Here is a 72,089-nt window from a genome sequence, read left to right as displayed (position 1 = left end):
GGATTTAGCGTGGTCAGGTGAATTCAATGATCAGATTACCGTTCAGGGATCTATACCTTCAATCATGCGAAGTTCCGTTTTCAGATCACCAAGATAACAATACGTCCATTTAGACCGTGCGACAGTTTACTCGGCGATTCCTCCCAATCGCCCCAATCCACCTGCGTGACTGGGTTGCACTTAAGCCGGTTTGACCTTGCGATTAATTACTGTGACCTCATGAATACTAATCACTCCGCCATTTATTCCCGGCACGCTCGACTCCCAGCACACTTTGTGAACAGGATGGTATGTGGAGGCACGCGAAGCCGTCAAACAAACACCGTGTGCTAGATTCATGCGGAGGGATAACTTCAAAACGCGATTAGAGCATATCCCATGAATATTGCCATATGTTTAGTTGTGATGTAGTCCCGTTTGGTTTTCCTTGCACCCTTAGCTGCGAAAGCTTTCTTGCGTCTTGGGTAAACATGCGGACCTGATGGAGAACCATCTCCGGAAAAGTTGGCAGATTAATATTGCATATCAGCAGGCCTATATTTGACCAAACACACGAGTCCCTCGAGAGTGTATGTTAATGTATGGAATCAATAGAGAGTGCTAGACGTTTTTTGGGATATTTTTTCGTTCTTGATATTTTGTTTGTCGTCTGTTCTTCAATCAAACCTGCCTTTATTTGCGTCGCATGTGTATTTGAAAACAGTCGGGATGTCACAGACGGATTTGCATCACAATCACTTACAGTATATGATTAGAAAACCTCGTGATTATTTACCTGCCAATGACTTGTTATTTACTAGACACTGGATCTAATTTGTCCACATATCGACTTATGGTATCACCGTATTAAAAAGAAAGATGAAATCTAATTAATGTTTTGTATAAAATTAATCTTTCAAATCCTACATATATGAAGATTTCCCGCATATGGGCATCACGGCAGCCAGGCATATTCAGTATAAGAAACCACTGACCTTTACTAGGCACATGCCTATATCTGACCTACACTTATTTGCACAGTCACAATGGAAGCAACGGGATTTGAACACGCGATCTCATGGTGAAGGTATAGTGATCTAAACTGTGGGTTCCTTTGACCATAAAATTCGTCAACAAAAAGCGAAACATAAGCAAGTGTATCAAGTATCATTCAAATTGTTCCCTTGATTTATTCTCTAATGTATTCTGTGCTTCCCTCCTTACATAACTAACAGCTTGGATTTAATATACCCAGGCGCAAAATCAGCACTTGTAGGAAACTGTCTTGCATGGTTACCCGCGGCAATGATGAAGTATATACAGATACATGTAACTGGTTATCAGTTCTTCGTATATATATATATGTCTGGTTTCAGTCCCAGCTTATATGGGTGTCGACAGGTTTGTGCTGGTTTGATTGTCATCTCGATCAGACTTTTTTCACAAATTTTTGGTCGTATATAGAAACTTTCAGGTCCGTGTATTAAAACCTACAAAGGCTGATTTCTGTTTATTTGAAGGCGACAGTATGAATGGATCCAACACATCCGATGTCCAACATCCCTTCTCGTGACAATGGCACTTTTCATTCCATTCCCGATGAAAGCAATTGTGACGCCATCATGTCTCAGAGAGATTGAATATTTGTAACCAATGTTTGGGACGTCCGGTTGGCATATTTGCAACAATACTGCTTATGATTGGTCAACTGCGTGTTCTTGATTCACAGTTCGGAAAGGTCTCTTCATAAATGACGTTGCTCTATAGTAATTTGCAGAATGACTTTGCGCCCGACCTGATCAATCAGTTGTGATTCAGAATTTAAAAATTATGAAGCATGAGCAATTTATTCATTGTTGCCTTTTTATATGGAAACAAAAGAGTCAAGTCAAATGTTAGTGTCGACGTCTCAGCAATTGTAGTTAGGGTTATACCAATTTTAAGATGCAGTCCTATGTCAGTATACTGCATCTGAAACGTCAGGTCTGGTGTCTTCGGCATGGCGTGCCAGTGAGGGAGCACTAGACATAGACGTCGGTACAGGTACGTTTCAAAAAGACACTTTCGTGATATTACCAAAGTAATCTTGAAAGTGACGTTAATCCCGGAGCAAACCGGCCCTTATGTTAAGAGTAACTCAACATTGCTAACCCTTCTCTCTCTGTTTACCTGGTCGTTTTGAATTCTGTGCGATTTGGCGAGTTTGTTTGAGATTGGTCAACACACACGGATCGATCCAATCAGCGGCCAGGGACATCTGTTCTCTGAATTTAATTCTTCAATTTATTCACAACTACTAGTAGGAGGCCTTCAGTTCGTTTACATTTCCACACAGTGTAGTATATAAGTGTCGAATTATAACATCTGGGCATTTACGATCACGTTCGGAGAAATCAACATTTTATAATTCTAGGTACCCTGTTGACGCAAAACGTGTCCTATTCAAAAATAAATTACCCGGCGTTTTCAGTGTGACACCTCTGTCCGTGGATATGGCGAAAAGAGTCAATGTTTTCCAAGACATTAAATATTTACCAAATCTCCGCTTGGTACACTGGCTGGTATTGATTCAGTTTGCAGGACTGGCTGTGGGTCAGTTGGTGTTCGGAAGAAGCTGATGGCGTGGAGGCCGACAAGTCATTGCGCATGTGCCGCTCAGGATTGCTCAGATAAACGCATTGAAAAAAGTCTCTATTTATATATTTAAATGGGTTTTTACGCTGTGCTTGGAACTAATTTAACGGTGATCAGGTTGATGAATGGCCGAAGAAAAAATACGCAAACCAGTTTACTGGTTTCAATATATTTATTTATTTATTTGATTGGTATTATACTAAAGAATACCTCACTTCTACGACAGAGACCAACATTATGCTAGGAGGAAACCGGGTCCGGTGGAAACCACAACCACTCGCAGATAGCTGGTAGATCTTCCCACACACTACCGGAGAGGAAGACATGCAGCCTGAGCTGGAAGTGAACTCACAACGATCGCATTGGTGAAAAGCCATCTGGTGAGCTAGCACGGTCAGCACGCGGCCACGGAAGCCGTCTCCATCTGCTCCCCTTTCTAGGTTTTAAGTCGCATCAACAACAACAGTGTTTGGATTCGGACACTCGCACTCTTTGCGACAACGATATCATTGTGTTTGACTCGGTCTAATAGGCAGCCCTAATTTAAAAACATAATGAATAGGTCGGAAATCTTATATTAGGTGAGTTTATAAAAGTCCGTGTAAAGACAGTAAAGACTGTCCCTATACGTTCTTAACAACTCCACCTAACCTCTAATGGGGGTTGTGGGCGAGTGGTTAAGATCTTTGTCTTTTATTCGCTAGGACACAGGGGATGAGAGTTCATCATCCTTACCTTGTGTCCTGGTGACAGCGGTGGATGGCGCCCTCACGTGGCCATTTCCCCCAGCTTAACGTTCGTTGAAGGCTACTTCCACCAATATTGTGTGCATGTCTGTCACCGCTAGTGAAAGTTCATCAGTAACTTGCCAAATGTAGATGGTTTATCTCTGGTTTTCTCCACTCACAATATTGACCACCACTGCCAAACGTTTAGTATGCATATCATTAACCAACAACGCAATAAATGAATATATTTAAAGAACACTCCTGTCTAGTTTATTAAAACATGAACTTCCGTGTAGGTCTGTATATACCTCAGATCATTATCCTGCGTGACCGCCTTCTTGAACTATTTCAGCAATACTGGAACACATTGTCTCGCATATAATGTGATTAAAAACAGATGCATAGCATGTAATCCCTGCTTCAAAGTATCATTCTAGGTTGAAACAGCATGTGAACTATACCATTATATTTCATTACAGAGAACAGAAATTATTAGGTCGAGAAAGGTAAAGACAAGGAAGTTATGGAAACCATTTTACAGCTTGAGAAGAAAAAAAAGAACAACCACTGGTGGAAGTCAAAAGAGCTTCAATATTAAATTGTGAAGTAAATGAAAGGCATTCTCGGTCTGCCTTGTGTCCATTTTACATGTATCTTATATACCCACTGTATTTTCAAACATACCTGTCTGCGACTGTGTTTTATTTGTTTTGCTTTCGGTTTTGTCTTTTTGGTTTGCTTTGACTTTAAAGCCATTTAATTTCAGTGTTATTTTGACTGTATCCCGTGGTATCGTCTTGAAGCAAAACCTGACCCAATGTGAACATTTGCATACAGCGGTAGCTCTCTGTAACTCCTTGCCAAAGACAGCAGGCATTAAGTCCCACGCCTATCCCATCATGCTTATAGCGTCGAGGTTGCCATGTTTATTTTCCCAGCATTTACCATATGAAGATCTTAGACGTATATGACTCTACCAGATTGTTAGAGCTAACATTACCGCCGGATAAGGTGTGCTACGACCAGATTTATCCACAAATATTTAATAAAAAATCACATCAATTCAAACTTTGATTCAAAATTCTGGAAGAGCTTCAAGCATTGCACGGGCGCAATATCCTCAATCCCTTTCCGTGTGACTCGTACACTGGTACCTTAAACATTTTTATGCGTGCTTTTTGGAAAAACATCCTGAATTTTTTTACAGAACGTTAAAATAATTCGTTACTGCAAATAGATAGCAAAGTGGATTTGGATTTCCCATAGTTATAAGTGAGATGAACTTTCGTAGAACTAGAATCGTTTCAGATGTAGGCACATCGGCTGACGGTAAACTCAAGGCACGCGTCTTATCTCACTGAATCTCGATTGTAGCCAAGCCTTTTTTTTTTTGCAGTTCCGGTATGCTCAAGTGGCTTATATGGCATTGAAGTTTCCTTATTTAATGATTGATGCAGATATATGCTTAAAGTTATGTACATGGCCTTCTTCTCATTTTTCTTTCTGTTCTGTTCCAGAATTTAAACAGGCACAACGCTAAACTTTCAACAGGTGTTTTAGAACGGGAAAACTGCCTTCAGCATCAACAGACAGTTATTAAACTAACTCATTCTCATCTGCATTGTAACTTTATGTAGATTCTTCGCCAAAACGACTTACAAAGCTAATGGCATTAAGATGGGTCGTTAGAGAGGGCTATATACGTGAAGCACCTGCCATAGCTCCGGGTCTACAGGTTTTCGTCCCCCTGTGCCCCTGGGGCTTGTGAGACACGGCACGCGGTGGCACGTGACAGCTACAAAATGATTGGCTGAGACAGGCTGTGAATGATTTCCTTTTAAACAGATATGAGACGTCGGAGAAAGCAAGATACGAGTCGGATCGAGAAGAATATACATACCAATGCTGCAGGCTGGAATAAATTATACATGCGCATTTTAATTACAATTAATTGATGCGCTGTGAAATTTAGCACCTTAATTGCCTTGTTTTGCATATAGCTGAACATCATGTGGAAGGTTAAACCGATCATAGAGATTTTATTTATCAAAAATCATATTCGATTTGCCTGTAAGTGGTGTAGACCACGTGTATTCAAACACAGGTGTCATGTAATCTCGTATTGTAATAGCTACATGAATTTACGTATATTTGAGACAGGTCTGTGTAAAAATATATGAACACACACACACACACGCACACACACAGAAACCAATTATAAATATAGCCCTGAGATAATGCGTCAGCATTTAACAGGTTCCTTCTTTCATTATTACCTCGTCAAGTTACAACTAATTCATCGGTTGTTAAACATCTGTCAGTATAAGCCTATATATTATCCCTGTATTTAATCATGTAGCCAATGTCCACATTTATGAGGATGTCGTATTAGGGTAAGGTATTACAGGCAACACTCCGGTCGTGCGCGGGAAGGTCTGCCCGCAACCTATGGATGATCGAAGGCTTCCCCCTGGTTCTGCCCCGTTTCATTCCACTATAATGCTTGCCGCCGTCTTATAAATGAAATATTCTTAAGTACGACGTGAAACACTAGTCAAATAAAGAAATAAATACATGCAACACACGTTTGTAATGGGAACAATGAAAGCGCCATCTTAGTATCTTCTGTGATCTGTTTTAGTAAATCCATGGGTTATACGTTTAATCATCATCTGACTTTTCTACAACAAAACAGAACTGGAGTTACCAAAAGTTTGTTTGCGCTTTTGTAGGAATTTGTCTTTGCTCCCCCCCCCCCCACCAACACACACACACACACACACACACAATCTGCAACACAGGGCAGCGGACCACTCCCAAAATGTACGCGTATTAAGTGGATGGGTTTTTGTGTGTGTGTGTGTGGAAATTAATCGAGGGCCCAAGTGCCTGTCTACATTCTATGAAAAAAGTGTGGTTTGGGCTGAAACCATTCTAGCTTCACCCCCGCCCAACCTTCTCCGGTTCCTAGCTTCCGAAAAGTGACTATACCGTAACGTTATATCATAAAACGTGCTCCAGCGTGTCTTCAATGGAAGCTTCACCAACCTCCCTGAGGTTCTCCGACTTTGTAATAAACGCAATGGGTCGAAAAAGTTTACAACTCTGTTGCTTGATTTTTCCCATTTTGTTTCTTAAAAACAGAATGTGGCAATATCTGTCTTGTACTTACTTGACTTAGTGATGCATAACATAACAAAGAATATTGTTTATGTACGACGACAGCTGTCAGCTTGGGACTGGAGGAAACGCCACAGTACGACATGGAAACCATCATCGAACGACAGGTGCCTGAAAACCTTTTTCGTAAAAGACGTTGTCTGGGTTATAGTGCCACCAAGCGACGTCATTTACGAGAAAAGTTACGAAAACTTTACGAACTTTGCAAAAACTAGACAAGTCCCAGCCGTGGAAGTCAGATGGCGGTACGAGTTGTTCCCCCTCTTTCTGTTTCTGTCAAGGCGATGCGTGCATAAAAAGTTACCGGCATAGTCTAATGCATCTGTGAACACCTGTTTACTGAAATATCACAGAAATTAACGGTTCACCTAAACTCGGAGTGCATAAGAAAAGATATTTAGCCCGTTCTGGCAGCATTGCAGACGTCATTTCAAATAAAATGGGTTTGGAGGCTTGAATGTTTTTGAAATGGTTGCACGTGACGGCACAAGTGGGATCGCACGTTCGTGTCCAGTTGTAGCTGGTTACTCGGCGGCTTTGTGTTACTAGTTTTTGTTAAGTCCCTAAAAATCCATCAAATAGATGAACTGAATATATAAATGTAGCATAAAGTGAGCGACTAATACCCACAAATTAATCATTTACTCAATTATAAGCGAGATGGTGGGTTCCAGTGCAGTTTATTTTAATTTTGTTTTATGACGCCAAATGTGATGTCCGGTGAAAGATTCTTGGCTCTTGACAGTTACGTTCTTGAGCAGAACTAAATTTATGGCCCATAATATCTTAGATGGTTTTGTTTATTTCATTCTTGCTATATGTCGACCTACGGAGTATTTCACTTATAAAACGAAGGGCTGGTCTAAGTGTGGAGCAGTCAGGACAAAAAGCTCAGGAAAAGCATCATTCCTCTTCACACCCAGAACAAAATCTCCTATGGAGAAATCAGAGCCAATCAACCAGGAACTTGATTTGGATAGACTACATCATTTGTCGTGGTGCGGGTCGTGGTGCCGAGTTGTTAATTTGATGTACTTGCCTTTCTGTTGTAGAGCAAAGGAAGTGTGAGTTCAAACCCGCCCATGGAAAGGGAATTGGTTGATTTGCAAGTTTCTCTGTTCGTGGGATCTTGGTTGGGCCTTACGCAGCGTAACTTTCGTTCTTTTGACCATTAAGGTGTGCATATCACATGTACGTCACACACGAGACAGTTTGTTAGTAACGTGCCAAAGGTCTATGGTTTTCTCACTGGTGACTTTCACCCATAGAAATGACCGGCATCGTATGTGTGAAAACAACTTTCAAATAAATCATTACTTAATGGCGAACATAATTACTTAATAATGAACATCATTATTTAATGGGGGAACTTTCCCCGCCTTAAGTAACTCGGATATGTAGTCCATCGTTCATTCCTGGCTGTGCGATGACGATCTGACTGAAAAATGATTATTTAGTAATCGTTCATTAAACAGAATTATGCTCAGCCTGGTTTGAATCCCAGTCGACATTGTGCGGGAACATGTACATACTTTTTCTTTTGTATTTATTCATATGTTCTCGGAGATAACAAACCCAATACTTGTGTTCAAAGAGAAAGCAAATTTTATTTTATAGAATTGATAAATTATGCCATAAATTAAGTATAATAATAAAAAAATACACACAGAAATAAAATAAAACACTGAACTGTTTTTCGAAAAGCCACAATAGCACTAAAAGATTGGTTTATAAAACATGGTTCATAACCGAGATGTTAAATTTCAATGTCAACACTTGTAGTAAGTTTTCCTGTGCAAATAACAAATACTGTCGAGACAAATTTTTCACCACACTGACTCTTCAGTACTGTCCTTAGAGTTACCTCCCTTAACACAACAAATTACTATGATCAAAATGGCGGCCGCAATACCGATCAATATTATTTACACATGCAATTATCATAGCATTCGAAAAGTTTATAGGATTATTTGTGTGCTAGGCAAAATCACCAAAACGGTTGTTATTTGAATTCAAGAGACACGACAGAAATGTCCATACTGAGGACTTCCGCTGTCCCTGGTGACGGCGAACCAACGTCCACGGCCTCCACGATTAGTCAGTAGAACATTTCATCTTCGTAAACGTCGTGTTGACGTCAGCATCTTCTAAGAACTCCAACTGAACAAAGGGTACGAGAAAGAAAGGCGCACTGTCATTAACGTCAGTTACCAAAATATCCACGGGAAAAATGTCAACCATCTTGGATTCCGAAGACACAGCGACGTCTAGTTTTATTACACAGTCCTCTGTATGGCGGCACATTTCTTCTCTGTCTAAATGCTTTTGTAGGAAAATGTCACCATTGGATTTGGAAATAATCAGCGAAAGGGTTGCCTTTTCGAAGAATGGAGAACTTCCATTCATCTACTTTGTGGTTGTCTTTCAGTATTAGGCCCATTAAACGAGAAAATATTTCCTGTGACGGTGTTTACTGGTGTGTCCTCTGGAATGACGACATGTTGATTCAAAAGTGTCATTCCATTAGCGCCACAACACAACAGAGCAAGTATTGACTGTAGATACGTCATGGCTGCGCGTCGTTATCCTCTACTCCCTAATGTGGCAGTTGCTTCGCCCAAACTTTAAAGATGTTTTCTGGTGTCGTACAAGTTATCCTGCAAAAAAAAAAATGTGAATCAGAACAATCATAGGTGCTATCAGATTTGAACGGAAGGATAATTTGAGCTTCATAAATTAATAAACATCAGTTGGTGTCGTTGAGTGTCCCCCTGTTTCCTCTTGTCAGACGGTATTGTCTCTAATGCTTTCATTCACCCTTTCTATTCACCCACATATAGGGTAAAATCAGGTAATACTGATTAGACAAAAGACACCTAGTCGAAGTTGATTTCCTTAACACGCGACCTTAAGGCGATGTAAAGGAAAAATGACATACTGTAGTATTATTTGAAAACAACAGAAATATCATGTGACTTTTCTATTGGTACAATTGAATATAAAACTTGCCGAACTCCCGATGTATATGATATACATTTAGAGATTTTAAGAATCTTTAGGTTGAATAAAAAATTTGTTTGTGGAAATGCAATTAAAACTCATTTTACATAGACCTGTGTTACCCTATTCTTGTGGGTATAAAAACATACTAAATGTATTAAAAAATGAAAAACCAAACTTACACTTGTTTGACTGTTGTTAACGACGTAAACTGTAGAAGGGCTCACTGATATGAAAGTGAAGGGTTTTATGGGGGAGGGAATCAACATTTATCATTTCAGCCTCAAAGTAACGGTGATTTATTTTGTCTGCAAGCTTTTAACGAACATTGTTACATGATTATGAAGAAAAGCAATTCATATTATAACCCTATATGCCTCTTAGTGTTTCTAAACCAACTAAAATTTTACCACCGCTTAAAAGAAGGTTCTCTTTTACATGGGGATATCTTATCACAACATATGTTGACGTTAAATCAACTACCGTTATATATGTTCTTACAGACCAACTGGATATATGAGAAAGCTATGACAAGACAGTTAATATTGTGCGACGCACAATATGATGTACCACTGTGTCTGGCAAAGATAAATGTCTAATAAATCGTGGTTAGCTATTGAAAATATATTGATACATCTGCTGTAGCGATTATGTTTGTCTGTGTTGTGTTTTGTCGGTAAGAATAAAAGTTCTAAGCGGAGATAGCACGCAACAAGGTTATTATTTCAAAGAAAACGTTGATTAAATGCACAATTGATCTTACATGTTTCAAGCTAACAGACAGCTTTGAAGTTTGCCGCTAAAGACTGTCCTCCGTCCGTAATTATGACGTCAGGTGTGCAAGTATTTCCGTTATTCTGTGTGTTGATTAAACTTGATTAGGTTGAGAGATTGAACAAACACTGACCTGTTAATCCTACATCTTCTTAATATGGTGGATGATTAAGGCTCCAAGTTTTCATGTTCCTTCTCTAGTTCAAAGATCACTGCGTTATAAATTAGAAAGCGAAACATTGAAAGTAATATTATAGAATATGAACAAGTTAATGTATTTTTCACCTGTGCATGTAACAGCTGTTCACTGTGATTTTTTTCGAATCGTTATTCCTGGTTACGTACCAGAGATTCTAGTGGTGAAAAAGCAATCCGGGCTTCGAAGCAACGACCTTACACTCAGGCACCTATAATACTCAATAATCATTGCCAAACATTTAGACCATTGTGCCAACAGGTGTTCCCAGAAAGATATGAGGAAGTTGATGGGTGGACTTTATAGCAAATATGTATTACCCCTTTGATAATCTGAATAGACCATGTATGCAGTAATTTTAAAACAATAATTTTGGAGTACTTTAATTTTGCTCTTTTCAACTGTTGCAAGGGTAACATAACTAAGCCATGGCCAAACTTTTTACAGATGGCAGTGGGTGGTTTAATTTTTTATCAATTAATGCCACTAAATTTACTACGTCTACAACCAATATTTTTTTTAAGATATGCGTTGAAAGAAGATAGGGTGTAAAGGAAATCATATTCGAATACGTTTCCTTTTCGGTTATTGTTCAATCAATGTCACAGGAGATAATCCCTTAGGCGAGCTACGGGATTTACAGATTAATATATTACAGACAACCAGGTGAAATACAAGAGGCATAGAGAACACGGTAGGGATTATCATTCAGGCAATAGTCGTCGGAAGGCCTCCTTCAGTGGGAGATAATCAGCGAAGAACAAAGCTAATACAAGTGGAGCAGGAAATGCGGGGATATACTTAGCGGGGGTCTTCGGTGGATGTATGACCAATTCCCGGTTCAAGATGCCTTATATAAGCCTGAAGACGATTTCTCAGTCAATCCAAAACGAACCAACAAGGAGATAAGACAAGGATTTTCCGAAAAAAAACCCCCCGCTTTTCTTGTTCATGAGCAAGATAAACACTGAATTATAAAGGTAAGAATTATTATGCACTTGACTATAAGGCGTGATTTCTGATGTAAATTTTTAAACATGTTGTAAAACTAATAAAATTAAGATCTTTTTTCACGTTCCGTCCATGTTGAAGGATTTACGGTTTTTCAGTTAGAGACGCTTTTCACCACTGAGTCAGATGTTGCCATTATTTGTAGAATATAAATGGGTTAACCAGCTCTTAACCAGAACAGAATTGTTCCTCATAACATGAAAATATGAAATTGTTTGAATAACACTGATTTCATTTATTCTATTTTACAGATCAAGACGAAGACAGGTGAAAAGACAAACCTACAATTTTCGGCGACCATAGTGCACCAGAGATCTCGTTTTATTTCCACTTAGGTACACACATAAACCATGAGTTTTAGGACACTAGCAGTTTTTCTGGTGCTGCTGGTCATCGCCGTGGATGGACAGATAACTTCTCGACAGGTCATCACTATACCAGAAGACACTCCAGCGTACACCGTCATCGGTGATGTTTTCAACGGGAATGGAGGTATGACCACAGCGAAACACGGTGCTAAGCCCATGTGTTCTATTCTCAAACGAGGCAACCCCTTCGCTGATTATTTCCAAATCACAAAATCAAGTGGTGAAGTTTTCCTGATGAAAAGTTTAGACCGGGAAGAAATCTGTGATCATACGGAAACGTGTTTGGTGAAATTGGATATCGCTGTGTCCTTGGAATCCAAATTGGTTGGCATTTTCCGTTTTGATATCATGATAACTGATGTTAATGATAATGCGCCTTTCTTTCGCGAAGAAAATGTCCAATTGGAGATTTTTGAAGATGCTGACGTCAACACGACGTTTCCGATCCCCTCTGCCACTGACCTAGATATGGGAGATAACTCTGTGATCACTTATCAGATTTCTCCCGCCAGTGAAATGTTCGCGTTGGATGTTATCAGTAACCTGGACGGTACAGATGATCTGCGCATAAGACTTACAGGGATACTTGATAAACAAACACAGCAACAATACCGACTGAGACTGGAGGCTAAAGATGGCGGATCACCTCCGAGAACAGGTACCACGACAATAGTTGTATCAGTACAGGCTGTAAACAGATCACCTGTGTTCACAACTGTGCAAACTACAGTAACTGTGGAGGAAAATTCTGCTATCGATTCACCTGTAATCCAGATGACGGCCAGTGACGAAGATTCAGGTGTGAATGGCCAGCTGAGTTACAGAATAAGCGCAGATACAGCGATGATTTACCCAGGTATGTTTCATATTGACCCCCTATCTGGTGATGTGTTCTCCCTGAAGATGTTTGATTACGAAGATGAAAAGCTCTACCGACTGATTGTGGAGGCTGTGGATGGGGGTTCGCCGCCACTGACGTCAACGTCTGTAGTTAAGGTGAACGTTTTAGACGTAAACGACAACGTCCCCGAGATCACAGTGAACTTTCTTTCTGGCACTGACGAAGCTTTCGTCTCCGAATCGGCAGAAAGGCAACATTTCGTGGCTGCGATTTCAGTGAGAGACAAAGACTCTGGTGTGAACGCGGACATTAAGTGCACTGTGGAGAATGAACACTTTTCGCTGATTCCTCTGAGCGAAACCGAGTTCCAGCTTATACTGAATGTCAAGCTAGATAGAGAACAGTCCTCTCGGCATATTGTTTTGGTAGCGTGTCACGACAGCGGAAAACAACCCAATGTTGTGTCAAAGGAAATCATTGTCAACGTTTTAGACGAGAACCACAACGCTCCAGAATTCACGCAAATAAATCCCGAGGTCTATATATACAAAGATGTTAGTGTTGGGCAAGTGATATTCCAGGTTACTGCTGTTGATGGCGATGAAAATGACAATTCTAGCATCAAGTTTGCGATCATTCCGGAGAATCAGTATTTCTCTATCAATCAGAACTCAGGGTCTGTTTCTATCAAGAAACCACTTGATTCGCTGAATGAACCGAAAGTGATATTGACTGTTGTAGCAAAAGACAACGGAAGCCCGTCAAAACACACCGAGATAAGCATCACCGTTTCCTTTGTGCCAAGTTCTAGTTTGAAGGACACTCAGTCTGAGGTTTCTCTAACTAATACAGACAAGTCGGAAATGTTTCCTAATTTGATGATAGTTGTGTTTGTTATAATTCTGACCGCTGTTGCTTCAGTCAGTTTGATTATAGTAATTTGCCGTGTTAAGAGACGTAGATCTGATGACGCTGATGCAGAGTCGCAGATGTCCACTGATACACTGAGGTCGAGAATTTCCGTTATAAGCACGGAGAAACTTACCATTAAGATATAGCTCTGTTTAAAGACAACCATTTCGTAGTGCTATTGAGATTGTTTGAACTCCAGTTACGTTTATTACTTACTTCTTATTTGTTATGGTAGATAAATTTTGGTATAATTTTTTTTACTACATCTAATAAAATTTATTTTCAAGTGCAAAAACATATTATGTTGAATTATGCTTTCCGTGTAAGGATCAATGAAAAAAGAAAGAAAACATCGTCCAGGCAGTGATATACTATGGGTATCTAACAGTTCAGGAATGGGGCCTCTTGTTAAAATGAAATCCATGGTGGATCAACCTCATTTTAACATGTGAAGACCTGTCCTGTGTCAAGCAAAAATTCGTGATACCTGTTGCACTTAATGTCTTTGATGCCTTTGTCAGACTATAGTCTATTTCTTTTAACCAGTCACCTACATTGATCTGTTTGTAAAATCAGTCATAATCGCCACCAAAATAGTCTTTGGTCAGTGACACGTAAGAACCCAAGCTGTACACATGAATATGTATGAAGTTCATTTTCTCGCATGAAAAATGTTAGAACAATTTTCATAATTCATAATGTTAAAGCTCATAATCTCGGTCATAATGATTTAAAAAAAACAAAACAGTGGCATGCTGGATATATAGCTGGTTTGAAATTATTCCAACACCAGTTATGTAAGCTGCTATTGACCTGACTGTAAACTCTGTAAACCCTGTTTCTGACACTGCCATGTTTGAAATTGTTACACTTTTTAGTATACTGCAGCGTTAATAGATGAATTTTATTTTAGCTCTTGTAGTGTATGATCTCACGACAGTATGATTTCAGAGGTTGATGTTTCAAAATTAAAACAAAGTAATCTATTTGCGGTAAGTAGCACAGGCTTTTTGGAGCTTGTTCTAAGGCCTTGATGGTGCAACCAATGTAAAACAAATTACTCTCCAAGCTCATTGCCGAGCATTCAACTTGCTTTTGAGTAATTATGACGTCACCCGAGGCAATGAGTTCTTGATGTCGTTACTAAGTTTGTGAAGTTTAACATTTTGAATTAAAAGTATTTTAAGTCCATTTTCTGTGTAACTTACGGGCAGAACTTGGGTTGTTACATGTCACTGACTAAGGACAATTTTGGTAGCGAGTATGACTGATTTTACAGAGAGCTGGATGAAGCCGTTTGGCTTAAAGAAATAGACTATAGCAAACCAGACATACACCACAAGAACTATTTGCTGCGTATTTTATTCTGCGTGTAATATCGGTTGCTGATTGTCTTTTCCGCCTTCAGGTATAAATAGCTAAACAAATTTTCAACATCTACGCTTGGCTTCAGACAATTCGAATGGAAGAGGTACATGTACAGTCAAAGTTAAAGTAGTACATATTACAGCGCTTATGTGTGCATTGAAGTATAGAAAGGTCAGCAGGCCACATTACGTAAAAATGATCACTACATGTTTCTGTGAGGTTGGTAAGGTACCTGGCGAAAGGCGATGGTTTAACACAGGCTATCCATTTTCCTCCATCAATGAACCTGATTCCTGTAATGAAAAACTCATCGACTTATTTATTCATTTATATGATTGGTACTCTAAGGCGTACTCAAGAATGCATCCTATAAGTGAACCATACCTCAGTTCAACACCAATCAGTCAATCAGCCAATCATGGAATCAACATATTTTTGACTAATTTTATGTTTTAAGAAAAAAAACAACAGGACCGCATGTTATTGTCTTAAATGGGTTTATAAGTCGAGTGCAGTTCTTATGTTAAGTTTGGTTTTTAAACCTGTCCATGGACGTGCAATTGGTAGATTCGCCACTCTTGGTGTTCATGGGGGTCTTGGTGACAATAAGTGTAATTTTTTTCCTTCGCCAGGTGTAAAGTGTGTATGTCTCACACGTGGGAACTCTTGTCAGTAACTCATTAAAGTTCGGTGCCTTACTTCTGGGTTCCTTCACCCATAAAAATGAACGCCATCGTTTAAGTGAAAACAACTATCAAATAAACCATTACTTGATGAAGAATCTTTCCCCCCTAACGTTACTCGGGTATGTAATCAGTCGTTCATTCCTGGCTTTCCGATGACGATTTGTTGTCGAACTGTTAACGTAGTAGTCGTCCATTAACAAAGAACTATGCTCAGTCTGTTTTATGGCTTGGACCGAGTTGCCATTACGAGGGAAAAGGTACCTTCTTACTTGTGTTTGTTGTTATATTATCATAGATAACAAACTCAGTATTTGTGTTCAAAGAGAAAGCAAATTTTATTTTATGGAATTAAAAAACTATACCAAAAATTAAGTCTAGTAGTAAAATAACTACATACAGAAATAAACAAAAACACTAAACTGTCTTTTGAAAATCCACTATAGCACTAAGAGATTGTTCCATAAAACATCGATCACAATCAAAGTGCTAGATTTCATTCTCGACACTTGTAGCAAGTTTTTCTATGCTAATAACAGATATTGTCGACCCACATTTTTCACCAGGTTTTTGTGACTCCTCATCACTGTCCTTTGAGTTACCTCCCCTAAGACAACAAATTACTAGGATCAAAATCATGGACGCTACACCGGTTAATATTATTACACACGCAACTATCATAGCATTGGAAAAGTCTATCACGTGGTTTGCATCCAAGGCAAAATCGCCAAAACGCTTGTTATTTGAATCTAGTGTTGACCTGGACGAGATAGTGACAGTAATGTCCATACTTGATTGCTTGGGAGGGCTCCCGCTGTCCCTGGCAACAACAGTCAGCGTCACTTCCGACTGACCGAGTGAATCGAGTGACTGAGTGACGAAAACAGATCCCGAGTTCTGACCGACAGAGAAATATTTACTCTCCGGAACAATGGCATAACTTATTTTAGCGTTGTCATTTTCATCGTCATCAACAGCAGTCACGTGACAGATGACGTTTCCCGCCTTAGAATGTTTGTATACAGAGATCTTAGGTTCTGCATGTATGAATCGTGGAGCGTTGTCGTTGTCATCCACAACGTTGACAACGATTTCTGTGGACACAATGTTTGACTCCTTTCCGCCGTCATAACATGTGACCAAAACCGTGCGCTGATTTGAATGCTCCCTATCTAACTTTGCCTTCAGCACTAGTTGGAATTCATGTTGACCAATAGCAATCAGGAGAAAACTTTCCTCATCTATGGTACACATAACGTCCGCGTTCATACCAGAGTCTTTGTCTTTCACTGAAATCGCAGCCACGAAATGTTGTTCTCCTGCTGATTCGGAGACGAAAGCTTCGTCAGTGCCAGAAAGAAAGTTCACTGTGATCTCGGGGACGTTGTCGTTTACGTCTAAAACGTTCACCTTAACTACAGACGTTGACGTCAGTGGCGGCGAACCCCTGTCCACAGCCTCCACAATCAGTCGGTAGAGCTTTTCATGTTCGTAATCAAACATCTTCAGGGTGAACACATCACCAGATAGGGGGTCAATATGAAACATACTTGGGTAAATCATCGCTGTATCTGCGCTTATTCTGTAACTCAGCTGGCCATTCACACCTGAATCTTCGTCACTGGCCGTCATCTGGATTACAGGTGAATCGATAGCAGAATTTTCCTCCACAGTTACCGTAGTTTGGACAGTTGTGAACACAGGTGATCTGTTGACAGCCTGTACTGATATAACTATTGTCGTGGTACCTGTTCTCGGAGGAGATCCACCATCTTTAGCCTTCAGTCTCAGTCGGTGTTGTTGCTGTGTTTGTTTATCAAGTATCCCTGTAAGTCTTATGCGCAGATCATCTGTACCGTCCAGGTTACTGATAACATCCAACGCGAACATTTCACTTGGGGGAGAAATCTGATAAGTGATCACAGAGTTATCTCCCACATCTAGGTCAGTGGCAGAGGGGATCGCAAACGTCGTATTTACTTCAGCATCTTCTAAGAGCTGCAGCTGAACCATTGGTTTGAGAAAGAAAGGCGCGTTGTCATTAACATCAGTTACTTTAATATCCACAGGGAAAATATTAATCATCTTGGATTCCGAAGACAAAGCAATGTCTAGTTTAATTTTACAGTGCTCTGTATGGCGACAAATTTCTTCTCTGTCTAGATGCTTTTGAAGGAAAATGTCACCATTGGATTTCGTGACTTGGAAATAATCAGCGAAAGGGTTGCCTTTTCGAAAAATGGAGAACTTCCATTTGTCTCCTCTGGGGTTATCCTTCAAAACATTAATCTCACCAAAGGCCAAAATATTCCCGATAACGGCGTACACTGGTGTGTCCTCTGGAATGAGGATATGCTGAGTCAAAATTGTGATTCCATTAGCGCCACAACACAACAGAGCAAGTATTGACTGTAGATACATCATGGCTGTGCGTCGTTATGCTGTACTCCCTAATGTGGCAGTAACTTCACCCAAGGTTTAAAGATATCTTCTGGTGTAGTACAAGTTATCCTGTGAAATAAAAATATTTTAAGTTATTTATTTATTTGATTGATTTGTTATTTATTTTATCGGTATTTTACGCTGTACTCAATAATATTTCACTTATACAACTGCGGCCAGCAATATGGTGGGAGGAAGCAGGGCATAACACGTGGGGAAACTCAGGACCATCCGAAGACCTTCCCACCTCAGCCGATGAGGCAGCCTGCAGAAGCTGGATTTGAACTCACGGCGACCAGATAGATAAAGGCCCCTGATTTATTGCGCCGTGGCTCCCTTGGCCACGGAGGCCCCTATATTCTAAGCGAATCAAAACAATTATACGTTCTTTTGATTTTGAACAGAAGGCTAAAGTGCTTTTTATAATTAAATCAACATAAGTAACGTTGCACATTTGAATGATAAAGTTCCACACTTTTAGCTGATCACGTTCAACGAAAAAAGCTTTTCAACTTTGTTCACAAGTGCGTCTTGAATTTTGTAACGTTCCACTAAACTTTAGCCTGTTTAGTCTTTGGCCAATACTACACAGATGAACATCATGCATTTGTGGAGAAAAGAAAGCAATTTAAACTAGATTGTATAGAGTTTGACAACGAGTGTCAAAGCCTTTCTTACAATACAACTTACCCACAAAGTTCGTTCTTGTAAAATGTAGCACTTTCTGGTAACACCTTGTGGTAATAGTTTTCGAGTTCCAAAATGCTGCTACGTTGTGCAGGTGTGCCTCGAAGGTTGATTTGTGAATGACCAATTGAATATCTTCTGACTTGTACATGTAAACACAAATTTGGCTTCTAGGTATGTACCCTCTGGCTAGCACCCCAGTAGGGTAACCCCCGTATTTCCTGTGCGGTGTTTTTGAACCTTGTTTGTATGTGATGTCAGCTAGGGTGTAGGTCTTTTCGGGAACTGTTAAAGGACAAAACCTTCGGCTCATGCTGAGTGTGCCCGTGTTCCCACCTGTCGGATGGTATTGTCTCTAATACTTTTATCCGCCCTTTATCTTTACACAAATAAAGGATGATGTCATGTAATACTGGTTAGACAAAAGCCACAGAGGAAACGTATTGGAGTTTGATTTCCTCAACACGCGACCAATGCAAAACTGACACATTGTATAATTAGTTGAAAACAAGAAAAATATCCCGTGACTTTTGTATTGGTATAATTGAACATAAAACTTGCCACATTTTTGGTTGAATAAAAAAATTAGTTTGTGGAAATGGAATTGAAACTTATTGTACATGGACCTGTGGTACCCTATTCTTGTGGATATAAAATCACATTGAATGTTTTAACAAAGATAAATCAAACTTAGACTTATTTGACTGATGTTAACGACGTAAACTGTAGAAGGGCTCATTGATGTGAAAGTCATGGGTTTTATGGGGGAGGGAATCAACATTTATCATTTCAGTCTCCAAGTAACTGTGATTTATTTTGTCTGCAAGGTTTTGACGAACATTGTTACATGATTGTGAAGAAAAGCTATTCATGTTATATCCCTATATGCCTCTTAGTGTTTCTAAATCAACTAAAATTTTACCACCGCTTAAAAGAAGGTTCTCTTTTACATGGGGATGTCTTATCACAACATATGTTGACGTTAAATCAGCTACCGTTATATATGTTCTTACAGACCAACTGGATATATGAGAAAGCTATGACAAGACAGTTAATATTGTGCGACGCACAATATGATGTACCACTGTGTCTGGCAAAGATAAATGTCTAATAAATCGTGGTTAGCTATTGAAAATATATTGATACATCTGCTGTAGCGATTATGTTTGTCTGTGTTGTGTTTTGTCGGTAAGAAAAAAGGTCTACGCGGAGATAGCACGCAACAAGGTTTTTATTTCAAAGAAAACGTTGATTAAATGCACAATTGATCTTACATGTTTCAAGCTAACAGACAGCTTTGAAGTTTGCCGCTAAAGACTGTCCCTCGTCCGTAATTATGACGTCAGGTGTGCAAGTATTTCCGTTATTCTGTGTGTTGATTAAATTTGATTAGGTTGAGAGATTGAACAAACACTGACCTGTTAATCCTACATCTTCTTAATATGGTGGAGGATTAAGGCTCCAAGTTTTCATGTTCCTTCTCTAGTTCAAAGATCACTGCGTTATAAATTAGAAAGCGAAACATTGAAAGTAATATTATAGAATATGAACAAGTTAAGGTATTTTTCACCTGTGCATGTAACAGCTGTTCACTGTGATTTTTTTCGAATCGTTATTCCTGGTTACGTACCAGAGATTCTAGTGGTGAAAAAGCAATCTGGGCTTCGAAGCAACGACCTTACACTCAGGCACCTATAATACTCAATAATCATTGCGAAACATTTAGACCATTCTGCCAACAGGTGTTCCCAGAAAGATATGAGGAAGTTGATGGGTGGACTTTATAGCAAATATGTATTACCCCTTTGATAATCTGAATAGACCATGTATGCAGTAATTTTAAAACAATAATTTTGGAGTACTTTAATTTTGCTCTTTTCAACTGTTGCAAGGGTAACATAACTAAGCCATGGCCAAACTTTTTACAGATGGCAGTGGGTGGTTTAATTTTTTATCAATTAATGCCACTAAATTTACTACGTCTACAACCAATATTTTTTTTAAGATATACGTTGAAAGAAGATAGGGTGTAAAGGAAATCATATTCGAATACGTTTCCTTTTCGGTTATTGTTCAATCAATGTCACAGGAGATAATCCCTTAGGCGAGCTACGGGATTTACAGATTAATATATTACAGACAACCAGGTGAAATACAAGAGGCATAGAGAACACGGTAGGGATTATCATTCAGGCAATAGTCGTCGGAAGGCCTCCTTCAGTGGGAGATAATCAGCGAAGAACAAAGCTAATACAAGTGGAGCAGGAAATGCGGGGATATACTTAGCGGGGGTCTTCGGTGGATGTATGACCAATTCTGGGTTCAAGATGCCTTATATAAGCCTGAAGACGATTTCTCAGTCAATCCAAAACGAACCAACAAGGAGATAAGACAAGGATTTTCCGAAAAAAAAAAACCCGCTTTTCTTGTTCATGAGCAAGATAAACACTGAATTATAGAGGTAAGAATTATTATGCACTTGACTATAAGGCGTGATTTCTGATGTAAATTTTTAAACATGTTGTAAAACTAATAAAATTAAGATCTTTTTACACGTTCCGTCCATGTTGAAGGATTTACGGTTTTTCAGTTAGAGACGCTTTTCACCACTGAGTCAGATGTTGCCATTATTTGTAGAATATTAATGGGTTTTAACCAGCTCTTAACCAGAACAGAATTGTTCCTCATAACATGAAAATATGAAATTGTTTGAATAACACTGATTTCATTTATTCTATTTTACAGATCAAGACGAAGACAGGTGAAAAGACAAACCTACAATTTTCGGCGACCATAGTGCACCAGAGATCTCGTTTTATTTCCACTTAGGTACACACATAAACCATGAGTTTTAGGACACTAGCAGTTTTTCTGGTGCTGCTGGTCATCGCCGTGGATGGACAGATAACTTCTCGACAGGTCATCGCTATACCAGAAGACACTCCAGCGTACACCGTCATCGGTGATGTTTTCAACGGGAATGGAGGTATGACCACAGCGAAACACGGTGCTAAGCCCATGTGTTCTATTCTCAAACGAGGCAACCCCTTCGCTGATTATTTCCAAATCACAAAATCAAGTGGTGAAGTTTTCCTGATGAAAAGTTTAGACCGGGAAGAAATCTGTGATCATACGGAAACGTGTTTGGTGAAATTGGATATCGCTGTGTCCTTGGAATCCAAATTGGTTGGCATTTTCCGTTTTGATATCATGATAACTGATGTTAATGATAATGCGCCTTTCTTTCGCGAAGAAAATGTCCAATTGGAGATTTTTGAAGATGCTGACGTCAACACGACGTTTCCGATCCCCTCTGCCACTGACCTAGATATGGGACATAACTCTGTGATCACTTATCAGATTTCTCCCGCCAGTGAAATGTTCGCGTTGGATGTTATCAGTAACCTGGACGGTACAGATGATCTGCGCATAAAACTTACAGGGATACTTGATAAACAAACACAGCAACAATACCGACTGAGACTGGAGGCTAAAGATGGCGGATCACCTCCGAGAACAGGTACCACGACAATAGTTGTATCAGTACAGGCTGTCAACAGATCACCTGTGTTCACAACTGTCCAAACTACAGTAACTGTGGAGGAAAATTCTGCTATCGATTCACCTGTAATCCAGATGACGGCCAGTGACGAAGATTCAGGTGTGAATGGCCAGCTGAGTTACAGAATAAGCGCAGTTACAGCGATGATTTACCCAGGTGTGTTTCATATTGACCCCGTATCTGGTGATGTGTTCTCCCTAAAGGTGTTTGATTACGAAGATGAAAAGCTCTACCGACTGATTGTGGAGGCTGTGGATGGGGGTTCGCCGCCACTGACGTCAACGTCTGTAGTTAAGGTGAACGTTTTAGACGTAAACGACAACGTCCCCGAGATCACAGTGAACTTTCTTTCTGGCACTGACGAAGCTTTCGTCTCCGAATCGGCAGAAAGACAACATTTCGTGGCTGCGATTTCAGTGAGAGACAAAGACTCTGGTGTGAACGCGGACATTAAGTGCACTGTGGAGAATGAACACTTTTCGCTGATTCCTCTGAGCGAAACCGAGTTCCAGCTTATACTGAATGTCAAGCTAGATAGAGAACAGTCCTCTCGGCATATTGTTTTGGTAACGTGTCACGACAGCGGAAAACAACCCAATGTTGTGTCAAAGGAAATCATTGTCAACGTTTTGGACGAGAACCACAACGCTCCAGAATTCACACAAATAAATCCCGAGGTCTATATATACAAAGATGTTAGTGTTGGGCAAGTGATATTCCAGGTTACTGCTGTTGATGGCGATGAAAATGACAATTCTAGCATCAAGTTTGCGATCATTCCGGAGAATCAGTATTTCTCTATCAATCAGAACTCAGGGTCTGTTTCTATCAAGAAACCACTTGATTCGCTGAATGAACCGAAAGTGATATTGACTGTTGTAGCAAAAGACAACGGAAGCCCGTCAAAACACACCGAGATAAGCATCACCGTTTCCTTTGTGCCAAGTTCTAGTTTGAAGGACACTCAGTCTGAGGTTTCCCTAACTAATACAGACAAGTCGGAAATGTTTCCTAATTTGATGATAGTTGTGTTTGTTGTAATTCTGACCGCTGTTGCTTCAGTCAGTTTGATTATAGTAATTTGCCGTGTTAAGAGACGTAGATCTGATGACGCTGATGCAGAGTCGCAGATGTCCACTGATACACTGAGGTCGAGAATTTCCGTTATAAGCACGAAGAAACTTACCATTAAGATATAGCTCTGTTTAAAGACAACCATGTCGTAGTGCTATTGAGACTGTTTGAACTCCAGTTACGTTTATTACTTACTTCTTATTTGTTATGGTAGATAAATTTTGGTATAATTTTTTTTACTACATCTAATAAAATTTATTTTCAAATGCAAAAACATATTATGTTGAATTATGCTTTCCGTGTAAGGATCAATGAAAAAAGAAAGAAAACATCGTCCAGGCAGTGATATACTATGGGTATCTAACAGTTCAGGAATGGGGCCTCTTGTTAAAATGAAATCCATGGTGGATCAACCTCATTTTAACATGTGAAGACCTGTCCTGTGTCAAGCAAAAATTCGTGATACCTGTTGCACTTAATGTCTTTGATGCCTTTGTCAGACTATAGTCTATTTCTTTTAACCAGTCACCTATATTGATCTGATTGTAAAATCAGTCATACTCGCCACCAAAATAGTCTTTGGTCAGTGACACGTAAGAACCCAAGCTGTACACATGAATATGTATGAAGTTCATTTTCTCGCATGAAAAATGTTAGAACAATTTCCATAATTAATAATGTTAAAGGTCATAATCTCGGTCATAATTATTTTAAAAAAAAAACAGTGGCATACTGGATATATAGCTGGTTTGAAATTATTCCAACACCAGTTACCTAAGTTGCTATTGACTTGACTGTAAACTCTGTAAACCCTGTTTCTGAGACTGCCATGTTTGAAATTGTTTACACTTTTTAGTATAATGCAACGTTAATAAATGAATTTTATTTTAGCTCTTGTAGCGTATGATCTCACGGCAGTATGATTTCAGAGATTGATGTTTCAAAATTAAAACAAAGTAATCTGTTCGCAATGACGGTAAGTAGCACAGGCTTTTTTGGAGCTTGTTCTAAGGCCTTGATGGTGCAACCAATGTAAAACAAATTACTCTCCAAGCTGATAGCCGAGCATTCAACCTGCTTTTGAATAATTATGACGTCACACGAGGCAATGAGTTCTTGATGTTGGAACTAAGTTTGTGAAGTTTAACATTTTGAATTAAAAGTATTTTAAGTGCATTTTCCGTGTAACTTACGAGCAGAACTTGTGCAAGGTTGTTACATGTCACTATTGATAACTTTGGTAGCGAGTATGACTGATTTTACATAAAGCTGGATGAAGCCGATTGGCTAAAAGAAATAGACTATAGCAAACCAGACATACACCACAAGAACTATTTGCTGCGTGTTTTATTCTGCGTGTACTATCAATTGTTGTCATTGTCTTTTCCGCGTTCAGGTATAAATAGCTAAACAAATTTTTCAACATCTACGCTTGGCTTCAGACAATTCGAATGGAAGAGGTACATGTACCTCATAGTTAAAGTAGTACATATTACAGCGCTTATGTGTGCATTGAAGTATAGAAAGGTCAGCAGGCCACATTACGTAAAAATGATCACTACATGTTTCTGTGAGGTTGGTAAAGTACCTGGCGAAGGGCGATGGTTTACCACAGGCTATCCAGTTTCCTCCATCCATGAACCTGAATCCTGTAATGAAAAACTCATTTACTTATTTATTCATTTATATGATTGGTACTCTAGGGTGTTCTCAAGAATGCGTCGTATAAGTGAACCATACCTGAGTTCAACATCAATCAGTCATTCAACCAATCATGGAATCAACATATTTTTGACTAACATTTTATGTTTTAAGAAAAAAACAACAGGACCGAATGTTGTTGACTTAAATGGGTTTATAAGTCGAGTGCAGTTCATATGTCAAGTTTGGTTTTTAAACCTGTCCATGGACATGCAACTGGTAGATTCGTCACTCTTGGTGTTCGTGGGCGTCTTGGTGACAATAAGTGTAATTTTTCTTTTCCTTCGCCAGGTGTAAAGTGTGTATGTCTCACACGTGGGAAGTCTTGTCAGTAACTCATTATAGGTCGGTGCCTTACTTCTGGGTTCCTTCACCCATAAAAATGAACGCCATCGTTTAAGTGAAAACAACTGTCAAATAAACCATTACTTGATGAAGAATCTTTCCCCCCTAACGTTACTCGGGTATGTAATCAGTCGTTCATTCCTGGCTTTCCGATGACGATTTGTTGTCGAACTGTTAACGTAGTAGTCGTCCATTAACAAAGAACTATGCTCAGTCTGTTTTATGGCTTGGACCGAGTTGCCATTACGAGGGAAAAGGTACCTTCTTACTTGTGTTTGTTGTTATATTATCATAGATAACAAACTCAGTATTTGTGTTCAAAGAGAAAGCAAATTTTATTTTATGGAATTAAAGAACTATACCAAAAATTAAGTCTAGTAGTAAAATAACTACATACAGAAATAAACAAAAACACTAAACTGTCTTTTGAAAATCCACTATAGCACTAAGACATTGTTCCATAAAACATCAATCACAACCAAAGTGCTAGATTTCATTCTCGACACTTGTAGCAAGTTTCTCTATGCTAATAACAGATATTGTCGACCCACATTTTTCACCAGGCTTTTGTGACTCCTCACCAGTGTCCTTTGAGTTACCTCCCCTAACACAACAGATTACTAGGATCAAAATGATGGACGCTACACCGGTCAATATTATTACACACGCAACTATCATAGCATTCGAATAGTCTATCACATGGTTTGCATGCAAGGCAAAATGGCCAAAACGCTTGTTATTTGAATCCAGGGTTGACCTGGACGAGATAGTGACAGTAATGTCCATACTTGATTGCTTGGGAGCGCTGCCGCTGTCCCTGGCAACAACAGTCAGCGTCACTTCCGACTGACCGAGTGAATCGAGTGACTGAGTGACGAAAACAGATCCCGAGTTCCGATCGACAGAGAAATATTTACTCTCCGGAACAATGGCATAACTTATTTTAGCGTTGTCATTTTCATCGTCATCAACAGCAGTCACGTGACAGATGACGTTTCCCGCCTTAGAATGTTTGTGTACAGAGATCTTAGGTTCTGCATGTATGAATCGTGGAGCGTTGTCGTTGTCATCCACAACGTTGACAACGATTTCTGTGGACACAATGTTTGACTCCTTCCCGCCGTCATAACATGTGACCAAAATCGTGTGCCGATTTGAATGCTCCCTATCTAACTTTGCCTTCAGCACTAGCTGGAATTCATGTTGACCAATAGCAATCAGGAGGAAACTTTCCTCATCTATGGCACACATAATGTCCGCGTTCATACCAGAGTCTTTGTCTTTCACTGAAATCGCAGCCACGAAATGTTGTACTCCTGCTGATTCGGAGACAAAAGCTTCGTCAGTGCCAGAAAGAAAGTTCACTGTGATCTCGGGGACGTTGTCGTTTACGTCTAAAACGTTCACCTTAACTACAGACGTGGACGTCAGTGGCGGCGAACCCCCATCCACGGCCTCCACAATCAGTCGGTAGAACTTTTCATCTTCGTAATCAAACATCTTCAGGGTGAACACATCACCAGATAGGGGGTCAATATGAAACACACCAGGGTAAGTCATCGCTGTATCTGCGTTTATTCTGTAACTCAGCTGGCCATTTACACCTGAATCCTCGTCATTGGCCGTCATCTGGATTACAGGTGAATCGATAGCAGAATTTTCCTCCACAGTTACTGTAGTTTGGATTGGTGTAAACACAGGTGATCTGTTGACAGTCAGAACAGATACAACTATTGTCGTGGTGCCTGTCCTCGGAGGTGATCCGCCATCCGTGGCCTCCAGTCCCAGTCGTTGTTGTTGTGTTTCCTTATCAATTTTTTCAGCCAGTCTAATGCGCAGGTCATCTGTACCGTCCAGGTTTCTAGTAACATCCAGCGCGAACAGGTCACTGGCGGGAGAAATCTGATGGGTAATCACAGAGTTATCTCCCATATCCAGGTCAGTGGCAGAGGGGATCGGAAATGTCGTATTTACTTCAGCATCTTCTAAGAGCTCCAGCTGAACCATTGGTTCGAGAAACAAAGGCGCATTGTCATTAACATCAGTTACTATAATATCCACAGGGAAAGTATCAATCATCTTGGATTCCGAAGACAAAGCAATGTCTAGTTTAATTATACAGTGCTCTGTATGGCGGCAAATTTCTTCTCTGTCTAAATGCTTTCGAAGGAAAATGTCACCATTGGATTTCGTGACTTGGAAATAATCAGCGAAAGGGTTGCCTTTTCGAAGAATAGAGAACTTCCACTTGTCTCCTCTGGGGTTATCCTTCAAAACATTAGTCTCACCAAACGCCAAAATATTCCCGATGACGGCGTACACTGGTGTGTCCTCTGGAATGACGACATGCTGAGTCAAAATTGTGATTCCATTAGCGCCACAACACAACAGAGCAAGTATTGACTGTAGATACATCATGGCTGTGCGTCGTTATCCTGTACTCCCTAATGTTGCAGTAACTTCACCCAAGGTTTAAAGATATCTTCTGTTGTAGTACAAATTATCCTGTGAAATAAATATTTTAAGTTTTTTATTTATTTGATTGATTTGTTACTTATTTTATCGGAATTTTACGTTGTACTCAAGAATATTTCACTTATACAACTGCGGCCAGCAATATGGTGATAGGAAGCAGGGCATAACCCGGGGGGAAACTCAGGACCATCCGAAGACCTTCCCACGTAGAACCGGAGAGGCAGCTGGACTTGAACTCACGGCGACCAGATTGTTGAAGGCCCCTGGGTTATTGCGCCGTGGCTCCCTTGGCCACAGAGGCCCCTATATTATAAGTGAATCAGAACAAGTATACATTCTTTTAAGTTTGAACAGGAGGCTAATGTGCTTTTCTATAATTAAATCAACATAAGTGTTTGGTATTTCTAACGTTGTACAATTGAATGATACAGTCCTATACTTTTAGCTGATCACGTTCATTGAAAAAAGCTTTTCAACTTTCTTTACAAGTGCGTCTTGAATTTTGTAAGATTCTACTAAACTTTAGGCTGTTTGGTCTCTGGCCAATTCTACATAGATGAACATCATGCATTTGTGGAGAAAAGAAAGCAATTTAAACTAGATTGTATAGAATTTGACAACGAGTGTCAAAGCTATTCTTACAACATAACTTACCCACAAAGTTCGTTCTTGTAATATGTAGCACTTTCTGGTAACACCTTGTGGTAATAGTTTTCATTTTCCAGGATGCTGTTACGTTGTACAGGTGTGCCTCGAAGGTTGATTTGTGAATGACCAATTGAATATTTTCTGATTTATATATGTAAAACACCAATATGGCTTCTGGGTATGTACCCTCTGGCTAGCACCCCAGTAGGGTAACCCCCGTATTTCCTGTGCGGTGTTTTTGAACCTTGTTTTGTAAGTGATGTCAGCAACGGTGGGGGTCTTTTCGGGAACTGTTAAAGGACGAAACCTTCGGCTCATGCTGAGTGTGCCCGTGTTCCCACCTGTCGGATGGTATTGTCTTCAATGCTTTCATCCGCCCTTTATCTTTACCCAAATAAAGAATGATGTTATCTAATACTGGTTAGACAAAAGCCACAGAGGAAACGTATTGGGGTTTGATTTCCTCAACACGCGACCAATGCAAAACTGACACATTGTATAATTAGTTGAAAACAAGAAAAATATCCCGTGACTTTTGTATTGGTATAATTGAACATAAAACTTGCCACATTTTTGGTTGAATAAAAAAAATTAGTTTGCGGTAATGGAATTGAAACTCATTGTACATGGACCCGTGGTACCCTATTCTTGTGTATATAAAATCATATTGAATGTTTTAACAAAGATAAATCAAACGTAGATTTATTTGCCTGATCTTAACGACGTAAACTGTAGAAGGGCTCACTGATGTGAAAGTCATGGGTTTTATGGGGGAAGGAATCCACATTTATCATTTCAGTCTCAAAGTAACTGTGATTTATTTTGTCTGCAAGGTTTTGACGAACATTGTTACATGATTGTGAAGAAAAGCTATTCATATTATATCCCTATATGCCTCTTAGTGTTTCTAAAGCAACTAAAATTTTACCACCGCTTAAAAGAAGGCTCTTTTACATGGGGATATCTTGTAACAACATATGTTGACGTTAAATAAACTACTGATATATATGTTCTCACAGACCGACTGGATATATGAGAAAGCTATGACAAGACAGTTAATAATGTGCGACGCACAATATGATGTACCACTATATGTGGCAAAAATAAAAGTCTAATAAATCGTGGTTAGCTGTTGAAAATATAGTGATACATCTGCTGTAGGGATTATGTTTGTCTGTGTTGTGTTTTGTCGGTAAGAAAAATGGTCTACTCGGAGACAGCACGCAACAAGGTTAGTATTTCAAAGAAAACGTTGATTAAATGCGCAATTGATCTTACATGTTTCAAGGTACTAGGGAGCCTTGAAGTTTGCGGCTAAAGACTGTCCTCCATCCGGAATTATGACGTCAGGTGTGCAAGTATTTCCGTTATTCTGTGTGTTGATTAAACTTGATTAGGTTGAGAGATTGAACAAACATTAACCTGTTAATCCTACATGGTCTTAACATGGTGGAGGATTAAGGCGCCAAGTTTTCATCTTCCTTCTCTAGTTCAAAGATCACTGCGTTATAAATTAGAAATCGAAACATTAAAAGTAATATTATAGAATATGAACAAGTTTATGTATTTTTCACCTGTGCATGTAACAGCTGTTCACTGTGAATTTTTTCGAATCGTTATTCCTGGTTACGTACCAGAGATTCTAGTGGTGAAAAAGCAATCAGGGCTTCGAAGCAACAACCTCACAGTCAGGCACCTATAATACTCAATAATCCTTGCCAAACATTTAGACCATTCTGCCAACAGGTGTTCCCAGAAAGAAATGAGGTAGTCGACGGGTGGACTTCATAGCAAATATGTATTACCCCTTTTGATGATCTGAATAGACAATGCATGCTGTAATTTTAAAACAATAACTTTGGAGTACTCTAATTTTGCTCTTTTCGACCGTTGCAAGGTTTTTTTTTATTTTTTAAACATGAATGTTGAAAGAAGATAGGGTGTAAAGGAAATTATATTCGAATACGTTTCCTTTGCAGTTATTGTTCAATCAATGTCACAGGAGATAATCCCTTAGGCGAGCTATGGGATTTACAGATTAATATATTACAGACAACCAGGTGAAATACAAGAGGCATAGAGAACACGGCAGGGATTATCATTCAGACAGGAGCCGTCGGAAGGCCTCCTTTAGTGGTAGATAATCAGCGAAGAACAAAGCTAATACAAGTGGAGCAGGAAATGCGGGGATATACTTGGCTGGGGTCTTCGGTGGATATATGACCAATTCTCGGTCCAAGATGCCTTATATAAGTCTGAAGACGACTTCTCAGTCAATCAAAAACCAACCAGCCTGTGATAAGACAAGGACTTTCCGAAAAGAAACCGCTATTCTTGTTCATGAACAAGATAAACGCTGAATTATAAAGGTAAGAATTATTATGCAGGTGGCTATTAGGCCTGATTTCTAATGTAAAATTTTAAAATATTTTACTTTAAACTGCTTTATTGACATTGAGAACAAATACTCGAGTATTATTTGCTAAACCATGCTGTAAAGCAATAAAATTAATATATTTTTACACGCGCTGTCGATGTTCAAGGATTTACGGTTTTTCAGTCAGAGAAGATTTTCACCACTGATTCAGGTGTTGTCATTTTTTGTGGAATATTAATGGGTTTTAACAAAGGGTGAACCAGAACAGAATTGTTCCTCGTAACGTATGAAAATATGGAATTGTTTGAATAATACCGATTTAATTTATTCTATTTCACAGGATATTTAGATTGGCCTAAGACAGGTGAAAAGCCAAACCTGACATTTTCGGCGACCATACTGCACCAGAGATCTTCTTTTATTTACACTTAGGTACACACATAAACCATGGGTTTTAGGACACGAGCAGTTTTTCTGGTGCTGCTGGTCATCGCCGTGGATGGACAGATAACTTCTCGACAGGTCATCGCTATACCAGAAGACACTCCAGCGTACACCGCCATCGGTGATGTTTTCAACGGGAATGGAGGTATGACCACAGCAAAACACGGCGTTAAGCCCGTGTGTTCTATTCTCAAACGAGGCAACCCCTTCGCTGATTATTTCCAAATCACAAAATCTAGTGGTGACATTTCCTGATGAAAAGTTTAGACCGGGAAGAAATCTGTGATCATACGGAAACGTGTTTGGTGAAATTGGATATCGCTGTGTCCTTGGAATCCAAATTGGTTGGCATTTTCCGTTTTGATATCATGATAACTGATGTTAATGATAATTCGCCTTTCTTTCGTGAAGAAGATGTCCAGTTGGAGATTTTTGAAGATGCTGACGTCAACACGACATTTCTGATCCCCTCTGCCACTGACCTAGATATGGGAGATAACTCTGTGATCACCTATCAGATTTCTCCCGCCAGTGAAATGTTCGCGTTGGATGTTACCAGTAACCTGGACGGTACAGATGATCTGCGCATAAGCAAAACTTGATAAACAAACACAGCAACAACACCGACTGAGACTGGAGGCTAAAGATGGTGGATCTCCTCCGAGAACAGGTACCACGACAATAGTTATATTAGTACAGGCTGTTAACAGATCACCAGTGTTCACAACTGTGCAAACTACAGTAACTGTGGAGGAAAATTCCGCTATCGATTCACCTGTAATCCAGATGACGGCCAGTGACGAGGATTCAGGTGTGAATGGCCAGCTGAGTTACAGAATAAGCGCAGATACAGCGATGACTTACCCAGGTATGTTTCATATTGACCCCCTATCTGGTGATGTGTTCACCATGAAGATGTTTGATTACGAAGATGAAAAGCTCTACCGACTGATTGTGGAGGCTGTGGATGGGGGTTCGCCGCCACTGACGTCAACGTCAGTAGTTACGGTGAACGTTTTAGACGTAAACGACAACGTTCCCGAGATCACAGTGAACTTTCTTTCTGGCACTGACGAAGCTTTTGTCTCCGAATCGGCAGAAAGGCAACATTTCGTGGCGGCGATTTCAGTGAAAGACAAAGACTCTGGTGTGAACGCGGACATTACGTGTTTTGTGGAGAATGAACACTTTTTGCTGATTCCTCTGAGTGAAACCGAGTTCCAGCTTATACTGAATGTCAAGCTAGATAGAGAACAGTCCTCTCGGCATATTGTTTTGGTAACGTGTCACGACAGCGGAAAACAACCCAATGTTGTGTCAAATGAAATCATTGTCAACGTTTTGGACGAGAACGACAACGCTCCAGAATTCACACAAACAAATCCCGAGGTCTATATATACAAAGATGTTAGTGTCGGGCAAGTGATATTCCAGGTTACTGCTGTTGATGGCGATGAAATTGGCAATTCTAGCGTCAAGTTTGCGATCATTCCGGAGAATCAGTATTTCTCTATCAATCAGAACTCAGGGTCTGTTTCTGTCAACAAACCACTTGATTCGCTGAATGAACCGAAAGTGATATTGACTGTTGTAGCAAAAGACAACGGAAGCCCGTCAAAACACACCGAGATAAGCATCACCGTTTCCTTTGTGCCAAACTCCAGTTTGAAGGACACTCAGTCTGAGGATTTCCTAACTAATACAGACAAGTCGGAAATGTTTCCTAATTTGATGATAGTTGTGTTTGTTATAATTCTGACCGCTATTGCGTCAGTCAGTTTGATTATAGTAATTTGCCGTGTTAAGAGACGTAGCTCAGATGACACTGATGCAGAGTCGCAGATGTCCACTGATACACTGAGGTCGAGAATTTCCGTTATAAGCACGGAGAAACTTACCATTAAGACATAGCTCTGTTTAAAGACAACCATGTCGTAGTGCTATTGAGACTTTTTCAACTCCAGTTACGTTTATTACTTACTTCTTATTTGTTATGGTAGATAAATTTTGGTATAATTTTTTTTACTACATCTAATAAAATTTATTTTCAAGTGCAAAAAAATATTTTGTTGAATTATGCTTTCCGTGTAAGGATCAATGAAAAACATCGTCCAGGCAGTGATATACTATGGGTATCTAACAGTTCAGAAATGGGGCCTCTTGTTAAAATGAAATCCATGGTGGATCAACCTCATTTTAACATGTGAAGACCTGTCCTGTGTCAAGCAAAAATTCGTGATACCTGTTGCACTTAATGTCTTTGATGCCTTTGTCAGACTATAGTCTATTTCTTCTAACCAGTCACCTATATTGAGCTGTCTGTAAAATCAGTCATACTCGCCACCAAAATAGTCTTTGGTCAGTGACACTAAGAACGCAAGGTCTACACATGAATAAGTTCATTTTCTCGCATGAAAAATGTTAGAACAATTTTCATAATTCATAATGTTAAAGCTCATAAGCTCGGTCATAATGATTTAAAAAAAACAAAACAGTGGTATGCTGGATATATAGCTGGTTTGAAATTATTCCAACACCAGTTATGTAAGCTGCTATTGACCTGACTGTAAACTCTGTAAACCCTGTTTCTGACACTGCCATGTTTGAAATTGTTTACACTTTTTAGTATACTGCAGCGTTAATAGATGAATTTTATTTTAGCTCTTGTAGTGTATGATCTCACGACAGTATGATTTCAGAGGTTGATGTTTCAAAATTAAAACAAAGTAATCTATTTGCAATGACGGTAAGTAGCACAGGCTTTTTGGAGCCTGTTCTAAGGCCTTGATGGTGCAACCAATGTAAAACAAATTACTCCCCAAACTCATTGCCGAGCATTAAACTTGCTTTTGAATAATTATGACGTCACCCGAGGCAATGAGTTCTTGATGTCGGAACTAAGTTTATGAAGTTTAACATTTTGAATTAAAAGTATTTTAAGTGCATTTACCGTGTAACTCACGTGCAGAACTTGGGTTCTTACATGTCACTGACTAAGGACAACTTTGATAGCGAGTATGACTGATTTTACAGAGAGCTGGATGAAGCCGATTGGCTAAAAGAAATAGACTATAGCAAACCACACATACACCACAAGAACTATTTGCTGCGTATTTTATTCTGCGTGTACTATCGGTTGCTGATTGTCTTTTCCGCGTTCAGGTATAAATAGCTAAACAAATTTGTCAACATCTTCGCTTGGCTTCAGACAATTCGAATGGAAGAGGTACATGTACAGTCAAAGTTAAAGTAGTACATATTACAGCGCTTATGTGTGCATTGAAGTATAGAAAGGTCAGCAGGCCACATTGCGTAACAATGATCATTACATGTTTCTGTGAGGTTGGTAAGGTACCTGGCGAAAGGCGATGGTTTACCACAGGCTATCCATTTTCCTCCATCCATGAACCTGATTCCTGTAATAAAAAACTCATTTACTTATTTATTTATTTATATGATTGGTACTCTACGGCCTACTCAAGAATGCGTCGTATAAGTGAACCATACCTGAGTTCAACACCAATCAGTCATTCAACCAATCATGGAATCAACATATTTTTGACTAACATTTTATGTTTTAAGAAAAAACAACAGGACCGCATGTTGTTGACTTAAATGGGTTTATAAGTCGAGTGCAGTTCATATGTCAAGTTTGGTTTTTAAACCTGTCCATGGACGTGCAATTGGTAGATTCGCCACTCTTGGTGTTCGTGGGGGTCTTGGTGACAATAAGTATAATTTTTTTTTCCTTCGCCAGGTGTAAAGTGTGTATTTCTCACACGTGGGAAGTCTTGTTAGTAACTCACCAAAGGTCGGTGCCTTACTTCTGGGTTCCTTCACCCATAAAAATGAACGCCATCGTATAAGTGAAAACAACTATCAAATAAACCATTACTTGATGAAGAACCTTTCCCGCCTAAAGTTACTCGGGTATGTAGTCGTTCATTCCTGGCTTTCCGATGACGATTTGTTGTCAAACTGGTAACGTAGTAGTCGTCCATTAAAACAGAACTATGCTCAGTCTGTTTTATGGCTTGGACCGAGTTGCCATTACGAGGGAAAAGGTGCCTTCTTACTTGTGTTTGTTGTTATATTATCATAGATAACAAACTCAATATTTGTGTTCAAAGAGAAAGCAAATTTTATTTTATGGAATGAAAGAACTATACCAAAAATTAAGTAGTCTAGTAGTAAAATAACTACATACAGAAATAAACAAAAACACTAAACTGTCTTTTGAAAATCCACTATAGCACTAAGAGATTGTTCCATAAAACATCGATCACAACCAAAGTGCTAGATTTCATTCTCGACACTTGTAGCAAGTTTCTCTGTGCTAATAACAGATATTGTCGACCCACATTTTTCACCAGGTTTTTGTGACTCCTCATCAGTGTCCTTTGAGTTACCTCCCCTAACACAACAGATTACTAGGATCAAAATCATGGACGCTACACCGGTTAATATTATTACACATGCAACTATCATAGCATTGGAAAAGTCTATCACGTGGTTTGCATCCAAGGCAAAATGGCCAAAACGCTTGTTATTTGAATCCAGTGTTGACCTGGACGAGATAGTGACAGTAATGTCCATACTTGATTGCTTGGGAGGGCTCCCGCTGTCCCTGGCAACAACAGTCAGCGTCACTTCCGACTGACCGAGTGAATCGAGTGACTGAGTGACGAAAACAGATCCCGAGTTCTGACCGACAGAGAAATATTTACTCTCCGGAACAATGGCATAACTTATTTTAGCGTTGTCATTTTCATCGTCATCAACAGCAGTCACGTGACAGATGACGTTTCCCGCCTTAGAATGTTTGTATACAGAGATCTTAGGTTCTGCATGTATGAATCGTGGAGCGTTGTCGTTGTCATCCACAACGTTGACAACGATTTCTGTGGACACAATGTTTGACTCCTTTCCGCCGTCATAACATGTGACCAAAATCGTGTGCTGATTTGAATGCTCCCTATCTAACTTTGCCTTCAGCACTAGTTGGAATTCATGTTGACCAATAGCAATCAGGAGAAAACTTTCCTCATCTATGGTACACATAACGTCCGCGTTCATACCAGAGTCTTTGTCTTTCACTGAAATCGCAGCCACGAAATGTTGTTCTCCTGCTGATTCGGAGACGAAAGCTTCGTCAGTGCCAGAAAGAAAGTTCACTGTGATCTCGGGGACGTTGTCGTTTACGTCTAAAACGTTCACCTTAACGACAGACGTTGACGTCAGTGGCGGCGAACCCCTGTCCACAGCCTCCACAATCAGTCGGTAGAGCTTTTCATGTTCGTAATCAAACATCTTCAGGGTGAACACATCACCAGATAGGGGGTCAATATGAAACATACCTGGGTAAATCATCGCTGTGTCTGCGCTTATTCTGTAACTCAGCTGGCCATTCACACCTGAATCCTCGTCACTGGCCGTCATCTGGATTACAGGTGAATCGATAGCAGAATTTTCCTCCACAGTTACCGTAGTTTGGACAGTTGTGAACACAGGTGATCTGTTGACAGCCTGTACTAATATAACTATTGTCGTGGTACCTGTTCTCGGAGGAGATCCACCATCTTTAGCCTTCAGTCTCAGTCGGTGTTGTTGCTGTGTTTGTTTATCAAGTATCCCTGTAAGTCTTATGCGCAGATCATCTGTACCGTCCAGGTTGCTGGTAACATCCAACGCGAACATTTCACTTGGGGGAGAAATCTGATAAGTGATCACAGAGTTATCTCCCACATCTAGGTCAGTGGCAGAGGGGATCGCAAACGTCGTATTTACTTCAGCATCTTCTAAGAGCTGCAGCTGAACCATTGGTTTGAGAAAGAAAGGCGCGTTGTCATTAACATCAGTTACTTTAATATCCACAGGGAAAATATCAATCATCTTGGATTCCGAAGACAAAGCAATGTCTAGTTTAATTATACAGTGCTCTGTATGGCGGCAAATTTCTTCTCTGTCTAGATGCTTTTGAAGGAAAATGTCACCATTGGATTTCGTGACTTGGAAATAATCAGCGAAAGGGTTGCCTTTTCGAAAAATGGAGAACTTCCATTTGTCTCCTCTGGGGTTATCCTTCAAAACATTAGTCTCACCAAAGGCCAAAATATTACCGATAACGGCGTACACTGGTGTGTCCTCTGGAATGAGGATATGCTGAGTCAAAATTGTGATTCCATTAGCGCCACAACACAACAGAGCAAGTATTGACTGTAGATACATCATGGCTGTGCGTCGTTATGCTGTACTCCCTAATGTGGCAGTAACTTCACCCAAGGTTTAAAGATATCTTCTGGTGTAGTACAAGTTATCCTGTGAAATAAAAATATTTTAAGTTATTTATTTATTTGATTGATTTGTTATTTATTTTATCGGTATTTTACGCTGTACTCAATAATATTTCACTTATACAACTGCGGCCAGCAATATGGTGGGAGGAAGCAGGGCATAACACGTGGGGAAACTCAGGACCATCCGAAGACCTTCCCACCTCAGCCGATGAGGCAGCCTGCAGAAGCTGGATTTGAACTCACGGCGACCAGATAGATAAAGGCCCCTGATTTATTGCGCCGTGGCTCCCTTGGCCACGGAGGCCCCTATATTCTAAGCGAATCAAAACAATTATACGTTCTTTTGATTTTGAACAGAAGGCTAAAGTGCTTTTTATAATTAAATCAACATAAGTAACGTTGCACATTTGAATGATAAAGTTCCACACTTTTAGCTGATCACGTTCAATGAAAAAAGCTTTTCAACTTTGTTCACAAGTGCGTCTTGAATTTTGTAACGTTCCACTAAACTTTAGGCTGTTTAGTCTTTGGCCAATACTACACAGATGAACATCATGCATTTGTGGAGAAAAGAAAGCAATTTAAACTAGATTGTATAGAGTTTGACAACGAGTGTCAAAGCCTTTCTTACAATACAACTTACCCACAAAGTTCGTTCTTGTAAAATGTAGCACTTTCTGGTAACACCTTGTGGTAATAGTTTTCGAGTTCCAAGATGCTGCTACGTTGTACAGGTGTGCCTCGAAGGTTGATTTGTGAATGACCAATTGAATATCTTCTGACTTGTACATGTAAACACAAATTTGGCTTCTAGGTATGTACCCTCTGGCTAGCACCCCAGTAGGGTAACCCCCGTATTTCCTGTGCGGTGTTTTTGAAGCTTGTTTGTATGTGATGTCAGCTAGGGTGTAGGTCTTTTCGGGAACTGTTAAAGGACAAAACCTTCGGCTCATGCTGAGTGTGCCCGTGTTCCCACCTGTCGGATGGTATTGTCTCTAATACTTTTATCCGCCCTTTATCTTTACACAAATAAAGGATGATGTCATGTAATACTGGTTAGACAAAAGCCACAGAGGAAACGTATTGGAGTTTGATTTCCTCAACACGCGACCAATGCAAAACTGACACATTGTATAATTAGTTGAAAACAAGAAAAATATCCCGTGACTTTTGTATTGGTATAATTGAACATAAAACTTGCCACATTTTTGGTTGAATAAAAAAATTAGTTTGTGGAAATGGAATTGAAACTTATTGTACATGGACCTGTGGTACCCTATTCTTGTGGATATAAAATCACATTGAATGTTTTAACAAAGATAAATCAAACTTAGACTTATTTGACTGATGTTAACGACGTAAACTGTAGAAGGGCTCATTGATGTGAAAGTCATGGGTTTTATGGGGGAGGGAATCAACATTTATCATTTCAGTCTCCAAGTAACTGTGATTTATTTTGTCTGCAAGGTTTTGACGAACATTGTTACATGATTGTGAAGAAAAGCTATTCATGTTATATCCCTATATGCCTCTTAGTGTTTCTAAATCAACTAAAATTTTACCACCGCTTAAAAGAAGGTTCTCTTTTACATGGGGATGTCTTATCACAACATATGTTGACGTTAAATCAGCTACCGTTATATATGTTCTTACAGACCAACTGGATATATGAGAAAGCTATGACAAGACAGTTAATATTGTGCGACGCACAATATGATGTACCACTGTGTCTGGCAAAGATAAATGTCTAATAAATCGTGGTTAGCTATTGAAAATATATTGATACATCTGCTGTAGCGATTATGTTTGTCTGTGTTGTGTTTTGTCGGTAAGAAAAAAGGTCTACGCGGAGATAGCACGCAACAAGGTTTTTATTTCAAAGAAAACGTTGATTAAATGCACAATTGATCTTAATGTTTCAAGCTAACAGACAGCTTTGAACTTTGCCGCTAAAGACTGTCCTCCGTCCGTAATTATGACGTCAGGTGTGCGAGTATTTCCGTTATTCTGTGTGTTGATTAAACTTGATTAGATTGAGAGATTGAACAAACATTGACCTGTTAATCCTACATCTTCTTAATATGGTGGAGGATTAAGGCTCCAAGTTTTCATGTTCCTTCTCTAGTTCAAAGATCACTGCGTTATAAATTAGAAAGCTAAACATTGAAAGTAATATTATAGAATATGAACAAGTTTATGTATTTTTCACCTATATATGTAAAATGTTGCTGTTCACTGTGAATTGTTTCGAATCGTTATTCCTGGTTACGTACCAGAGTTTCTAGTGGTGAAAAAGCAATCTGGGCTTCGAAGCAACGACCCTTACACTCTGGCACCTATAATACTCAATAATCATTGCCGAACATTTAGACCATTCTGCCAACAGGTGTTCCCAGAAAGACATGAGGAAGTTGACGGGTGAACTTTATAAGCAAATATGTATTACCCTTTGACAATCTGAATAGACCATGCATGCTGTAATTTTAAAACAATAATTTTGGAGTACTTTAATTTTGCTCTTTTCAACTGTTGCAAGGGTAACATAACTAAGCCATGGCCAAATTTTTTACAGATGGCAGTGGGTGGTTTAATTTTTTATCAATTAATGGCAATAAATTTACTACGTCTACAACCAATATTTTTTTTAAACATGTACGTTGAAAGAAGATAGGGTGTAAAGGAAATCATATTCGAATACGTTTCCTTTTCGGTTATTGTTCAATCAATGTCACAGGAGATAATCCCTTAGGCGAGCTACGGGATTTACAGATTAATATATTACAGACAACCAGGTGAAATACAAGAGGCATAGAGAACACGGTAGGGATTATCATTCAGACAGGAGCCGTCGGAAGGCCTCCCTTAGTGGTAGATAATCAGCGAAGAACAAAGCTAATACAAGTGGAGAGGGAAATGCGGGGATATACTTGGCGGGGGTCTTCGGTGGATTATATGACCAATTCTCGGTCCAAGATGTCTTATATAAGTCTGAAGACGACTTCTCAGTCAATCAAAAACCAACCAGCCTGTGATAAGACAAGGACTTTCCGAAAAGAAACCGCTATTCTTGTTCATGAACAAGATAAACGCTGAATTATAAAGGTAAGAATTATTATGCAGGTGGCTATTAGGCCTGATTTCTAATGTAAAATTTTAAAATATTTTACTTTAAACTGCTTTATTGACATTGAGAACAAATACTCGAGTATTATTTGCTAAACCATGCTGTAAAAGCAATAAAATTAATATATTTTTACACGCGCTGTCGATGTTCAAGGATTTACGGTTTTTCAGTCAGAGAAGCTTTTCACCACTGATTCAGGTGTTGTCATTTTTTGTGGAATATGAATGGGTTTTAACCAAGGGTGAACCAGGACAGAATTGTTCCTCGTAACATATGAAAATATGGAATTGTTTGAATAATACCGATTTAATTTATTCTATTTCACATGATATTTAGAGTGGCCTAAGACAGGTGAAAAGCCAAACCTGACATTTTCGGCGACCATACTGCACCAGAGATCTTCTTTTATTTACACTTAGGTACACACATAAACCATGGGTTTTAGGACACGAGCAGTTTTTCTGGTGCTGCTGGTCATCGACGTGGATGGACAGATAACTTCTCGACAGGTCATCGCTATACCAGAAGACACTCCAGCGAACACCGCCATCGGTGATGTTTTCAACGGGAATGGAGGTATGACCACAGCAAAACACGGCGTTAAGCCCATGTGTTCTATTCTCAAACGAGGCAACCCCTTCGCTGATTATTTCCAAATCACAAAATCAAGTGGTGACATTTTCCTGATGAAAAGTTTAGACCGGGAAGAAATCTGTGATCATACGGAAACGTGTTTAGTGAAATTGGATATCGCTGTGTCCTTGGAATTCAAATTGGTTGGCATTTTCCGTTTTGATATCATGATAACTGATGTTAATGATAATGCGCCTTTCTTTCGCGAAGAAGATGTCCAGTTGGAGATTTTTGAAGATGCTGACGTCAACACGACGTTTCCGATCCCCTCTGCCATTGACCTAGATATGGGAGATAACTCTGTGATCACCTATCAGATTTCTCCCGCCAGTGAAATGTTCGCGTTGGATGTTACCAATAACCTGGACGGTACAGATGATCTGCGCATAAGACTTACAGGGATACTTGATAAACAAACACAGCAACAACACCGACTGAGACTGGAGGCTAAAGATGGTGGATCACCTCCGAGAACAGGTACCACGACAATAGTTATATTAGTACAGGCTGTTAACAGATCACCTGTGTTCACAACTGTGCAAACTACGGTAACTGTGGAGGAAAATTCCGCTATCGATTTACCTGTAATCCAGATGACGGCCAGTGACGAGGATTCAGGTGTGAATGGCCAGCTGAGTTACAGAATAAGCGCAGATACAGCGATGATTTACCCAGGTATGTTTCATATTGACCCCCTATCTGGTGATGTGTTCACCCTGAAGATGTTTGATTACGAAGATGAAAAGCTCTACCGACTGATTGTGGAGGCTGTGGATGGGGGTTCGCCGCCACTGACGTCAACGTCAGTAGTTACGGTGAACGTTTTAGACGTAAACGACAACGTCCCCGAGATCACAGTGAACTTTCTTTCTAGCACTGACGAAGCTTTTGTCTCCGAATCGGCAGAAAGGCAACATTTCGTGGCTGCGATTTCAGTGAAAGACAAAGACTCTGGTGTGAACGCGGACATTACGTGCATTGTGGAGAATGAACACTTTTCGCTGATTCCTCTGAGCGAAACCGAGTTCCAGCTTGTACTGAATGTCAAGCTAGATAGAGAACAGTCCTCTCGGCATATTGTTTTGGTAACGTGTCACGACAGCGGAAAACAACCCAATGTTGTGTCAAAGGAAATCGTTGTCAACGTTTTGGATGAGAACGACAACGCTCCAGAATTCACACAAATAAATCCCGAGGTCTATATATACAAAAATGTTAGCATTGGGCAAGTGATATTCCAGGTTACTGCTGTTGATGGCGATAAAAATGACAATTCTAACGTCAAGTTTGCGATCATTCCGGAGAATCAGTATTTCTCTATCAATCAGAACTCAGGGTCTGTTTCTGTCAACAAACCACTTGATTCGCTGAATGAACCGAAAGTGATATTGACTGTTGTAGCAACAGACAACGGAAGCCCGTCAAAACACACCAAGATAAGCATCACCGTTTCCTTTGTGCCAAACCCCAGTTTGAAGGACACTCAGTCTGAGGATTTCCTAACTAATACAGACAAGTCGGAAATGTTTCCTAATTTGATGATAGTTGTGTTTGTTATAATTCTGACCGCTGTTGCTTCAGTCAGTTTGATTATAGTAATTTGCTGTGTTAAGAGACGTAGCTCTGATGACACTGATGCAGAGTCGCAGATGTCCACTGATACACTGAGGTCAAGAATTTCCGTTATCAGCACGGAGAAACTTACCATTAAGATATAGCACTGTTTAAAGAAAACTATGTCGTAGTGCTATTTAGACTGTTTGAACTCCAGTTACGTTTATTACTTACTTCTTATTTGTTATGGTATATAAATTTTGGTATAATTTTTTTAATACATCTAATAAAATTTACTTTTAAGTGGAAAAACATATTATGTTGAATTATGCTTTCCGTGTAAGGATAAATGAAAAAAGAAAGAAAACATCGTCCAGGCAGTGATATACTATGGGTATCTAACAGTTCAGGAATGGGGCCTCTTGTTAAAATGAAATCCATGGTGGATAAACCTCATTTTAACATGGGAAGACCTGCCCGGTGTCAAACAAGAAGTCGTGTTACGTCTTGCACTTAATGTCTTTGATGCCTTTGTCAGACTATAGTCTATTTCTTCTAACCAGTCACCTATATTGAGCTGTCTGTAAAATCAGTCATACTCGCCAACAAAATTGCCTTTGGTCAGTGACACGTAAGAACGCAAGCTCTACACATGAATATGTTTGAATTTCATTTTCTTGCATGAAAAATGTTAGAACAATTTTCATAATTCATAATGTTAAAGCCCATAAGTTCGGTCATAATTATTTAAAAACAAACAGTGGCATGCTGGATATATAGCTGGTTTGAATTATCCCAACACCAGTTACCCAAGGTGCTATTGATTTGACTGTAAACTCTGTAAACCCTGTTTCTGACACTGCCATGATTGAAATTGTTTACACTTTTTAGTATAATGCAACGTTAATAGATGAATTTTTTTTTAGCTCTTGTAGTGTATGATCTCACGGCAGTATGATTTCATAGATTGATGTAGCAACCAATGTAAAACAAAGTAATCTATTCGCAGAGACAGTAAGTAGCACAGGCTTTTTTGGAGCTTGTTCTAAGGCCTTGATGGTGCAACCAATGTAAAACAAATTACTCTCCAAGCTCATTGCCGAGCATTCAACTTGCTTTTGAATAATTATGACGTCACCCGAGGCAATGAGTTCTTGATGTCGAAACTAAGTTTGTGAAGTTTAACATTTTGAATAAAAAGTATTTTAAGTGCATTTTCTGTGTAACTTACGTGCAGAATTGGGTTGTTACATGTCACTGACTAAGGACAATTTTGGTAGCAAGTATGGCCGATTTTACAGAGAGCTGGATGAAGCCGATTGGCTAAAAGAAATAGACTATAGCAAACCAGACATACGCCACAAGAACTATTTGCTGCGTATTTTATTCTGCGTGTACTATCGGTCGCTCATTGTCTTTTCCGCCTTCAGGTATAAATAGCTAAACAAATTTTCAACATCTTCGCTTGGCTTCAGACAATTCGAATGGAAGATGTACATGTACAGTCAAAGTTAAAGCAGTACATATTACAGCGCTTATGTGTGCATTGAAGTATAGAAAGGTCAGCAGGCCACATTGCGTAACAATGATCATTACATGTTTCTGTGAGATTGGTAAGGTGCCTGGCGAAGGGCGATGGTTTACCACAGGCTATCAAGTTTCCTCCAACCATGAACCTGATTCCTGTAATGAAAAACTCATCGACTTATTTATTCATTTATATGATTGGTACTCTACGGCGTACTCAATAATGCGTCGTATTAGTGAAACATACCTGAGTTCAACACCAATCAGTCATTCAACCAATCATGGAATCAACATATTTTTGACTCACATTTAAGATGTTTTTTTTGAACATTTTTATGTTTTAAGAAAACACAACAGGACCGCATGTTGTTGACTTAAATGGGTTTATAAGTCGAGTGCAGTTCATATGTGAAGTTTGGTTTTTAAACCCGTCCATGGACATGCAACTGGTAGATTCGTCACTCTTGGTGTTCGTGGGGGTCTTGGTGACAATAAGTGTAATTTTTTTTCCTTCGACAGCTGTAAAGTGTGTATGTCTCACACGTGGGAGGTCTTGTCAGTAACTCATTAAAGGTCGGTGCCTTACTTCTGGGTTCCTTCACCCATAAAAATGAACGCCATCGTTTAAGTGAAAACAACTATCAAATAAACCATTACTTGATGAAGAATCTTTCCCCCCTAACGTTACTCGGGTATGTAATCAGTCGTTCATTCCTGGCTTTCCGATGACGATTTGTTGTCGAACTGTTAACGTAGTAGTCGTCCATTAACACAGAACTATGCTCAGTCTGTTTTATGGCTTGGGCCGAGTTGCCATTACGAGGGAAAAGGTACCTTCTTACTTGTGTTTGTTGTTATATTATCATAGATAACAAACTCAATATTTGTGTTCAAAGAGAAAGCAAATTTTATTTTATGGAATTAAACAACTATACCAAAAATTAAGTCTAGTAGTAAAAGAACTCCATACAGAAATAAACAAAAACACTAAACTGTCTTTTGAAAATCCACTATAGCACTAAGAGATTGTTCCATAAAACATCGATCACAACCAAAGTGCTAGATTTCATTTTCGACACTTGTAGCAAGTTTCTCTATGCTAATAACAGATATTGTCGACCCACATTTTTCACCAGGTTTTTGTGACTCCTCATCAGTGTCCTTTGAGTTACCTCCCCTAACACAACAGATTACTAGGATCAAAATGATGGACGCTACACCGCTCAATATTATTACACACGCAACTATCATACCATTGGAATCCAGGGTTGACCTGGACGAGATAGTGACAGTAATGTCCATACTTGATTGCTTGGGAGGGCTGCCGCTGTCCCTGGCAACAACAGTCAGTGTCACTTCCGGCTGACCGAGTGAATCGAGTGATTGAGTGACGAAAACAGATCCGGAGTTCCGATCGACAGAGAAATATTTACTCTCCGGAACAATGGAATAACTTATTTTAGCGTTGTCATTTTCATCGTCATCAACAGCAGTCACATGACAGATGACGTTTCCGGCCTTAGAATGTTTGTGTACAGAGATCTTAGGTTCTGCATGTATGAATCGTGGAGCGTTGTCGTTGTCATCCACAACGTTGACAACGATTTCTGTGGACACGATGTTTGACTCCTTTCCGCCGTCATAACATGTGACCAAAACCGTGTGCTGATTTGAATGCTCCCTATCTAACTTTGCCTTCGTCACTAGCTGGAATTCATGTTGACCAATAGCAATCAGGAGGAAACTTTCCTCATCTATGGCACACATAATGTCCGCGTTCATACCAGAGTCTTTGTCTTTCACTGAAACCGCCGCCAAGAAATGTTGTACTCCTGCTGATTCGGAGAGAAAAGCTTCGTCAGTGCCAGAAAGAAAGTTCACTGTGATCTCGGGGACGTTGTCGTTTAAAACGTTCACCTTAACGACAGACGTTGACGTCAGTGGCGGCGAACCCCCATCCACAGCCTCCACAATCAGTCGGTAGAACTTTTCATCTTCGTAATCAAACATCTTCAGGGTGAACACATCACCAGATAGGGGGTCAATATGAAACACACCAGGGTAAGTCATCGCTGTATCTGCGTTTATTCTGTAACTCAGCTGGCCATTTACACCTGAATCCTCGTCACTGGCCGTCATCTGGATTACAGGTGAATCGATAGCGGAATTTTCCTCCACAGTTACTGTAGTTTGGATTGGTGTAAATACAGGTGATCTGTTGACAGTCAGAACAGATACAACTATTGTCGTGGTTCCCGTCCTCGGAGGAGATCCGCCATCTTTAGCCTCCAGTCTCAGTTGGTGTTGTTGTGTTCCCTTATCAAATTTTCCCGCCAGTCTAATGCACAGGTCGTCTGTACCGTCCAGGTTTCTGTTAACATCCAGCGCGAACATTTCACTGGCGGGAGAAATCTGATAAGTGATCACAGAGTTATCTCCCATGTCCAGGTCGGCGGCAGAGGGGATCGGAAACGTCGTATTTACTTCAGCATCTTCTAAGAGCTCCAGCTGAACCATTGGTTCGAGAAAGAAAGGCGCGTTGTCATTAACATCAGTTACTATAATATCCACAGGGAAAATATCAATCATCTTGGATTCCGAAGACAAAGCAATGTCTAGTTTAATTATACAGTGCTCTGTATGGCGGCAAATTTCTTCTCTGTCTAGATGCTTTTGAAGGAAAATGTCACCATTGGATTTCGTGACTTGGAAATAATCAGCGAAAGGGTTGCCTTTTCGAAGAATGGAGAACTTCCATTTGTCTCCTCTGGGGTTATCCTTCAAAACATTAGTCTCACCAAACGCCAAAATATTCCCGATAACGGCGTACACTGGTGTGTCCTCTGGAATGACGATATGCTGAGTCAAAATTGTGATTCCATTAGCGCCACAACACAGCAGAGCAAGTATTGACTGTAGATACATCATGGCTGTGCGTCGTTATGCTGTACTCCCTAATGTGGCAGTAACTTCACCCAAGGTTTAAAGATATCTTCTGATGTAGTACAAGTTATCCTGTGAAATAAAAATATTTTAAGTTATTTATTGATTTGATTGATTTGTTATTTATTTTATCGGTATTTTACGCTGTACTCAATAATATTTCACTTATACAACTGCGGCCAGCAATAGGGTGGGAGGAAGCAGGGCATAACCCGGGGGGAAACTCAGGACCATCCGAAGACCTTCCCACGTACAGCCGATGAGGCAGCCTGCAGAAGCTGGATTTGAACTCACGGCGACCAGATAGATAAAGGCCCCTGATTTATTGCGCCGTGGCTCCCTTGGCCACGGAGGCCCCTATATTCTAAGCGAATCAAAACAATTATACGTTCTTTTAATTTTGAACAGAAGGCTAAAGTGCTTTTCATAATTAAATCAACATAAGTGTTTGGTATTTCTAACGTTGTACATTTGAATGATAAAGTTCTATACTTTTAGCTGATCACGTTCAATGAAAAAAGCTTTTCAACTTTGTTCACAAGTGCGTCAATGTATAATGTATAATTAGTTGAAAACAACAAAAATATCCCGTGACATTTGTATTGGTATAATTTAACGTAAAACTTGCCACATTTTTGGTTGAACAAAAAAAATTAGTTTGTGGAAATGGAATTGAAACTCATTGTACATGGACCCGTGGTACCCTATTCTTGTGGATATAAAATCACATTGAATGTTTTAACAAAGATAAATCAAACTTAGACTTATTTGACTGATGTTAACGACGTAAACTGCAGAAGGGCTCACTGATGTGAAAGTCATGGGTTTTATGGGGGAAGGAATCAACATTTATCATTTCAGTCTCAAAGTAACTGTGATTTATTTTGTCTGCAAGCTTTTGACGAACATTGTTACATGAAAAGCATTGTTGTGAAGAAAAGCTATTCATATTATATCCCTATGTGCCTTTTAGTGTTTCTAAACCAACCAAAATTTTACCACCGCTTAAAAGAGGGTTCTCTTTTACATGGGGATATCTTGTAACAATATATGTTGACGTTAAATCAACTACCGTTATATATGTTCTTACAGGCCAACTGGATATATGAGAAAGCTATGACAACACAGTTAATATTGTGTGACGCACAATATGATGTACCACTATATATGGGAAAAATAAATGTCTTATAAATCGTGGTTAGCTATTGAAGTTGTAGTGATACATCTGCTGTAGCGATTATGTTTGTCTGTGTTGTGTTTTGTCGGTAAGAATAAAAGGTCTACGCGGAGATAGCACGCAACAAGGTTATTATTTCGAAGAAAACGTTGATTAAATGCGCAATTGATCTTACATGTTTTAAGGTACTAGAGAGCCTTGAAGTTTGCCGCTAAAGACTGTCCTCCGTCCGGGATTATGACGTCAGGTGTGCAAGTATTTCCGTTATTCTGTGTGTTGATTAAACTTGATTAGGTTGAGAGATTGAACAAACATTAACCTGTTAATCCTACATCGTCTTAACATGGTGGAGGATTAAGGCGCCAAGTTTTCATGTTCCTTCTCTAGTTCAAAGATCACTGCGTTATAAATTAGAAATCGAAACATTAAAAGTAATATTATAGAATATGAACAAGTTTATGTATTTTTCACCTGTGCGTGTAACAGCTGTTCACTGTGAATTTTTTCGAATCGTTATTCCTGGTTACGTACCAGAGATTCTAGTGGTGAAAAAGCAATCAGGGCTTTGAAGCAACAACCTCACAGTCAGGCACCTATAATACTCAATAATCCTTGCCAAACATTTAGACCATTCTGCCAACAGGTGTTCCCAGAAAGAAATGAGGTAGTCGACGGGTGGACTTCATAGCAAATATGTATTACCCATTTTGATGATCTGAATAGACAATGCATGCTGTAATTTTAAAACAATAACTTTGGAGTACTTTAATTTTGCTCTTTTCGACCGTTGCAAGGTTTTTTTTTATTTTTTAAACATGCATGTTGAAAGGAGATAGGGTGTAAAGGAAATTATATTCGAATACGTTTCCTTTGCAGTTATTGTTCAATCAATGTCACAGGAGATAATCCCTTAGGCGAGCTACGGGATTTACAGATTAATATATTACAGACAACCAGGTGAAATACAAGAGGCATAGAGAACACGGCAGGGATTATCATTCAGACAGGAGCCGTCGGAAGGCCTCCTTTAGTGCTAGATAATCAGCGAAGAACAAAGCTAATACAAGTGGAGAGGGAAATGCGGGGATATACTTAGCGGTGGTCTTCGGTGGATATATGACCAATTCTCGGTCCAAGATGCTTTATATAAGTCTGAAGACGATTTCTCAGTCAATCAAAAACCAACCAGCCTGTGATAATACAAGGACTTTCCGAAAAGAAACCGCTATTCTTGTTCATGAACAAGATAAACGCTGAATTATAAAGGTAAGAATTATTATGCAGGTGGCTATTAGGCCTGATTTCTAATGTAAAATTTTAAAATATTTTACTTTAAACTGCTTTATTGACATTGAGAACAAATACTCGAGTATTATTTGCTAAACCATGCTGTAAAAGCAATAAAATTAATATATTTTTACACGCGCTGTCGATGTTCAAGGATTTACAGTTTTTCATTCAGAGAAGCTTTTCACCACTGATTCAGGTGTTGTCATTTTTTGTGGAATATGAATGGGTTTTAACCAAGGGTGAACCAGAACAGAATTGTTCCTCGTAACATATGAAAATATGGAATTGTTTGAATAATACCGATTTAGTTTATTCTATTTCACAGGATATTTAGAGTGGCCTAAGACAGGTGAAAAGCCAAACCTGACATTTTCGGCGACCATACTGCACCAGAGATCTTCTTTTATTTACACTTAGGTACACACATAAACCATGGGTTTTAGGACACGAGCAGTTTTTCTGGTGCTGCTGGTCATCGCCGTGGATGGACAGATAACTTCTCGACAGGTCATCGCTATACCAGAAGACACTCCAGCGTACACCGCCATCGGTGATGTTTTCAACGGGAATGGAGGTATGACCACAGCAAAACACGGCGTTAAGCCCATGTGTTCTATTCTCAAACGAGGCAACCCCTTCGCTGATTATTTCCAAATCACAAAATCAAGTGGTGACATTTTCCTGATGAAAAGTTTAGACCGGGAAGAAATCTGTGATCATACGGAACCGTGTTTGGTGAAATTGGATATCGCTGTGTCCTTGGAATCCAAATTGGTTGGCATTTTCCGTTTTGATATCATGATAACTGATGTTAATGATAATGCGCCTTTCTTTCGCGAAGAAGATGTCCAGTTGGAGATTTTTGAAGATGCTGACGTCAACACGACGTTTCCGATCCCCTCTGCCATTGACCTAGATATGGGAGATAACTCTGTGATCACCTATCAGATTTCTCCCGCCAGTGAAATGTTCGCGTTGGATGTTACCAGTAACCTGGACGGTACAGATGATCTGCGGATAAGACTTACAGGGATACTTGATAAACAAACACAGCAACAACACCGACTGAGACTGGAGGCTAAAGATGGTGGATCTCCTCCGAGAACAGGTACCACGACAATAGTTATATTAGTACAGGCTGTTAACAGATCACCTGTGTTCACAACTGTGCAAACTACAGTAACTGTGGAGGAAAATTCCGCTATCGATTCACCTGTAATCCAGATGACGGCCAGTGACGAGGATTCAGGTGTGAATGGCCAGCTGAGTTACAGAATAAGCGCAGATACAGCGATGATTTACCCAGGTATGTTTTATATTGACCCCCTATCTGGTGATGTGTTCACCCTGAAGATGTTTGATTACGAAGATGAAAAGCTCTACCGACTGATTGTGGAGGCTGTGGATGGGGGTTCGCCGCCACTGACGTCAACATCAGTAGTTACGGTGAACGTTTTAGACGTAAACGACAACGTCCCCGAGATCACAGTGAACTTTCTTTCTAGCACTGACGAAGCTTTTGTCTCCGAATCGGCAGAAAGACAACATTTCGTGGCTGCGATTTCAGTGAAAGACAAAGACTCTGGTGTGAACGCGGACATTACGTGTATTGTGGAGAATGAACACTTTTCGCTGATTCCTCTGAGTGAAACCGAGTTCCAGCTTATACTGAATGTCAAGCTAGATAGAGAACAGTCCTCTCGGCATATTGTTTTGGTAACGTGTCACGACAGGGGAAAACAACCCAATGTTGTGTCAAATGAAATCATTGTCAACGTTTTGGACGAGAACGACAACGCTCCAGAATTCACACAAACAAATCCCGAGGTCTATATATACAAAGATGTTAGTGTCGGGCAAGTGATATTCCAGGTTACTGCTGTTGATGGCGATGAAAATGACAATTCTAACGTCAAGTTTGCGATCATTCCGGAGAATCAGTATTTCTCTATCAATCAGAACTCAGGGTCTGTTTCTGTCAACAAACCACTTGATTCGCTGAATGAACCGAAAGTGATATTGACTGTTGTAGCAAAAGACAACGGAAGCCCGTCAAAACACACCGAGATAAGCATCACCGTTTTATTTGTGCCAAGTTCTAGTTTGAAGGACACTCAGTCTGAGGATTTCCTAACTAATACAGACAAGTCGGAAATGTTTCCTAATTTGATGATAGTTGTGTTTGTTATAATTCTGACCGCTATTGCGTCAGTCAGTTTGATTATAGTAATTTGCCGTGTTAAGAGACGTAGATCTGATGACACTGATGCAGAGTCGCAGATGTCCACTGATACACTGAGGTCGAGAATTTCCGTTATAAGCACGGAGAAACTTACCATTAAGACATAGCTCTGTTTAAAGACAACCATGTCGTAGTGCTATTGAGATTGTTTGAACTCCAGTTACGTTTATTACTTACTTCTTATTTGTTATGGTAGATAAATTTTGGTATATTTTTTTTTACTACATCTAATAAAATTTATTTTCAAGTTCAAAAACATATTATGTTGAATTATGCTTTCCGTGTAAGGATCAATGAAAAACATCGTCCAGGCAGTGATATACTATGGGTATCTAACAGTTCAGGAATGGGGCCTCTTGTTAAAATGAAATCCATGGTGGATCAACCTCATTTTAACATGTGAAGACCTGTCCGGTGTCAGGCAAAAATTCGTGATACCTGTTGCACTTAATGTCTTTGATGCCTTTGTCAGACTATAGTCTATTTCTTTTAACCAGTCACCTATATTGATCTGATTGTAAAATCAATCATACTCGCCACCAAAATAGTCTTTGGTCAGTGACACGTAAGAACGCAAGCTCTACACATGAATATGTTTGAAGTTCATTTTCTCGCATGAAAAATGTTAGAACAATTTTCATAATTCATAATGTTAAAGCTCATAAGCTCGGTCATAATGATTTTAAAAAAAAAACAGTGGCATACTGGATATATAGCTGGTTTGAAATTATTCCAACACCAGTTATCTAAGCTGCTATTGACCTGACTGTAAACTCTGTAAACCTTGTTTCTGACACTGCCATGTTTGAAATTGTTTACACTTTTTAGTATAATGCAGCGTTAATAGATGAATTTTATTTTAGCTCTTGTAGTGTATGATCTCATGGCAGTATGATTTCAGATATTGATGTTTCAAAATTAAAACAAGGTAATCTATTCGCAGAGACAGTAGCACAGGCTTTTTTGGAGCTTGTTATAAGGCCTTGATGGTGCAACCAATGTAAAACAAATTACTCTCCAAGCTCATTGCCGAAACAGGGGCCTCCGTGGCTCAGTCGGTTAGCGCGCTAGCGCAGCGTAATGACCCAGGAGCCTCTCACCAATGCGGTCGCTGTGAGTTCGAGTCCAGCTCATGCTGGCTTCCTTTCCGGCCGTAAGTGGGAAGGTCTGAAACCAACCTGCGGATGGTCGTGGGTTTCCCCCGGGCTGTGCCCGGTTTCCACCCACCATAATGCTGGCCGCCGTCGTATAAGTGAAATGTTCTTGAGTATGGCGTAAAACACCAATCTAAAAAAAAAAAAAAATCATTGCCGAGCATTCAACTTGCTTTTGAATAATTATGACTTCACCCGAGGCAATGAGTTCTTGATGTTGGAACTAAGTTTGTGAAGTTTAACGTTTTGAATTAAAAGTATTTTATGTGCATTTTCTGTGTAACTTACGTGGAGAACTTGGGTTGTTACATGTCACTGACTAAGGACAACTTAGGTAGCGAGTATGACCGATTTTACAGAGAGCTGGATGAAGCCGATTGGCTAAAAGAAATAGACTATAGCAAACCAGAAATACACCACAAGAACTATTTGCTGCGTATTTTATTCTGCGTGTACTATCGGTTGCTCATTGTCTTTTCCGCCTTCAGGTATAAATAGCTAAACAAATTTTTCAACATGTTCGCTTGGCTTCAGACAATTCGAATGGAAGATGTACATGTACAGTCAAAGTTAAAGTAGTACATATTACAGCGTTTATGTGTGCATTGAAGTATAGAAAGGTCAGCAGGCCACATTGCGTAACAATGATCATTACATGTTTCTGTGAGGTTGGTAAGGTACCTGGCGAAGGGCGATGGTTTACCAGAGGCTATCCAGTTTCCTCCATCCATGAACCTGATTCCTGTAATGAAAAACTCATTTACTTATTTATTCATTTATATGATTGGTACTCTACGGCGTACTAAAGAATGCGTCGTATAAGTGAACCATACCTGAGTTCAACACCAATCAGTCATTCAACCAATCATGGAATCAACATATTTTTGACTCACATTTAAGATGTTTTTTTGAACATTTTTATGTTTTAAGAAAACACAACAGGACCGCATGTTGTTGACTTAAATGGGTTTATAAGTCGAGTGCAGTTCATATGTGAAGTTTGGTTTTTAAACCCGTCCATGGACACGCAACTGGTAGATTCGTCACTCTTGGTGTTCGTGGGGGTCTTGGTGACAACAAGTGTAATTTTTTTTCCTTCGCCAGGTGTAAAGTGTGTATGTCTCACACGTGGGAGGTCTTGTCAGTAACTCATTAAAGGTCAGTGCCTTACTTCTGGGTTCCTTCACCCATAAAAATGAACGCCATCGTTTAAGTGAAAACAACTATCAAATAAACCATTACTTGATGAAGAATCTTTCCCCCTAACGTTACTCGGGTATGTAATCAGTCGTTCATTCCTGGCTTTCCGATGACGATTTGTTGTCGAACTGTTAACGTAGTAGTCGTCCATTAACACAGAACTATGCTCAGTCTGTTTATGGCTTGGACCGAGTTGTCATTACGAGGGAAAAGGTACCTTCTTACTTGTGTTTGTTGTTATATTATCATAGATAACAAACTCAGTATTTGTGTTCAAAGGGAAAGCAAATTTTATTTTATGGAATTAAAGAACTATACCAAAAATTAAGTCTAGTAGTAAAATAACTACATACAGAAATAAACAAAAACACTAAACTGTCTTTTGAAAATCCACTATAGCACTAAGAGATTGTTCCATAAAACATCGATCACAACAAAAGTGCTAGATTTCATTCTCGACACTTGTAGCAAGTTTCTCTATGCTAATAACAGATATTGCCGACCCACATTTTTCACCAGGTTTTTGTGACTCCTCATCAGTGTCCTTTGAGTTACCTCCCCTAACACAACAGATTACCAGGATCAAAATGATGGACGCTACACCGGTCAATATTATTACACACGCAACTATCATACCATTGGAAAAGTCTATCACGTGGTTTGCATCCAAGGCAAAATGGCCAAAACGCTTGTTATTTGAATCCAGGGTTGACCTGGACGAGATAGTGACAGTAATGTCCATACTTGATTGCTTGGGAGGGCTGCCGCTGTCCCTGGCAACAACAGTCAGCGTCACTTCCGACTGACTGAGTGAATCGAGTGACTGAGTGACGAAAACAGATCCCGAGTTCCGATCGACAGAGAAATATTTACTCTCCGGAACAATGGCATAACTTATTTTAGCGTTGTCATTTTCATCGTCATCAACAGCAGTCACGTGACAGATGACGTTTCCCGCCTTAGAATGTTTGTGTACAGAGATCTTAGGTTCTGCATGTATGAATCGTGGAGCGTTGTCGTTGTCATCCACAACGTTGACAACGATTTCTGTGGACACAATGTTTGACTCCTTCCCGCCGTCATAACATGTGACCAAAATCGTGTGCTGATTTGAATGCTCCCTATCTAACTTTGCCTTCAGCACTAGCTGGATTTCATGTTGACCAATAGCAATCAGGAGGAAACTTTCCTCATCTATGGCACACATAATGTCCGCGTTCATACCAGAGTCTTTGTCTTTCACTGAAATCGCCGCCACGAAATGTTGTACTCCTGCTGATTCGGAGACAAAAGCTTCGTCAGTGCCAGAAAGAAAGTTCACTGTGATCTCGGGGACGTTGTCGTTTACGTCTAAAACGTTCACCTTAACTACAGACGTTGACGTCAGTGGCGGCGAACCCCCGTCCACGGCCTCCACAATCAGTCGGTAGAACTTTTCATCTTCGTAATCAAACATCTTCAGGGTGAACACTTCACCAGATAGGGGGTCAATATGAAACACACCAGGGTAAGTCATCGCTGTATCTGCGTTTATTCTGTAACTCAGCTGGCCATTCACACCTGAATCCTCGTCATTGGCCGTCATCTGGATTACAGGTGAATCGATAGCAGAATTTTCCTCCACAGTTACTGTAGTTTGGATTGGTGTAAACACAGGTGATCTGTTGACAGTCAGAACAGATACAACTATTGTCGTGGTTCCTGTCCTCGGAGGTGATCCGCCATCCGTGGCCTCCAGTCTCAGTCGGTGTTGTTGTGTTTCCTTATCAATTTTTTCAGCCAGTCTAATACGCAGGTCATCTGTACCGTCCAGGTTTCTAGTAACATCCAGTGCGAACATTTCACTGGCGGGAGAAATCTGATAGGTGATCACAGAGTTATCTCCCATGTAAAGGTCGGTGGCAGAGGGGATCGCAAACGTCGTATTTACTTCAGCATCATCTAAGAGGTCCAGCTGAACCATTGGTTCGAGAAAGAAAGGCGCGTTGTCATTAACATCAGTTACTATAATATCCACAGGGAAAATATCAATCATCTTGGATTCCGAAGACAAAGCAATGTCTAGTTTAATTATACAGTGTTCTGTATGGCGGCAAATTTCTTCTCTGTCTAAATGCTTTCGAAGGAAAATGTCACCATTGGATTTCGTGACTTGGAAATAATCAGCGAAAGGGTTGCCTTTTCGAAGAATAGAGAACTTCCATTTGTCTCCTCTGGGGTTATCCTTCAAAACATTAGTCTCACACAAACGCCAAAATATTCCCGATGACGGCGTACACTGGTGTGTCCTCTGGAATGACGACATGCTGAGTCAAAATTGTGATTCCATTAGCGCCACAACACAACAGAGCAAGTATTGACTGTAGATACATCATGGCTGTGCGTCGTTATCCTGTACTCCCTAATGTTGCAGTAACTTCACCCAAGGTTTAAAGATATCTTCTGGTGTAGTACAAGTTATCCTGTGAAATAAAAATATTTAAAGTTATTTATTTATTTGATTAATTTGTTATTTATTTTATCGGTATTTTACGCTGTACTCAATAATATTTCACTTATACAACGGCGTCCAGCAACATGGTGATAGGAAGCAGGGCATAACCCGGGGGGGAAACTCAGGACCATCAGAAGACCTTCCCACGTACAGCCGATGAGGCAGCCTGCAGAAGCTGGATTTGAACTCACGGCGACCAGATAGATAAAGGCCCCTGATTTATTGCGCCGTGGCTCCCTTGGCCACGGAGGCCCCTATATTCTAAGCGAATCAAAACAATTATACGTTCTTTTAATTTTGAACAGAAGGCTAAAGTGCTTTTCATAATTAAATCAACATAAGTGTTTGGTATTTCTAACGTTGTACATTTGAATGATAAAGTTCTATACTTTTAGCTGATCACGTTCAATGAAAAAAGCTTTTCAACTTTGTTCACAAGTGCGTCTTGAAACTTTCCACTAAACTTTAGGCTGTTTAGTCTTTGGCCAATACTACACAGATGAACATCATGCATTTGTGGAGAAAAGAAAGCAATTTAAACTAGATTGTATAGAGTTTGACAACGAGTGTCAAAGCCTTTCTAACAATACAACTTACCCACAAAGTTCGTTCTTGTAAAATGTAGCACTTTCTGGTAACACCTTGTGGTAATAGTTTTCGTGTTCCAGGATGCTGCTACGTTGTGCAGGTGTGCCTCGAAGGTTGATTTGTGAATGACCAATTGAATATCTTCTGACTTATACATGTAAAACACAAATATGGCTTCTGGGTATGTACCCTCTGGGTAGCACCCCAGTAGGGTAACCCCCGTATTTCCTGTGCGGTGTTTTTGAACCTTGTTTGTATGTGATGTCAGCTAGGGTGAAGGTCTTTTGGGGAACTGTTAAAGGACAAAACCTTCGGCTCATGCTGAGTGTCCCCGTGTTGCCACCTGTCGGACGGTATTGTCTCTAATACTTTCATCCGCCCTTTATCTTTGCCCAAATAAAGGATGATGTCATGTAATACTGGTTAGACAAAAGCCACAGAGGAAACGTATTGGGGTTTGATTTCCTCAACACGCGACCAATGCAAAACTGACACATTGTATAATTAGTTGAAAACAACAAAAATATCCCGTGACATTTGTATTGGTATAATTTAACGTAAAACTTGCCACATTTTTGGTTGAACAAAAAAAATTAGTTTGTGGAAATGGAATTGAAACTCATTGTACATGGACCCGTGGTACCCTATTCTTGTGGATATAAAATCACATTGAATGTTTTAACAAAGATAAATCAAACTTAGACTTATTTGACTGATGTTAACGACGTAAACTGTAGAAGGGCTCACTGATGTGAAAGTCATGGGTTTTATGGGGGAAGGAATCAACATTTATCATTTCAGCCTCAAAGTAACGGTGATTTATTTTGTCTGCATTGTTTTGACGAATATTGTTACATGATTGTGAAGAAAAGCTATTCATATTATATCCCTATATGCCTCTTAGTGTTTCTAAACCAACCAAAATTTTACCACCGCTTAAAAGAGGGTTCTCTTTTACATGGGGATATCTTGTAACAATACATGTTGACGTTAAATCAACTACTGTTATATATGTTCTTACAGACCAACTAGATATATGAGAAAGCTATGACAAGACAGTTAAAATTGTGCGACGCACAATATGATGTACCACTGTGTCTGGCAAAGATAAATGTCTTATAAATCGTGGTTAGCTATTGAAAATATAGTGATACATCTGCTGTAGCGATTATGTTTGTGCGTGTTGTGTTTTGTCGGTAAGAATAAAAGATCTACGCGGAGATAGCACGCAACAAGGTTATTATTTCAAACAAAACGTTGATTAAATGCGCAATTGATCTTACATGTTTCAAGATAACAGACAGCTTTGAACTTTGCCGCTAAAGACTGTCCTCCGTCCGGAATTATGATGTCAGGTGTGCGAGTATTTCCGTTATTCTGTGTGTTGATTAAACTTGATTAGGTTGAGAGATTGAACAAACATTAACCTGTTAATCCTACATCTTCTTAATATCATGGAGGATTAAGGCGCCAAGTTTTCATGTTCCTTCTCTAGTTCAAAGATCACTGCGTTATAAATTAGAAAGCGAAACATTGAAAGTAATATTATAGAATATGAACAAGTTTATTTATTTTTCACCTGTGCGTGTAACAGCTGTTCACTGTGATTTTTTTCGAATCGTTATTCCTGGTTACGTATCAGAGATTCTAGCGGTGAAAAAGCAATCTGGGCTTCGAAGTAAGGACCTTTCACTCTGGCACCTATAATACTTAATTATCATTGCCAAACATTTATAGGAACGCAAAATATGAACAAGTTTATTTATTTTTCACCTATACATGTAAAATGTTGCTGTTCACTGTGAATTGTTTCGAATCGTTATTGCTGGATATGTACCAGAGTTTCTAGTGAGGAAAAAGCAATCCGGGCTTCGAAGCAACGACCTCACAGTCAGGCACCTATAATACTCTATAATCATTGCCAAACATTTAGACCATTCTGCCAACAGGGTTTCCCAGAAAGATATGAGGAAGTTGACGGGTGGACTTTATAGCAAATATGTATTACCCCTTTGATAATCTGAATAGACCATGTATGCAGTAATTTTAAAACAATAATTTTGGAGTACTTTAATTTTGCTCTTTTCAACTGTTGCAAGGGTAACATAACTAAGCCATGGCCAAATTTTTTACAGATGGCAGTGGGTGGTTTAATTTTTTATCAATTAATGGCAATAAATTTACTACGTCTACAACCAATATTTTTTTTAAACATGTACGTTGAAAGAAGATAGGGTGTAAATCAAATCATATTCGAATACGTTTCCTTTTCGGTTATTGTTCAATCAATGTCATAGGAGATAATCCCTTAGGCGAGCTATGGGATTTACAGATTAATATATTACAGACAACCAGGTGAAATACAAGAGGCATAGAGAACACGGCAGGGATTATCATTCAGACAGGAGCCGTCGGAAGGCCTCCTTCAGTGGGAGATAATCAGCGAAGAACAAAGCTAATACAAGTGGAGCAGGAAATGCGGGGATATACTTAGCGGGGGTCTTCGGTGGATGTATGACCAATTCTGGGTTCAAGATGCCTTATATAAGTCTGAAGACGATTTCTCAGTCAATCCAAAACGAACCAACAAGGAGATAAGACAAGGATTTTCCGAAAAAAAAAAAAACCCCGCTATTCTTGTTCATGAACAAGATAAACACTGAATTATAAAGGTAAGAATTATTATGCACTTGGCTATAAGGCGTGATTTCTAATGTAAATTTTTAAACATGTTGTAAAACTAATAAAATTAAGATCTTTTTACACGTTCCGTCCATGTTGAAGGATTTACGGTTTTTCAATTAGAGACGCTTTTCACCACTGAGTCAGATGTTGCCATTATTTGTAGAATATTAATGAGTTTTAACCAACTGTTAACAAGAACAGAATTGTTCCTCATAACATGAAAATATGAGATTGCTTGAATAACACTGATTTCATTTATTCTATTTTACAGATCAAGACGAAGACAGGTGAAAAGACCTGCAATTTTGGGCGACCATACTGCACCAGAGATCTTGTTTTATTTTCACTTATGTACACACATAAACCATGGGTTTTAGGACACTAGCAGTTTTTCTGGTGCTGCTGCTCATCGACGTGGATGGACAGATAACTTCTCGACGGGTCATCGCTATACCAGAAGACACTCCAGCGTACACCGTCATCGGTGATGTTTTCAACGGGAATGGAGGTATGACCACAGCGAAACACGGTGCTAAGCCCATTGTGTTCTATTCTCAAACGAGGCAACCCCTTCGCTGATTATTTCCAAATCACAAAATCAAGTGGTGATATTTTCCTGATGAAAAGTTTAGACCGGGAAGAAATCTGTGATCATACGGAAACGTGTTTGATGAAATTGGATATCGCTGTGTCCTTGGAATTGAAATTGGTTGGCATTTTCCGTTTTGATATCATGATAACTGATGTTAATGACAATTCGCCTTTCTTTCGCGAAGAAGATGTCCAATTGGAGATTTCTGAAGATGCTGACGTCAACACGACGTTTCCGATCCCCTCTGCCACTGACCTAGATGTGGGAGATAACTCTGTGATCACCTATCAGATTTCTCCCGCCAGTGAAATGTTCGCGTTGGATGTTACCAGTAACCTGGACGGTACAGATGATCTGCGGATAAGACTTACAGCGATACTTGATAAACAAACACAGCAACAACACCGACTGACACTGGAGGCTAAAGATGGTGGATCACCTCCGAGAACAGGTACCACAACAATAGTTGTATCAGTACAGGCTGTCAACAGATCACCTGTGTTCACAACTGTCCAAACTACATTAACTGTGGAGGAAAATTCTGTTATCGATTCACCTGTAATCCAAATGACGGCCAGTGACGAAGATTCAGGTGTGAATGGCCAGCTGAGTTACAGAATAAGCGCAGATACAGCGATGATTTACCCAGGTATGTTTCATATTGACCCCCTATCTGGTGATGTGTTCTCCCTGAAGATGTTTGATTACGAAGATCAAAAGCTCTACCGACTGATTGTGGAGGCCGTGGACAGGGGTTCGCCGCCACTGACATCAACGTCTGTAGTTAAGGTGAACGTTTTAGACGTAAACGACAACGTCCCCGAGATCACAGTGAACTTTCTTTCTGGCACTGACGAAGGTTTTGTCTCCGAATCAGCAGAAAGACAACATTTCGTGGCAGCGATTTCAGTGAAAGACAAAGACTCTGGTATGAACGCGGACATTACGTGCACTGTGGAGAATGAACACTTTTTGCTGATTCCTCTGAGCGAAACCGAGTTCCAGCTTGTACTGAATGTCAAGCTAGATAGAGAACAGTCCTCTCGGCATATTGTTTTGGTAACGTGTCACGACAGGGGAAAACAACCCAATGTTGTGTCAAATGAAATCATTGTCAACGTTTTGGACGAGAACGACAACGCTCCAGAATTCACACAAACAAATCCCGAGGTCTATATATACAAAGATGTTAGTGTCGGGCAAGTGATATTCCAGGTTACTGCTGTTGATGGCGATGAAAATGACAATTCTAACGTCAAGTTTGCGATCATTCCGGAGAATCAGTATTTCTCTATCAATCAGAACTCAGGGTCTGTTTCTGTCAACAAACCACTTGATTCGCTGAATGAACCGAAAGTGATATTGACTGTTGTAGCAAAAGACAACGGAAGCCCGTCAAAACACACCGAGATAAGCATCACCGTTTTATTTGTGCCAAGTTCTAGTTTGAAGGACACTCAGTCTGAGGATTTCCTAACTAATACAGACAAGTCAGAAATGTTTCCTAATTTAATGATAGTTGTGTTTGTTATAATTCTGACCGCTATTGCGTCAATCAGTTTGATTATAGTAATTTGCTGTGTTAAGAGACGTAGCTCTGATGACACTGATGCAGAGTCGCAGATGTCCACTGATACACTGAGGTCGAGAATTTCCGTTATAAGCACGGAGAAACTTACCATTAAGACATAGCTCTGTTTAAAGAAAACCATGTCGGAGTGCTATTGAGACTTTTTGAACTCCAGTTACGTATGCGATCATCTGGTTTTTTGTTATTGTATATAAATTTTGGTAAAATGTTTCATTACATCTTAGACTAATAAAATTTACCTTCAAGTGCAAAACACTGTATGTTGATTTGTCCTTTGCTTCCAAGAATATTATTATTTTTTTATTATTTGATTGGTGTTTTACGCCGTACTCATTGGTGAGAGATTCCTGGGTCATTGCGCTGCGCTAGCGCGCTAACCAGCTGAGCCATGGAGGCCCCCGCTTTCAAGAATAAATAAAATAAGTCAGAAAACATAATCCAGGCTGACTGTGTTATACGTCCTGGGTATCTAACGTTTTATGATTGTGGTCTTTTTGTTTGGTTTAAATACTGGTTTTAGGGTCACTTTCCTGTCAGATAACGTGGCCCATGAAAACAGTGTTTTATTTTATTATTATTTTTTTTTAACACATGAATATTTTGGATAGATAATGGCGGTGCGTTGGTATACTATTTACATATGTCTGCCCCCCACGCTTGGCTTAAGATAATTCTAACTGGAGAGGTACAGTCACAATTAAGGTAGTGTATATCATAATGAAGTAAAAATGCAAATAAAAAGGAAAATTAAAATGTTACCAGGACACAAAACGTATCAATGATCACTTCATCTTTCTGTGAGGTTGCTGAGGTGCCTGACGAAGGGCCATGGCCTAGCGCAGGAAACTGATTGTCATCATATAAACTTATTCATTTATTTATTTGATTAGTGTTTTAAGCCGTACTCAAGAATCCACCACATAAATGAACAATTCCTGAGTTAAACACCAATTAATTATTCAATCAGACAAGGACTCAACATATTTTTGAGCAAAATTTTTAAACCCCCAAAACAGCAGGAGCGTATGTTGTTGACCTAAATCGGTTTCATAAGTCGAGTACAATTCAGTCGTCAAGTTTGGTTTAGAACAACTCTGCCCTCAGGCCCACATAACTCCAAACGGCACAGCGGCAAATCTTAAATAAATAAATAAATAAATAAATAAATAAATAAATAAATAAATAAATAAATAAATAAATAAATAAATAAATAAATAAATAAATATAGAGTAAATAATTGTATTCTTTGATTACCTGTCTTCTTAAGTGAAAACAAAGCGTTGAAGAAATCATAAACACCCCAAATGTCCACTAAACAAAGAATTAAGCTACAATTATCGATAGTTACAGTTTATCCAGGTAGGCTACAGGTTAAAGGCTGTCAACGTTGTTCATTACAAAGAAACAACAAAAATCTTTGAAGTTTGCAGGAAGAGGCTGTCACCTGTCTGGATCCACGACGTCAGGTGTGGCAACAATACTGTCATTGAAATCTTTGATTATTCCCTGGGATTAAACAAATATTTACATACTAATCCCCAATATCCCAAAGATGAGGATTAGGACGTCAAGGGTGGTCACCAGAAACAATAATTACGCAAGTTATTGTGTAATTTACGGGGATAAGATAGAAATCTTTCCTTTGTTAGTATTGTTATAAATCTGATTCTGGCAAACGTGAAACTGGACACACTTAACTGGAATGAAGTTAAGAGAAGGCCATGTAATTATACCTTTAACTTGTAATAATAAAAACCAAGACATTCGTGCATATACTTTTACACTGCAGAAAGTACTTTTACACACATAAAGCTGTATAACAGACGACTGGTTGAATAGAAGCGTAATGTAGCATCACGGCAACTGTTTTCTAAAATCACTCCATTTCTTACCACCCAAACCAATTTTGAAAGTTAAAACACAATTGCTGCAAAGCTTTGATCTAAAACTGAAATGAATATAACTGTATATATGTTAACGTCATTTAAAAGTAGAAATTTCAAAACTTTCTTATCAGATTTTGGTCCATTTCTCATGAACTTGAACAATGTTTAAACTAAAAAAAATGCAAAAGCTTCACTTAGTCTATGTAAAGCAAGGCACCAAAATATGTATATATGGCTTCAATCCCTTTGTTATCTAGTTGGAACTATAAGGCATATCATACTATATCATGTGGCCATGTTTCAACTCAGGGATTTGACATACTCTAATTGAACAAGTGAAATGTAAAACTTTGTGAAATGTAAAAAAAGTTAGAAAAGAAAAATTCCGGAGTGGTGTGTTAGATGCAAGGCATACACAATTATTTACTTCTACAAATCACCCTGAAAACTGATCAGTTTCAGCAGATAAAAAATTCATTTATATTTTATACAAAACGTTTGACGAGATAGCAATACTCAGAAACTTATCAATATCAGAATCTCCTCCGTTTTAAGTAACTGTGTGGCCAAATATTTAGAAAAGTGGCCTCGCCCAAAATGAAGCTTTTCCGTGTCAATTAAATACTACACTAAAATACTGATGTTAATTAGTGAGTAAATACTATCTCTGTTAGAGACCAGTTTCATTCCAATATGGGTAACGCGAGTAATAGTCGCTGTTACAGATATGAGAACAGTTAGCGCTTCACTGAGCAACGGTATGGATACAGGTCTGGATCAAAAAGGATTAACAAAGATTATGTCAACAAGGCGTGTTCGGTTCTGTATGGGAACCGTAAGGCTATGCCCGTGTGCGGAGAGAGCCACTGCTACACCACTTGTTCTGGCCTGTCCGGGGATAAGCACTGGGTTATCCGCTTATAATACACATGCTTTTACATTTGGTCACAAACATTTCTGTTCTTTCCGCTTTGCTTTGCCCGAGGGTTTTAATACTGAGTCGCATTCCACCAACTGACTAAAAGACTGAAAACACGCCTCTCGACTGGAGAGGTGATTTTATTTAGTTTATAAGGTAATCCACGGGGAACAGGTACTTCACAGTATATTGTTATACTTTGAATGTAATAAACCAGCCTGCAGTGTCCGTACTGGATTATTTTACCATACTGATGCCTACTAACAGGGATCATGGACGTTAGGGAATGTAACGTTTGCCTCCACATTGTGTTTATTTTCATCGTCATTGGGAATTCGAATTGTGCATTTTCGGTCAAAGAAGGTAGACCGCCCAAGTTCTTCGTTGGCAATATCATTGACAGTGACCGTTTTCCTGTGGGGATCCCAAAGAGCGACCTCTACGGATTTAAATGTTCATTTCTCACAGGCGGTAACCCCTACTCGAACCATTTCACCCTGAATGAGGCTACAGGAGGTATATTCACAGTCACATCACTGGATAGAGAGACCCTGTGCCCAGACGCCAACGCATGTGTAGTGAAACTCGATGTAGCTTTTTCAACAGAGACTGTGCCTGTGAAGATCTTCCGTGTTGATGTTGTGATAGAGGATGAAAACGACAACTCGCCAGTTTTCCCAGAAGCCGAAATCCACATCAATATAATGGAAGATACAGGCGTCAATACTCAATTTTCCATCCCTACTGCCATGGATCCGGACATGGACGATAACTCTGTGAAAATGTATGTACTGGAACCCCCAAATGACGTTTTCAGCATCATCGTCACCGAGACTTTAGAAGGCCTGCCTGGAGCCGCCATTGTTTTACAGCGGAAATTAGACCGTGAAGAGACGGCTTCTTACAATGTGCAAGTCGTGGCTAAAGATGGCGGATCTCCTCAGCGATCAGGCAAAATGTCCATCGTAATAACTGTCTTAGACGTAAATGACAACCCACCGATCATCGCTAAACAACCTTCCAGCATTACGATTCGAGAAAACTCACCTGTTGGCACACCTGTAATCAAGATCACAGCCACTGATGAAGATGCTGGTGAGAGCGGACAGGTGGGATATAGATTTGGCTCAAGGAGCGTGCTGATTGCTTTGGGAGTTTTTGAGATTAACACGACTACCGGTGAGATAAGCGTTATGTCTAATCTAGATTACGAAGAAACCACAGAATACCGTCTGATAGTCGAAGCCTACGACAGGGGATCCCCGTCGAGATCTTCACAGGCTTTGGTTATTGTGGAAGTCACCGACGTTAACGATAACAATCCTGTGCTTAACGTGAATTACATATCTGGGCAAAAATACGCCGAGATTTCCGAAGCTGCTCCTATAGGCAGCTTCATAGCGCATATATCAGTAACAGACCGGGACACAGGGGCTAACGCAATCGCTGATTGTACTTTCGAGCACAATGACTTTAAAATCGAAGAGATTCGCCAAAACGGATACCAGATCACTTTGAAAAAGACGCTAGATAGAGAAAAGATTGCAAGATACACGATCCAGGCCACGTGCCAGGATAGAGGAGCGCCGTTGCTAAGAACCTCTGGTGATATCGCCATTCACGTGACAGATGACAACGACAACGCTCCGGCTTTCCAGCAAGATGTCTTCCCCGTTATGGTTCAAGAAAGCTTGGATGTGGGTAGACCAATCATCACATTGACTGCTGTAGATAAAGACGAGGGAGACAATGCGAGGATCACTTATGAGATCGCTTCCTCTAAGCCGGACACGGACTTCTTCCGCATCAGTAAGAAAACGGGGACAATATTTGTGGCGAGCCGACTGGACCGAGAAACAAAACCGGAAGTGAGGTTGGCTGTATACGCACGAGATCACGGAATTCCTCCACGTCGTACGAGAACCACGGTAGTTATAGAACTGCTAGATGTGAACGATGAAACTCCTTTGTTCAATCAAAGTAGATATCACTTCGCCATCACAGAAAACTCTCCAGCCGGGACATACATTGGTAAAGTTGAAGCCTTGGATTCAGACACTGGCTCAGGCGGGCAGGTAACTTTTGACCTTTCTCGTGAGTCACGCGCATTCAAGTCTTTTACTATTGATAGCAAATCTGGCGAGATTCGGACAGCAAGGCCATTAAATCGAGAGGAACATTCACTGGTACCCCTAATCGCAATAGCTCGCGATATGGGAAGCCCTCAACTCAGCTCGACTGTTCCTGTAGATGTTATAATACTGGATGTTAACGACAATCCTCCAGTGTTCATCTTTCCATCCGCCACCAACGAAACAGTAAATCTAGACAAACACAGCACATCGTTCATCGTGGCCAAGATGAATGTAACGGACGCTGACTCGGAGACAAATTTGGTATTCTCCATGAACGACGATTCTGGAGGAGTATTTTTCATGAATAGTTCCACGGGAGAAATCTCACTTACAAAATCTGTGTCACATTTGGATGATGGAACCGTGTTTAAACTGAATCTCACTGTGGATGACAATGGGGCGCCACCACTTTCATCCACAGCTACACTCGCTGTTGTTGTTGGTAGTCAAACCAGCGGACAAACCACCTTCTCCACGGTCAACATGTACATCGTGGTTGTTGTTTTATCGCTGACAATAATCATCTCATTAATCGTCTCCGTCGTCATTGTGCGAATGCGGAAGCAGGGCTCCTCCACAAAGAGAACGACCAAGAGAGAGGCACCAGACAGGGGAGATAACCGCATCACTTTGAGTCCCAAACGAACCAATGTAACCATCAGTCCTTCACATCACGACATGTACATTCAGAATGGAGTCTTAAGCGAAGCGGGTTCACCTAGGGTAGAGAATCAACAGAACAACCAAATATACAATTTTCAACCACAGGTGGGTCAAGTGCTAGCATTAAAAATTGAATGAAACATTAGTGTGATGCTTAGTTCACCGGTAGAATACAGGTTTATAAAGGAGTACAATACAATAACAGATTTACAGCATAAGGAGTAAAACCAGAGATGTGAACACAGTGATAGTTGCCAAATGGTCATACGTAACCGGTGAAATACGGCCTCGTGTCAGTTTATCTTAGTTGGGGTTTTATTCAAACGGTTCATGTAATTGATTAAAACGTAGCAAGTTACACGCCCCACCATTACTGAAGCAGAATTAGGTAAAAAACAAAAATGCAATGATGTTACCGGCAATTTATTAGACATAAATGGTCTAGAAATGCTCAATATATAGGCCTATATGGCACAGGTACATTTTGTCAATAAACTAAACTTCATATTCGTTTGTATATGGATGACATTAACTCATACACTTATATAGAATATTTCTTTATATCGGTAAAAATGAAATAAGTTCCGAGCTCATCCTTGAAGCCATTCCTGTTTTTTGCAGATGCACGTTACTGCCGGTTATATGACGCCTCATCCCAATGACTCTCCTCGTCATCCAAGTCAACCTCCAAGGACTCCTCATCAAACATGGCTGACAGACTCAAATTGCTCTCAGGTAAGCCATAATCAATACGTATATGGACAAGCCCATAAATGTACACAGGTAATCAGGGATCGCTTACACTGTAAGTTATGTATGTATGAATGTATATATGTATGGTTGGAGTTTAACGTCGTACTTAAAGTGAACATAAAGTCTGCCACTATATACACAGAAAAAATGATGTAGCACACAGCTTTCATAGAAAAATATGTAGAAAAAATTCTATTAAGTTTTAAAAGCCGAGAAAATGAAGTTCAGAATTGGGCATGTGGCACTGACGGACAATTCATTCCAAGTAGCTATGTTGTAGAAAGCCCTTGTGAACTTGGCCAATCACTTGCGCTGAAAGTGTCGCGTGATAATTGGCTGTCAGGTCAAGAAACCTACTAGCTCTTGATTGTCAGTGTGATTTCTTATAATGGATAGACAGACATCGGTGCAATAAAGTGGATTTTGTGGTTAGTTTAAATGTTAAACTGATGCATGTTGAACTAGACATTTATGAGCAGGGAACTAAGAACGGCTGCCCATGTCACAATGCGTACATATTGGGCATGATAGTGCAGTACCTTCTCAGGGTGAGCTGGCAAGAAAACCGCCAGGGTAGAGTCATTGCTTGAAGAAAAATATTGTGACTTTGCATTATTTTTCCTCTGGCAAAGTTAGATTTAGTACGAAAATATCTCCCTAAAATCTAAATGTAAGGGTCTTTTATCAATCAGAAGGTCATACCCCCGGGCTCTTCCCGGTTTCCACCCACCATAATGCTGTCCACCGTTGTATAAGTGAAATATTCTTGAATATGAAGTAAAACGCCAATCAAATAAATAAGTGAATCAATATTTTGTAACTAAATTCATTTTTATTCGGTACCCTTTCTCTGTTTAGGTACATTATAGTTTGTTTTTATCATGGCAATAAGCTGACATTCTGTTATACCTTGTGACTCAATTAATTCTCATTAAATACTCCCTCGCACAATTCATTTCGCGTCCATTTACTTTGTAGCACAAGTTATTCTCGTTTAGTACTTTGTGACCTACTTCATTCTCATTCAATATACTTTGTTACTCAATTCATTCCCAATTAGTACATTGTCGTACAGTTCATTCTCATTCAATACATCATCTCTGTTCAGATACATCCAGCCTTAAGTCCCAGACCTGTGAGGAAAAGTCTGAGTGATACATCCGAAGAGACATATGACAGCGGCAAAGGTGGAAGTAATAACAGTGTAAGGGCGTCACTAAGGGGAGACCACTCTCCCGAGAAAGGTGAGTTCTCGTCTCAGGAAATACTTGGTCTAGCAGCTATCATAATTCCTTGTGTCTTGACAGAATCCAAATGTTTTATTTATTTATTCATTTATTTGATTGGTGTTTTACGCCGTACTCAAGAATATTTCACTTATACGACCGCGGCCAGCATTATGGTGGGTGGAAACCGGACAGAGCCAGGGTGAAACCCACGACCATCAGCAGGTTGCGGGAAGACCTTCCCACGTATGGCCGGAGAGGAAACCAGCATGAGCTGGACTTGAACTCACAGCGACCGTATTGGTGAGAGACTCCTGACTCAAAATCCAAATGACTGCTTATTGTTTGATTTCAGGTGCTAAATCAAGCCGAATGAAATGTCGATGTGAGCTGTGTACAAACTGCAACTGATTCATTTTGTGCACGCCTGTGACATTAGCCATACGATCACAGTATCTTCGTCATATTGATGTAAAAACTGCAATAATTTCTGCAGTCAGTATTATATTAGGTAAGCGTGGTACCAAGTTAAGGAAGATCAAACAAGGCCTGATTTACAACATAGCTTCCATGCTATAATGAGGTCCATTATTTTTTTCTTCAGGAACCAAATTTCGAAACGACCCTTTGCATAGTTCAGCAGAAGATTTTCAGCAAATCCACACGCTGAGCAGTTCGGGTGAAGTCTTCACCAATAGGCCTGGGAGCCCGTGGAAACGACAGGAGCAGTTTGAACCCGGGATTCTTAAGGAAATGAACTCTTTCGCTGATTACGACAAAGGTATCTATACAGATGAGCAATCGTGTTATTCAACACATAATTTCAACGGGCAAAGCGTGTTCGTCTGATTTAAATGTATAGATATTTTCACACTTTTGTTGGCTTCATTCATCTCATCATCTTGTCGCAAGTCATGTATCAAACAATCCATTTTGTGAGAAAAAAAGCTGAAATAAGGATGATTTTGAGAAGTGAAAATTGTGTCCAAAGTACCAGCAACCTAACGGTCGGGAGATTTCATGGTTCACGGTGTGAAAATTGTCATATTTACGTATATACATCCATTTTACGTGGTTCTGATGCATCGATTGATTGTAGTATAGCAAAATTTCATCTGTGTGTGCCATTGTAAAAACTGCGTTAATCGTGTAATATGTGTTATACAGTGCTATGTGTCATTTTTGTAATATCATATATATATATATATATATATATATATATATATATATATATATATATATATATATATATATCTGTGTATCATATATACATGTTTTAAATAAAGGATTTCTAAATAATAGAAAATATTGTTATTTATTTATCCATTTATTTACTGTTTTTCACATTGTTAAATTTCCTGCAAATTGGGTGGTTTTTAGACGCAAATATATACAGTACCAGATCTGGTTTGTTCACCAATGATTAAGTGTTTGTCTTCAGCTGGAAAGCTAATCATTGTCAAGGTCACTCATCTGAGCAAATCAGGATCGAGCCGACGTATTGATCAACTTGCTCTGACGAGAACAGATTAAGCCTGAAAGCTAAATCAACCCAGACAGCTTAATTCAGTCCGCTAGGCTATATGCTGGAGATAATCTGTTTGCGGGGCTTGTGGTATACTGCTTGAGTCTAACCCGGATTATGAAGATTTACATTCAGGATTAGCTGTGCAAAGATTATCAGTCGCAATGTGATGTGACCAATGGTATACGGCGGATTATGAAATATCCTCTGCACAGGCTGTTTGTACGTGGTAAAAATTTCATAATATTATAACTGGAGTATATCGGAAGGTAACATCTTTAAAAGTTTCAAGGCATTTTTAATTTGTTAAAATCTGAGTAGTCTATAGAAGTGTTAGAGATTGTTCTCACAGACAACAAAATTCACACCATAATGCTGGCCGCCGCCGTATAGGTGAAATGGTACGACAGCGAAGGATTCTTGCTCTAGAATCGACCGATCCCACCGATCGAAAGACGGGCGT

At 39.6% G+C, this 72,089-nt stretch overlaps 1 protein-coding gene across 1 annotated transcript; it reads left to right on the top strand.

The window, feature by feature from the left end:
* Positions 1-11,852: 11,852 nt before the first annotated feature.
* Positions 11,853-71,634, top strand: LOC135473333 (protocadherin Fat 4-like). Its single transcript, XM_064753182.1, has 13 exons — positions 11,853-13,537; positions 21,659-23,182; positions 31,444-31,574; positions 31,841-31,999; positions 32,172-33,198; positions 41,295-43,031; positions 50,417-52,184; positions 60,857-62,418; positions 65,728-68,227; positions 68,744-68,857; positions 69,984-70,119; positions 70,706-70,882; positions 71,543-71,634. The coding sequence occupies exons 1-13, from the start codon at positions 11,853-11,855 to the stop codon at positions 71,632-71,634; spliced, it is 12,612 nt and encodes a 4,203-aa protein (XP_064609252.1).
* The last annotated feature ends 455 nt before the right edge of the window (positions 71,635-72,089 follow it).

The sequence above is a fragment of the Liolophura sinensis genome, chromosome 8 (assembly GCF_032854445.1).
Source record: "Liolophura sinensis isolate JHLJ2023 chromosome 8, CUHK_Ljap_v2, whole genome shotgun sequence".
In the NCBI taxonomy this organism is placed as follows: Eukaryota; Metazoa; Mollusca; class Polyplacophora; order Chitonida; family Chitonidae; genus Liolophura; species Liolophura sinensis.
Note: the sequence above shows the minus strand (reverse complement) of the source record. Positions and strands in the feature narration are given on the sequence as shown.

Coding starts and splice junctions, on each gene's coding strand:
- LOC135473333 (XM_064753182.1), top strand. CDS start 11,853: ATGAGTTTTAGGACACTAGCAGTTTTTCTGGTGCTGCTGGTCATCGCC. Junction 13,538..21,658: donor TCTAGTTTGAAGGACACTCA/GTCTGAGGTTTC, acceptor CATGAGTTTTAG/GACACTAGCAGTTTTTCTGG. Junction 52,185..60,856: donor TTCTGACCGCTATTGCGTCA/GTCAGTTTGATT, acceptor GTATGACCACAG/CGAAACACGGTGCTAAGCCC.